The sequence below is a fragment of the Pinus tabuliformis genome, chromosome 5_2, assembly GCF_031772625.1.
Source record: "Pinus tabuliformis cultivar Carrire ecotype Pingquan chromosome 5_2, CPIR1, whole genome shotgun sequence".
Taxonomy (NCBI): domain Eukaryota; kingdom Viridiplantae; phylum Streptophyta; class Pinopsida; order Pinales; family Pinaceae; genus Pinus; species Pinus tabuliformis.
Window position 1 is genome coordinate 969767511 of NC_142306.1, and position 72089 is coordinate 969839599.

Genomic DNA, 72089 nt, shown 5'->3' on the forward strand with positions numbered 1-72089 from the left:
AACCGTCACAGAATAAAAAAAAACTCCACTCTTAGTGATGTTATTAATATACATCACACTATGCTCACAATCATGTTTAATATCCCTTTACATAACAATTAATTTTAGACTATAATTATATACTATGAAATCACTTTCTAACTAACATATTTTAATAAAGATAAATTAAGTTACATTATAACCACCAAAACTCACACATACAAGCGAAAATGCATCATCACGTTAATCTAGTTATCTAGTTATCCCAAGTAGTGATTACAACTAGACAAACGTAGATTATGTAGAAGGTTAGTGCTTTAAACCAATTAAAGAGATTGCAAGAAAAAAGGAAATTCTCCCATGAGTTTCCATCATATACGTTATGGAAAAACTTGACTCTTCTGTTCATGACTTACATTTTCAAAAGTCTTACCTTTTTTCTCTACTAGTCTGCCACTTACTTTTGTGAAAGGATAGGTTCGTTGTGTGCATTCTAGAAAGGGTGTTCATAGAGATTCATTTTCTAGGTTGAGCTTTGATTTTGGGTTTATAAAACATTCACTTCATTCATTGGCATGAGGCCCAAGAAATCGCACAGACTAAATGAATGAGCAAGTCAATATTATGCTCTCTCTTCTCTCGTCTGGGTTGATGATCATGGAGGGGTCTTGTTCACTGCAAGTTGGTGATTAAGTGGGGCCACCTTTGAAAAGTGTGGCACATTCACAAAAGTCATGAAGCGAGTAAAATATATGTGTATATACTACCTCTAATTCAAAAAAAACAAAGATTAGGCTCCAGCAACATTATTTGAAAATAATACGTGATATGTAATGCTCATATTTCAAACAATATAATAATTATTTCTCATTAAAGTCTTCAGAAAATATGAGTGATCAATATAATATTCAATCCCAAAAATAATTCCAAGTCTTTTAAACAATATTCAATCCCAAAAATCTTGTACACTAATATTAATTCCAAGTCAAAATTTAAAAACTTTATTTGAAAATAATATATGATATGTAATGTTCATATTTCAAACAATATAATAATCATTTCTCATTGAATTCTTCAGAAAATACTAGTGATCAATATAATATTCAATCCCAAAAATAATTCCAAGACTTTTAAACAATACTCAATCCCAAAAATAATTCCAAGTCTTGTAAACAATACACTGCTTCAACAAATAGAAATGCTCATGTTGCTACTAATAGAACTCATGCGTTGAAGCAATCTTGTTCACCAATAGGTCTGAAGCATATTTCCTCTATGCAACCTTCTCTGACTCACTCTCGCACTGAACCAACCATCAATTAGCTCCAAAATGTAGATTATAACACATGTAGGGCAAAATGCACTTTTGGATTGGGATCAAAGGTGCACAAAGTTGACAAAATCAAGGCATTATCACCACTACTTGTGCACTATGTAGGTTTTAACCCAGTACATAAATTACCTACATACGAATTCTAAAACACAGAAAATAAACAATGCGAGAGCATAACACACAAAACACATATACACAGAGATTTTCCCCTGGATCCCAAAACCGGGGCTACCAGCTTGATTTTTCATTACGTTCCTTTCAATGTTATAATACATATTTATACATGCCAAAGCATCCAATACCATGGACCGAAAAACATCGCATCTAATACCATGGACCGAAAACCATCGCGTTCAATACCATGGACCGAAAACCATCGCATCCAAAAACATGTGCGAAAATCATGCACAAAAACATAGCTCGGTCCGCCCAACCTAACATAGGTTCGAAAACCAAAATTTTCTTGGGCGTTGCCCCGGACCCCATAGAGTATGGTTACCTGCACCCCTCAAACCCCCTGTGACCCCCCATTACGCAATCGATGCAACGAAGGGGGGCTTCCGCCCCACCCTATCCCCCCAGTTAACTACGTGGGCTAGTCGTGGAAAGTATATAACACAACCCAACATTCTCCCACTTGGTGTTTTCTTTCCACAGGGGGCCACAAGAGATCTTAGTCATTTATCTAGCCCTGCAATGCCCATTATTTCTCTACACCAAGAGAACTTCTTAGAGCTCACATATTTTGTCAATGCATTTGCAGTATTCTTCAAAGTGTCCACCTTTACCAGCAACACCTTTTTGTCTTCTATCACATCCCTCACAAAGTGATACTGAACATCAATGTGCTTTGTCTTTGAATGATATGCAGGGTTCTTTTCCATACAGAGACTTCTTTAACTTGCATACTAGTTCTTTCTTACCCTTCATCGCAAAGCCTTCAGTTTGCTTCATGTAGATTTCCTCTTCCAGATCCCCGTGAAGAAATGTTGTCTTCACATCCATCTGTTCTACCTCAAAATCAAAAGCAGCAACAACAGATAAAAGTAATCTAATAGAGGTTACCTTGGCAACAAGAGAAAAAATATCACCAAAATCAATTCCCGGCACCTGGGAATAACCTTTTTCTACCAACTGAGCTTTATATTTCTCCGCCTTTCCTTCTACATTTTTCTTCTTCTTGAACACCCATTTGCTGCCAATGGGTTTCCTTCTAGCCAACAACTCCACCACATCCCAAGCCTCATTTTTGTGCAAAGATGCCCTTTCATCAACCATGGCCTCTTTCCAGAGTTTTCCATCCTCTGAATCTACTACTTCCTTCATAGTTCTAGGATCACCATCAGTAATAGATAAAGAAAAATTTGAACAGAAAGCAGATGGACTATACGTTTATGGCTGCCTTCTTTCTCGAACTAATCTTATCACACCTGGAGTTTGTGGCTCTTCGTCTTCTGATTCCTCCTCTGCTGTAGAGTCTGATTCCTCCTCCTTTAGCTCAAACTCTATCTTCTCAGGTTCCTTTGGTTGGACTTCATGTTTAATAAAATCTTTCACCTCTCTGAACACCACATATCGACTGTAAACAACCCTCCTTGTTACTGGGTTCCAAAGCTTATAACCCTTTAAACCATCCTTATACCCAATAAAGATGCACTTTTCAGATTTACTATCCAACTTGGTTTGTTTCTCCTTTGGAACATGTACATATGTATCACATCCAAATACCCTCAGATGTGAAAGAGAGGGTTTCTTACTAGTCCACACCTTTTGTGGAGTTTCATCCTCCAATGCTGATGAAGGTGATCTGTTGACCAGGTAACATGCTGTCTCCACTACCTCTACCCAGAATTCCTGTCCTAACCCAACACCACTGAGCATGCTTCTTGCCCTTTCCATCAACGTCTTGTTCATTCTTTTTGCAACTCCGTTTTGCTCAGGTGTATATGGAGTAGTCTTCTCCTGTGCTATACCACACTTCTTACAGAATTCTTCAAATTCCTTACTGCAAAACTCTCCACCGTTATCTGTCCTCAACACCTTTATCTTCTTCTCTGTCTGGTTTTCCACCAGAGCTTTGCATTCTTTAAACCTGTCAAAGACTTCAGATTTCTTTTTAAGGAAATATATCCATGTATTCCTTGAGAAGCCATCTATAAATGATACATAGTACTCAAACTTACCCAGTGATGGAACCTTCACAGGTCCAAACACATCACTATGCATAAGCTCTAATATATGTTTCGCCCTCTTACCACTAGAGGGGAAACTCACCCGATTCTGCTTCCCATATACACAATTTTCACAGAAATCAAAATCCAGAGAGCTATTACTCATACCTTCTACCATACCTTTACCATGAAGTATTCGAAGGCCTTTCTCTCCAATATGTCCAAGCCTTTGATGCCACCGCATGGTATTCTCTCCAGAGACCACTCGATTTTCTGCTCCACTTTCAGGAACAATAGAACTGTTGCACCCATCAACAACCGTGCTACCTTGCAGCTTGTACAGAGTTCCAATCCAAACTCCCCGCATCAATGCTAGTGCTCCTTGAACCATCTTGCAGGTATCCTTCTCGAACACTATTTTTACACCTGCATCATCCAACTTGCTTACAGAAATCAGATTTCTGGTCAATGCAGGAATATGCAGAATACCTGGAAGTGTTCTAACCCTTCCACCTTGCAACTTCAACTTTACTTTTCCGCGACCAACGATTCTAGCCTTCCTACCATCCCTTAAGAAGACATCACCACCATCCTATTTCTCATACTTGCAGAACCACTCTCTATGGGGAGTGAAGTGAAAGGATGCACGTGAGTCAATCAACCATACCTCATGATCTACATGTGTACTTGAAGAAGCCAAGTACACATCCCGACCTTCATCTGAGGTGGTTTTTGCCTCTGCAGAAGGAGCATCATCAGATCCATTTCCTTTATCAGGAGCTTTAGATTTACAGGCCCTTTTGTGGTGCTCTTCCTTTCCGCATTTCTAGCACACCACCTTTACAGGTTTTCTTGGAGATTTAGATCTCCCTCTAGATTTAGATCTCCCACTCGATGACTTATTTTTGTTTCTGTTCTGGGACTGTCCTCATACAGACAAGGAATCACCATTCTGGCTCTCCATATTTTTCCGTCTCATCTCCTTCGTCAGCAAGGATGAGACTATTTCATCAAATTGCAAGACAGTTGCATTGCTATCTATTGCAATAACTAGACTATCCCACGAATCTCGTAGAGAACAAAACAAACTGATGCACTTATCTTCATCTGAAATTTTAATATCAACAGATGCTAACTGACTTACCATGGTATTAAATGCGTTCAGATGCTCTGTCACTGAGTCTCCATCTTTCATCCTCAAGTTATACAGCTTTTTCCACAGGAACAATTTATTCACCAGAGACTTAGATTGGTACAAAGTCCCTAACTTGTCCCACAAAGCCTTCGATGTAGCTTCCCTTGATACATTATGAATTTGAGACACACAATCGCATTGTGCTCTTTGCCTTCCGATCCAACTTCCTCCATTCTTCATTGGACACTCCTGTTGGTTTAGTAAAGATAAATTAAGTTAGATTATAACCACCAAAATTGACACATACAAGTGAAAATGCATCATCACGTTAATCTAGTTATCCCAAGTAGTGATTGCAACTAGATTATGTAGAAAGTTAGTGCTTTAAACCATTTAAAGAATTTACAAGAAAAAAAAGAAATTCTCCCCTTCGTTTCCATCACATATGTTATGGAAAAACTTGATTCTCCCCTTTATTTCCATCACATATGTTATGGAAAAACTTAATTCTTCTGTTCAGGACTTACATTTTCAAAAGTCTTACTTTTCTTACTTTTGTGAAAGGATAAGTTCGTTGTATGCATTCTAGAAAGTGTGTTCCTAGAGATTCATTTTCTAAGTTTAGCTTTGATTTTGCGTTGATAAAACATTCACTTCATTCTTCGGTGCGAGGCCCAAGAAATCGCATGGACTAAAAGGATAAGTAAGTTAATATTATGCTTTCTCTTCTCTCGTCTGGTTTACTGCAAGTTGGTGATTAAGTGGGGCCACCTTTGAAAAATGTGACAGGTTCACAAAAGTCACGAAGCAAGTTGAGTACGTATACAGACAAATATTTTAATGAAAATAATGCCATCCTTCTACCTCTAATTCAAAAAATATTTGTATAACGTATATACAAAATTGAATTACAATAACACTATTTGAAAATAAATTAATAACTATATATGTCCTCTGTAATGTTTATATAGGATTGTATTTTAAAATTTGTATTTTAATAAAAAAAATTATTGTGATTATTATCCAAATTTTTTTCACTAAAATCAATATAATTCACAAAAACCTAAATTCTATAATATAATAATCATTTCTCATCGAATTCTTCAGAAAGATCAATATAATATTCAATCCCAAAAGTAATTCCAAGCCTTTTAAACAATATTGAATCCCAAAAATCTCGTACACTAATATTGACCGAAATTCCAAGTCTTTTAAACAAATATGATGCATGTTATTGAATCAAAATTTAAAAACCTTAATTTAATATATAATTATTAGCCTTTTAGGAATTTGATATCATATATATTTGGCGTGAGGACCGGGAAACCGCATCGAAAGAAATGAATGGGCAAGTCAATGTTATACTCTATTTTTTCTCTGGTCGGAAATATGAGTGATCAATATAATATTCAATCCCAAAAAGTAATTCCAAGCTTTCTAAACAATATTGAATCCCAAAAATCTCGTACACTAATATTGACCAAAATTCCAAGTCTTTTAAACAAATATGTTGCATCTTATTGAATCAAAATTTTAAAACGTCATTTTATTTTATTTATAATTATTACCTTTTTAGGAATTTGATATCATATATATACATATATATCTTTGGCGTGAGGACCGGGAAATCGCACCGAAAGAAATGACTGGGCAAGTCATGTTATACTCTTATTTCTGTGGTCTTGCCTTACGATGATGGAGGGTCAATGCGAGTATTGTGAAGCTGTGGTCTTATGGCCCGTTAAACTACACATGGTAATAATAGTTACGTCTCTTGTACAGTGATATGGGGTTTAACGGTAAGTTTCGTTGGGTGAAACCCACGAGACGGAGGATCAAATCTCGTTGAGTACATGGCCTGTTGTGTCTTGACTAGAAGAGTAGGCGTCCCCAGAGTGGACGTCTCGGCTCTTGTTGAGGCATAAGTTCTTGCTATGTGTGGCTTGCAGGTTGCTGCACCTAGCCTAGGTTTATAGTGGCAGCCAGTTGGATTTGATCCTGGGCCTGCCCAGGATAACTTTCACCAGTTACCGATTGTCCTAGTGTTAAAAAAAAAAAAAATAGTTACGTCTCTTTAAAATAAGAGACTCCATTGCGATTCGATTGCGCTTATGAGAGGTAAAGATTTTAAAATTCTATTATTTTCTTATTCCCGTTAAACTACGCAGGATAATAATAATAATTACGTCTCTTTAAAATAAGAGATTACATTGTGATTCGATTGCGCTTATGAGAGGTAAAGATTTAGAAAACTTCCATTATGTTCTTATGCCTATTACACTACGCGTGATAATAATAATTATGTCTCTTTCAAATAAGAGATTCCATTGTGATTCGATTGGCGCTTATGAGAGGTGAAGATTTCAATTTTGGTTCAACTTAACTTTAATGGTTGCGAAGGTTCGCAGGTTGAGGGTATAGAATTTAGGAGAGGTGTTTGATATTTTTGAATTTTTTTTTTTTTAATTATTAAAAATATTTAATATATTATAGGATAGGTGTGTTACAAAAAAAAATAAGTAGATGGAAGAGATTTTATTTTAACATAATATTAATAATAGTATTTCTAAATTAAAAGTTGAGATTTATTTTTAAAGTTGTTGATCTTTTTAATTAAATTTATTAATTAGAAAAAAGAAAACATATGAATAAGTGTCGTATGAAATGTGTAAGTATTTTTTGAATATATAGTATTGACTCATAACAAAGTCTATATTAAAATATTTTATAATAAAATGGAAATAAATCTATATAATTAAAAATATTTTTCCATATTATTTCAAATGTATATATATAATAATTCATTCTATTATTTATTAAAAATAATATTGTTTAATATAAAATTATAAAATATTATAAAGTGAAATATTTTATGTAACAAGTGTTTTTGATACTTAATACATGAATGTGTATCAATATTAGTTAATTTATATAACTACATAAATATAAAATAAAATGAATTTTAATAAAATAATTATTTAATTTTACATAATAAAGTCATCATCAAACATTGATGTTCCAACAATTATTACAAAAGAATCTTTTAGCAGAAGACAACGCGTTATTTTAATTGAGAGAAACAATTATTACAAAAGAATCTTTTAGCAGAAGACAACGCGTTATTTTAATTGAGAGGGCTTGATGGTGGGTCAATTACGCTTTAGAAATTGGTAAGAAGAACGAGGTATACTAATGATAATCACATCACATGTCTTCTAAAAGGGATTCCATTCCACGTGAATCGACACATCACATGTATCACGACAAGCATGATATGTTGGGATGTGATTTGATGGATAAGCACATCCATATTATATTTCACTTTACAAAAAGGAACGGAAAGATAGCATTTTCCATGGTGGGTCAATTACGCTTTGGAAATTGGTAAGAAGAAAGGTATACCCATGATAATCACATCTCTTTTAAAAGGGATTCCATTCCACGTGAAACGACATATCACGTGTATCACGACAAGCATGATATCCTTGGGTTGGGATTTCATGGATAAGCACATAAAAGTCGAGTATTGAATCACAGCTTCACAATTTGAGTAATTCCGGGTGTATTCCAAATGAATTGATGTTCACATTAAGTTTACCAAAAATTAAACTATAATATCTTTCTCTTTTATTTTTTCCTTACTTTCTTTCCTTATTTTGATTGGTTAAATTTATTTAAGTCTTATTGTATAATGATGGTGGTAATCAATATGCCAGTAATAATATTGATGTATAATAATATATTTTGATTAATTAAATTTATTTAAGGCTTATTGTATAATGATGCTGGTCATCAATATGCCAGTAATAATATTGATGTACAACAATATCCAGTAACACTGGTTTTACAGGTATTCGGGCATTAAATACAAACTTGGTCAGAAACACACACTGGTTTTACAGGTATTCGGCCGTTAAATACAAACTTGGTCAGACGCTACATAGTATCTATGCAGGATTTGATCGTTTCTTTAAACAATGATTCTTTAAAACTTATAATTTGAAAAATAATGGATATTTATTGGAATTGTTTTAAATATTTCATCGTTTATCAAAACAATGAACTTTAGACGTTACTGGAATAGTATAAAATTTATATTTTAAACTTATATATTTCTTGAAATTGTTGATGGCAACTGCCACATAAAATGTGAAGTACATACATTGTTAAAGCAACTCATAATGACGATATAAAATTCAATGTTATTAATGACGATATAAATGTTGAAATTTATGTTCAGGTCGTACCGACGTTTGAGCTGATTAAATATTAAATATAGTTTTTCATATCTTTTTTTTAGAGAGAAAAATTTGTATAGTATTATATTGAGACAATATAAAGAGTACATATGAGATACAACAAGAGCTAAACAACTAGCATTCTTGCGATCATATGGAACCAAAATCTTACAGATATAGGGCCATCACCATGAAGAATAGAAACATGGATATAGAAAATAGTCTGAGAAAATGCAAAAAACTAATTCAGATAAGAAGTTTCCCAGGCTCAAAACCCAACATAAAGTCTGAGTAACTGGAGCGCTCTGGAACTAGGGTTCAGGCTGGACAGATCTTGACTCAGAGCTGGAACCGCACAGATCCAGATTGGCTGCACTGTTTCGAAAGGGGCAAGCGCTGTCGGTTTGGATGGAAGCAAAGGGGTCCAGTGGGACCCCAACTTTCAAAGAGATCATCATGCAGAATCAGAGACAAAACCTGAAAGAAGGAGTCAGAATATCAGGGAGGGACAGCAATAAGCCAGGAACAAGGAGAAACAACCAGTAGAATCTGACAAAACAGATAACACCTGAGGAATTAGAAACAAAGAGGTGCAGAATCGAACAAATACTAAAGACAAAACAGCCGCAATACCCAAATCTTCAAAGAACAAGGGAGAACAATCAGAAGAAGACAAAGAGCAAAAAGACAATGATGAGGGACAGCCGGAGAAGGAGGGGGAAACCAGCGCAAACCCCAACAAGAATCCCACAACTAACAAAGCTTGCAAGCCCAGAAAGAACGATAATCTGAGGGTAATAATCAATGACCCAAAGATCCAGGCTTATAGGGAACATATGGCGGAACATGCCATTATCTGTAAATTTATCAGAAAGAACTCTGTGCCAATGGATAAGACAGCAATGGAAGCCGAGAGGGGATGTTCAGCTTCATCTGGGTGCAAAAGGTTTTTTCACGGTAGTGTTTTCTAATCTAGAAGATAAAGACCGAGTATTCGATGGTGGTCCATACTTTCTGTCTTCAGCGGGTCTGTACATGAGACCATGGAAGCCAAACTTTGTCCCAGAAAAGGAATCTTTCACTCGAGTCCCAGTCTGGATCAGACTTTTCTCCCTCCCGATTGACTACTGGGGCTTGAATGCGTTAAAACAAATTGGTGACAAGCTGGGAACCTTCATTAAGGCATCAGAGGCAACACTACAGAAAAGATATACCTCCTATGCCAGAATCTGTGTTGAAATGGATGTCTCTAGCACGCTGCACGAAGGATTATGGCTAGAATACAGGGATGAGGAATACTTTCAGGCCATAGACTATGAGCAGATACCCTTTCGTTGTCACAAATGCCACGAGCATGGGCATCTAATAAGAGACTGCCCGATGAACAAGAAGGAGGCAGAAACTGAAACAGTGCAAGACAACAAAGATAAAGACTCATTCATTAAACCAAAAAACAGATAAAGAGCCAACAGAAGAAGAGCTTACAAAGGCAACACAAACAGAAACAACTTCAACAACTCTTTCGGTGTCCTAGACCTTGAAACGGATTCAGAGGATAAGCACAACACATCAACTGAGGACGCAGGGCATGAAGGAAAGGAAGAACCAACCAGGAAAGAAACTGAGGAAGGAGATTTCAACAATGAAATCCAAATGCAAGAGAGAACTGAAGAAACGGAAGAAGAAACAGATATGCTAACCAGTGAAGGAGGGAGTGAGGATCTAGAGCTGGAAGAGGCCCTAACTTATGAAGGACTAAACCTCCCTGCTATTGCTGAAAGCTGGAGGACTCAAGGAATTGAAACAGCGCCGGATGAGGAAATCAAGAAGGTTAATGATTTATTCATAGCACGGCAAAAAGCTGAACTAGAAAAACAAAATAGGAAGTTAGGAATAGTCAAAGGCAGCAGCCTCTACACCAAGAGCCTTCTGGGAAGAACCTCAGGTTCGAAGCAGAAACGACGCAGGGGCCGCAAAACAAGTGGAGAAGTACTGCAGGAGCTGGGTGAGATGCTATGTAACGCAGGAAAGATGAAGGTGCTAAGCGCCTTCCCGTCCTTCCAATAATTTGTTTTATCATGAAGATTGTATCATGGAATGCAAGGGGGCTTAACAGCCAGGCTAAGCAGAGAGTTCTAAAGAGGAAAATGCAGAAATATAAACCGGAGATATTGTTCCTACAAGAGACTAAATGTAACAGAGCCAGTATTGATCGCATTCGCATCAAGCTGGGGAGAAATTTTGAAGTCCTGGAGATCGAGAGTCAAGGTCGTGAAGGAGGCCTGGCAACGTTTTGGGACACAAGGGCAATCTGGATTTTATCAGCAGAGACAAATAAATATTTCATTGCGGTGGAGGTTCAACCCACAGGTAATTCTAGATCCTTCTTATGCATTAACATTTACAGCCCTCAGTTATTAGAAGACAAAATAAGTTTCCTATCTTCGATCTCTAGACTCATTGAAAGACACCCCAATTCCAAATGTATTCTGGGGGGGGATTTCAACATGATTACCACCCTTCTAGAAAAGAAAGGAGGCCTAAGGAAACTTAACAGGGATGCAGATGCCTTCACAAGTTTTATTGATAAAGCCAAGATAGTGGATGTTCACCCTAAGAGTGGTAAATTCACCTGGAACAACAGAAGGGGGGGCGAAAGATTAATAGCCTCCAGACTTGATCGTTTTTTAATTTCAGAAAGCATATTATTGGATGGAATAACAGTAGAATCGGATATCCTCCCAAGCGGAGGTTCGGATCACTGGCCTATTTCACTCATTGTCGAACTTCATGGCACCCCTAGGAATAAGCCCTTTAGATTCGAAAAGTTTTGGTTAGACCATCCTAATTTTATATCGATGGTTGAGCAGTGGTGGTCGGAACCGGCGGAAGAAACAGGTTCCAAAATGTTCAACCTCCAAAAAAAGCTAAAAACCATTAAAAATAGAATAAAAGAGTGGAACAAAACAGTGTTTGGAAACATCTTTCAGGAGAAAAGTATCATAGAAAACAAGCTGGAACAAATTCAAAGGGAAGGTACAGTAGGAAACAGAAGCGAGGAAACTTATGAGCAAGAAAAAATGCTCACTCAACAGTGGCACAACAGATGCAAGCAAGAAGAGACTTTGTGGAAGCAGAAATCAAGAATCCAATGGCTGAAAGAAGGGGAGCAGAATACTAAGTTCTTTCATAGGTTGGCCATGGATTATAGAAGCGCAAACAAGATCTTAGAACTAGAAAACAATGAAGGGGAGGTCCTTAAGAATCACACTGAAATATCAGCTCTGTTATCAGACCACTTCTGCTCCATAGCACAAGAACCGGGAACCAATAGAGAGGAAGCTATAAAGGAAATTACTAATGCCATTCCTAAATCTATCACAGATGATCAAAACTGGGCCCTTCGGAGAGTAATCTCTCTGGAAGAAGTTGAGGAAGTAGTGAGGAGTATGCCCAATGATAAAGCTCCAGGGCCGGATGGATTTACCATCAACTTCTACAAGGCCTGCTGGCACGTTGTCAAGCAGGAAGTTTGGAAGGTGGTGGAAGACTCCAGATGATCTAGTTCCATCTTGAAATCTTTGAACTCTACCTTCATTGCTCTCATACCTAAGGTTGAAGAAGCAAATAAACCGGAAAAGTTCAGACCCATTGCATTATGTAATGTCATCTACAAAATCATATCTAAGGTCATTGCCAACAGGTTGAAGTCGATACTATGGGCATAATATCGCAAGAGCAATCTGGCTACGTTGAAGGCATGCAAATTTTAGATAACATCTTGATGGCACAGGAGATGATTCACTCACTTCAGTCAAGGAAAGTAGCAGGAATGCTTATGCAACTAGATCTATCTAAAGCATATGACAAAGTAAGCTGGAACTACTTGGAAGCAGTATTAGAAGCGTTCGGGTTCAGCAGGAAATGGACAAAATGGGTGCTGGCTCTAGTTAAATCACCAAGATTTTCTATCCTGGTGAATGGCGCTCCTTCAATCCCCTTCTCTCCCTCGAGAGGTATTAGACAGGGTGAACCCCTATCCCCTTTTTTATTTGTGATTCTCATGGAAGGCGTGAGCAGAATTATCGCCAAGAAAAAAGCAGAGGGCCATATTAAAGGTCTTCAACCTATCAGATCAATTCCAGCCACAACACATCAACAGTTTGTGGATGACACCATGTTACATGGTGTTCCCACAGTGAAAGAAGCGCAAGCCTACAGGGACATCCTCAACTTGTTCAGCAAAGCCTCGGGTATGGAGATCAATTTTTCCAAGTCCACAATCTTCTTTTTCAACACTCATAAGGAAATCCAGATTCACCTGTCTCGGCTTCTAGGATTTAGAATTGGATCCCTTCCTTCAAAATATCTTGGAGCCCCTCTGACTCTCAAACCATGGCAAAAGGCTCATTGGGAAAAAGTTCTTGCCAGTATGGAAAGGAAATGCAAGCACTGGACTAACAGAGCTCTAAATTTCGCAGGAAGGCTTACTTTAACTAAAGCTATCCTGCAGGCCATTCCTCAATATCTTTTATCAATTCTCCCAGCTCCTAAAGGGATCATGGATTAGATGAGAACAATACAGCGATCCTTTTTGTGGAATAGAAAAGGAGACAAGAAAAAATGGTCTCTGGTAGCGTGGCAGAAACTATGCAAACCAAAGGACAGAGGTGGTTTAAATCTAGCCGATCCCCTAGTGGTCAACAGAATTTGTGGGGCCAAAATCTGGTGGAAATGGATAACTGATACAAGCTCACCTTGGGCCAAACATTGGAAGGAGAAGTGCCTGTCGGAATATAATGATCAGGACCTCATAAGAATTCAGGACGTCCCTGCTAGCTCGCCAATATGGAACCATGCCAAAAACAACAGAAATATAGTTCAGGAACACAGTTTCTGGGAGATAAGGAATGGAAGCCAGGCTCTTTTCTGGTAGGATGCCTGGCAGCAACTCCCTAAATTGGAATCCTCAGAGCTTGCACTCCTTAAGCGGATAAATCAAAATGAAGGTAAACACAGAGTTAACCAGTACTGGAACCCTAACAGTAGAGATCGGATTTGGAGGGAGTGGATGATCTTCAACACAGACATTGACGAGAACACAAGGGAGAACACTCAGCTTTTGAATCACAAAATTCTCAAAAGGAAGATTCGAAAAGCAGAAGAGAATGACAAGCTGAGTTGGGGTCTGTATGGCAATGGAAATTTCTCCCTGAAAGAAGCCAGGAGCATAATAGAAAAGGAAGAGCAGCCTGAAGTCGTGCCCTGGTGCAACAAGGTATGGGACAACCTCTTATGGCCGAAAATCAGAACCTTTCTATGGCTGCTGATGCGAAGGAAAACACTAACCTGGGAAAATCTGCATAAAAAAGGTTTCAGGGGACCCTCAAGGTGCCCAATGTGCACTAATGATGCGGAAACTATGAATCACCTTTTTAACTCTTGTGAGTGGGCAAACCAGTTGTGGAACTGGATGGAAAGTATTCTCGGCGAATCTGACCGTGACAGGGAATCCATTCATGGAACAATTCTCAATTGGAGAAAAAACTTCTCACAGTCTCGGAGAGTTAATAGCATATGGAAATGCGTCCCAAGGTTTGTGTTATGGACTATATGGAAGGAGCGTAATCGCAGAACATTTCAAGATGAACAAAGAAATATAGAATTTGCTAAAGAAACAATTCTGGCTAATATCCAACAGCTTATTCAGACAAAATGTAAAGCAGAACAGGATGAGAAACCGTCAGCTCAGGACTTACGCATCTTGAAAAGCTTTCATCTGGAGGTCTCCAGCAATCCATTGACGTCGGTGAACAGGCCATCACCTTCCTCGCAAATCATAAGATGGCAACGTCCGCCGATCGGAGGTCTAAAACTGAATTTTGATGGAGCTTCAAGGGGGAACCCAGGTAAAGCAGGCATAGGAGGCGTAATTCCCAATCAGAATGGAGAAATTTTACATATATATTGCAGGGTGCTAGGAGAGAGCACAAATAACGAAATGGAATTTGCTGCGCTCGAACAGGGTCTGAGAATACTTAAGACAATCCGAAGAGGCAATGTAATTGTGGAAGGAGATTCTTCACTAGTCATCTCTACGGCCAAACGCATTCAGGTAGGAACCAAGGCTAGCAAAGCCATTAACCACTGGAGGCTGGCTAAGGTCACTGAGAGTATCGCGGAGCTGTTGGAAGGAATGGGAGGCTTAGTGTTCCAAACGATCAGAAGGAAAGCGAATGGGTTGGCAGACCATCTGGCAAACTTCGGCGTGGACAACCAGGACAGAGTTTGGGACAGGTGTTGGCAGGAGGTGGACTTCCCTATTCTTAAAATAACATGTGCACAGCTGGCAGAGAAGGACTTAACCGAAGCCGATCGAGCTTAGCCGATAACGGTTTCAATCTCTTTCTAAAATTAGGTGCCTTTTTCGAATTGGTTGTGTTGCATGACAACAAATCTTTAAATTGTATTGCTGGATTTTGATGAATTTCAGTGGAAAAGCTTTTACGTCAATAAATCAGACTAGCCATTTGTAAAACCTAAATTAACTAAATTTTAAATGTTAACACTAACATGAATTCAATGTTTTTACTTTAATATAGCTAAGCCATTAGTAAAACCTAAATTGACTAACTTCTAAATTTTAACACTAACATGAATTCAGTGTTTTTACTTTAATTTAGCTATATTTAAACTAAGCCACATTTTTACTTCAATTTAGCTAGCCACTAAATAACATTTGTTTTCATTAAATTTCAAGTAACTTTTAGCTTGTAACTTTTCAATAAGCATCAAATTATAAAACAATTATGAGTATAGTATTAAAAAATACATTGATGTGCTTCTTTTTAACAAAAAATCATCAAATACAAATTTCCAATTATATTTGCAAATAAATAATAAAGTTGCAGATGGGAGAACACACTAAGTATATATAAATTTACATTAATGATGAAGAGTATAAAATAATACTTGGTTCATACCTTTCAAAATGCTAGATAACAATATTTGTTTTACTATTTTTGGTAGAAACATTTTTTGGTTTGGAAGTATTGTTCTAGAATTTTGGTTTCAACTTTAGATATCAATATTTTTTACCACTTTTGGTAGATTTTTTTTGTTTGTTTGGAAGTATGGTTCTAAAATTTTGGTTTCAACGTTCAAGTAAGTCTTAGGCCATTAGTAGTATTTTATGGCTACTAAAAACACTTTATTTATTTATTCATGTACGTCTTAAATAAGCAAGAATATCTACAAAGTAGCCCTTGTTCAAATACAATAGTTAGTTCATACATCTCAAAATTCAATAATTGAACTAAGTAGCAGCAAAACGCTAGTTATACCGCCTTGTTATTATCATTATCGCAGCTTATTATCAGGGTATATATATATATATATATATATATATATATATATATATATATATATAAATTTAATAAATAAATAATAATATGTGATATAATATTTACTCTTCAAACAATATAATATTCATTTCTTATTGAATTCCAAAATTCATTAGAAAATATGTTGTTCATTAGAAAATATGTTGTCTCTGAGTGAATCAATTTAGTCTTCAATCCCAAAAGACCAAAATTCCAAGTCTTTTAAACAAATATGTTACATCTTATTGAATTACAATATAAATGATGAATTGAATTTTAAAATAATATTAAATTAAATAATTAATGGAAAATATAAATATTAATATAAAATAAATGATAGTAAATTTTAAAATGTATATTGCTAAGATTTCTCATTTTCAACACCCTAAGTTTAGGGAGATTATAGAAATTGAAAATATGACAGCTTTACTTCTATTTTTATTAATTTTTTTGATTTGATCCTATATTAATAAGTTTATTTTTAAATTATAAATAAGAGGAATATAGCTTAGCGTAATATTTATTAGGTTTAATTTGGAAGTATAGGTTCTTATAAAATTTCTTTTAATTTAGTAAATTACATTCTTATTGAATAAAATTTTTAAACAAATTAACTAAGTAATTGATTAGTCAGCAATCTTTTATATTTTAGCATAATTTATCCCAAATTATAACATATATATTCATTTGAAAATAAATAAATTTAATAAACATTTTAATAATTAATAAATTAATAGGAATCATTTATATTTGTATCTTAGTTTGTCCCATGATTCTTGGTTAATTTATACATATTTTATTTTTGATTAAATATTGAAAATAATATTTTTTTTACATATATATTTAAATAAATAAACTTAATAAACAAATTAACTAATTTGACATTCATATTTATATTCATATTGCAGTATAAGTTAATAAAAAGGAAGATCTTATCTCATTCCTTAACATTTATTTATTTAAATAAAATAATTGAATCTAACAATTAACTAATTTATTAATTTATTAACAGACGTTCCTCATGGTAGCCGTTTCCTTTGGTCAAAAGTAGTTGATTTTTTTTTTTTTTTAAAGCCATTTGAATGATTGGTCTCTTTAACTTGTTGCCATGATTTGGTTCTTCATCTTGTCTTGATGATGAACCACACTTTTTTGTTCGAAACAGGTCAACAAATGAATTTTGATGTGATTATTGCCGAAAGACATGTCTCAAAATAATAAGTTATAAGTAATTATTACTATCAAAACAAGAAGAAATAAACTTAACAAAAAAAAAAATTGTGGTTGAATTAGAAATAATGAATTAAATTGTATTATTGAGATCTAAAAATATTTGAGAAACAATATAAAAGTATATGTCATTATATCTTTCGTATTTGTAATTAAAAGGAATTTTTATTTTATTTTATTTATTTATTATTATTAAAGCGGGCATCATTCATGTAGTCATTTTTGAGTAGAAATTTATAGATAATATTTGGGTTGTAGCTACTACCAGGAAAACTAGACTAGTGGCACAACATAATTTTCTAAGACCCTGCAAAGAATTTGAATAAAATTACAAAACTAAATAGATGTCTAGTACTATGACAACTTTGTCATGTGTTTGAGGTTAGGAAGCCTCATATAACAAAATATATAGGAAAATTGGAGTTGATGACTGACATGGCAAACATGATGACATAAACTAAGTAGTTGGAGAATCCAACTAAATAGTATCAGGTGAACTTATTCATCCTCATAATCAACAATCTCCATGTTTGTAACTTCTTAGCTAGAATAGGTACCTTCTTATCCTGCTTCTAGAGTTGACTTTGCACTTCATCCATACTTAATAAAATCTCATTTTTTCCCTCTAATTACTCGACCAAGAGTCTACCCATGATGGTCTTCAACTACTAGTATATGTTCAAAGTTTTCATATACTAAGTTTTCCTCTTCTAGATGCTACTTGTATTCAAGAGCCAACTTCTGATTTGGTACTCAACTTTAGCATCTGAAATAAAATGATGATATATCCTTGCATCCTATTAAACTTTTTCAATTGCCCTTCTAACTGAATCATGGAGAATTCATGTAATATAGTTCAACAAATTTCTCTACTACTAACTAAGCCCAATAAAAGAGGGCTTGGGGGTAGGGGAGGGGAGGGAGTGGCGGGTTGGGGTAATGAGTTATCACTACCCCTTCTCCCACTTGAACCACACCTTTTAGGCATGGTTGAAAGACCAACTAAAAGAAACCAGCGAGGGTATATGGAAGCCCTAAAATAAAATAACCAACACTTGATAAAAACTTTAAGAAGGGAAGAATATAAGAATAAATATGATACCTAAGTAGAATTGCTTTCTTCCCTCAAACCATCTAGAAACCATTAAAGTAGGGAACATAATGAAAGGAAGGAAAGGGGATTGAGAAGATTGAGATGGAACAAATTATGGAAATAGTTGTAATTGTGTTACAACACATTCCTAAAGAGGAGCAGGATTGGGGTTGTTCAGAATCCTTTTCTTGCTAAGAGTGAGTGTTAAATTGTAGCAAGAAAAGGCTTCATTTTGACTTGTGTCTTAGTCAAATGGAGAAATTCAAATTTCCACATCAATAGAATGATTTCAGTTGCAGTTAGCAGGAGTGACATAGCCAAGACACTTTTTTAATTTAGTTAATTCGAGTTTGTGGGCAAGAAGTAGAGTTGTGCACGAGTTGATTGCTAAGATCTAATAATCTAGTGGATTTATAGTTAGTTAAACTCAATTATTTGAGCTTTAGTCATGAATAAAGTCAGTAGGAGTTTAGTTGAGTAGTTGTAACTATTGTTAACTCACTGATCTCTCAATTAACTAGTCAATTGATTAAAAATCACCCTAGTAATGCATGGAATTTGAATTTCCTAGTTGAGGTAAATAAAAAGGAACATTGTCATTATGACTTGTATACTGGTTGCTTGTATAGGTTTTGCACTGGAGAAGATGAAAAAATCCTTTAGGATTGGCGCAAGGAAATATGAGATTTCCCTATATTTTAGGAGCTGATTTCCTCAAGGATTGTGTAAGGAAATAGGAGGTAGGATGAGGCATATTTTGGCTAAGTGTTGGTCAGAGTAGGTGGTGATCAGTATTGCAATGCAGGTCGAGAATCAAGGATTGTAGTTGTCATTGCAATGGATCCATATTCTCATTTTATTTAATACCAGCCTAAATCCATCTTAAACACAGATCTATCAAGCACCGAGAGGGATCAAATCTCTCGAGGTGAAAACCTCTCTTTTGAGTGCAAAACTTGAGGAAAGGTTTGCACCTAGAGAGATTTAATCCCCCTTGGCGCTTGATATATTTGTGGTTAATATGGATCTAGGATGGTTATATAATAATATATAATATCTATATCTATATCTATGTATCTCTTTCTTATTCCCTCTCTCTAGCTCACCCACTAAAAATAGACACTCTCTCTCCATATATATCTATCTCTCTCTCCCTCCCTCTTCCTCTCCCTCTCTTTCTCTATTATTTCTCTCTCTCTCTTCCCCTTCTCTCCCTCTTTGTCACCGCTTCTCTCTCTCTCTTCCCTCCCCTCTCATCTTTCTCTATCTCTCCCTTGTTACTCCCTCTCTCTCTCTCCACATTTCTTTCTGTATGTCTTTCTTTTTCCCTCCCTCTCTCCCCCCTCCAACTCCATCACTCTCTATCTCCCTTTCTCTCTCTCCTTCTCTCTCTTGAGTCCTCTATCTCTTCCTTCCACTCTCTCCCTTTCTCTCCCACCTCCATTTATCTCTCACCCCCATCACTCTCCCTCTCTCTCTTCCTTTCATCAGTTTGTGAAAGTATTCCTTAATAGATGGGTGATCAAGAGAAATCCTTTTCTGATTTTAGAAGAATATAATCATTTGGAAAGATATCCAAGAGAAGCAATGCAACACTTTTCATCTAGATTCAATCAAGTATACCATTCCATGCCTGGTGATATAAAACCACCTCCCAGTTTAGCTCTTTTACACTACGTGGATGCCTTTGATCCAGAAATGTAATTTCAATTGAGAGAAAGGGATCATACCACACTTGAAGAAATGCAGGATAGTGCAATAGCTGTGGAAGCTAATCTGTTGGTCAAAAGGTCAAAGTTGAAAGAAGATGCGAGGGAGATTATAGAGAAGGAATGTCTGACATATTCAGAAGTGAAGCTCGAGATTTTGGTAAGCACAATGGAAGCAATGATGCAAGAGATCATCATGAGAGATAAACTTGTTGTTCCAAAACACCATGTCCCACTTAATGCAGAAGAAGAAGAGGTTATTGACCCTAATCATTTTGCAGCTAATCTCAGTTACCATAGATAAGAAAATGATCGTTTTATGTATTCATTTATGGAAAATCATGAAAATAGATTTGTAGATCAACCTGTGGAGGATCAGTCTCCTTATCTAATGTGTATGTATGATATCATTCATTGTAATTATGAGTTACCCAAGTATGATCAGTATGATGATGATTATGTTGTTGAAATAGAGGCCGACTCTACAAGGAAATCAATGACATGTTTTTGGGAGGAAGAAGCTTCATTACAATAGCTCTGATGTAGCACTTAGCTTATGCATATCAATCATGACAGCAATGAAGAGAATCTATAAAATTTCAAAGTAGGTGAAAGGTCTTTGCCTTTATGTTTTACTTCATTTCAGTTACTGAGAGAAAACTTTCCTAACTTTAGAAATCAGTAGCCTTTCATTTTTGATGTTGAGCATGGAGAAGATCATGAATTTCTTGACCAGGACTCCTTACCTTTGTGTTTCTCTTCATTCGAAAGAATAAGAGAAAACTATAAGGTTACCAAGGAAGCAAATAAGCAAGTTGGTAGCGGTCGACAACCTTCTCCTAAAGTTGTTGAGAATGTTGTTTGTAATATAGAACCTTTTTTAGTCCACAATAACCATTACCAAGCAACATTCAGTTTGAAACTGCAACTGAAAGTGTGGAACATGAAGAGTTTATACAACATCATGCAATTTCATTAGAACCGATCCACAATAGGTTTTAACAACTTCCTCATATTTGCAGTGATCCAGTAGGTGATTATTTAGATGAGTTTTGCAGTCAGAGTGGTCCTCATTTGGTTTTTTATGAGCCTGAAAACATGGGTAAGGGAGATTTAGCTCAGAAAACAACATTGTTGTCTTGTTCACCAGTAGTCTCATCACATTTATCACAAAGGTCACAGGAAATCTTTCAGCCTTATCATGATTGTTTTAAGTTGAAACTTAAGGAAAGAAAGGATGTTGGGAAAATTATAAAATTGAGGTATAAAGACTACCTAGAACAAAGTAGTAATGTATTATATGGGCTGGAAATCAATATGTATTCCTATGAAGATCCTCTTGCAACATTCTTGAGGTCAGCTGGTGGGCTTATGCTTTGTAATTTCATTAAGATTCAATCTGTTTACAAGTTTTCATGGGAGTTGCCTTTCAGTAGTTTTCTCTTCTTTCTCATGAGAAAGCACTTGCGGAGAATTCAAATGGAAGACAAAATTATTACATGGCTCCATTAGCTGTTCCATTTCACTTGATTTGGTGATGTATAGATCAGTTAGAGTAGGTGTGATGAAAAATCTCAATTATCACCATTTCTTTTAGTAGTATCTTTCAGTAGTTAGTTTTTAGAGTTAAGTCAGTTTGATTTTTCGGTCAGCTTTCAGTTTGGAGTTTGGTCTTTTTTGTTTTTAACTCCATGCCCAATGAATAAGGCTACCTGGTCTACAGTGTTCTTGACACCTCCAAGGAGATTCCATCCCCGGCTGGAGCCAATGTTAGTGTCATTCGGTTCTGTCTGTCACCAGTGATCAAATATGCTCTTATAAGGTTTTGTTAAGGTTCTAAAGTCAAATTTTATCATCTCACTAGGTTTTCAAAATAACATTTGGTCATTGGCTAGTGTGTCTAGGTCTATTACTTCTCCTTCACAATTTTCATGTTCCGTTCACCGCCATCACTCAATTGGATGTGCCATCATCAAAAAAATCATTATCATCATCTTAGTCATGTCACCATGGTCTTCATTCAGCTCAGTGTCTCCATTAGGTCATTAGGGTTAGAGTCACCAAAACTGTCATTTCATTCAATAAACTGGGAAATGAAGGAGTAGTGATAGGATTTGCTCAAACATTTTTGTTTCCAAGTGTAATTTATTTCAAAGTGATGTAATAAGTTATGTTCTAAAATCTGCATTAAATGTTCCTAAGCTACATAGTTTCCAAAGAAAAAGTGAAAAAGACATAGTGTTGGCCCCCCCACTACTATGAAAATAAATTGACTTCTATAAGCTGTAAAAGTCTATCATAACTCATTTCCTCACTTATTTAATTTCTAAAGAGATATCATTCATCACCAACCACTTCCTCAACATTTTTATGGCCAAAGACATTCCAAGAAATTGGTCTCAAGCTACCTCGCTGCGTTTTCTGTGGGAATCCTTCCTTTTCATGTTCGTAAGCCTACAAACCCTATTCTTATACATTTTATCCTCCCTCAAACTCAAACACACTCCCTAAAACCCTCACACCCCCTCACTCTCATTCCTAAAACCTTCTATACCTAAAACCTAGCCCTACACTGTGTTTTTGGCAGCCTTCATAGCTAGGAATGTGTATAAATTCCCTAGCTCTATTCCCTCACTCTTTTCACGTGCCTCCACTTCCCTAAGTTCCCTAACATCACTCCCCATCTTATAAATTTTTCCTACACCCATTCCTACTCCCTAACCCCTACATCCTATTACCTCATTCCCTTCCCATATTTTCCCCCTAGGGTTTGCACTCACAAGTTTACAATGGATAAGGAAAGGAGGCCTTACAATAGGGGTGGGAAAATTGAAAGGTATGAACCTCTCAATAAATAGGAGTTTATGTCCTCGCCACTCTCCAAGCAATGTTTTCAGCATGTAGGGTGTCTTGAGTTTTGTGAGCAAGTTGAAAAAAGTCAAATGTCATGCTAGGTTGACTAGTTTGTTTGCCACACATATTAAGAGGGATCAAGTCACATTTGCAGGGGTGAAATTGACTGTTAGCTTTGCTACATACTTTGACATTTTGAGGGTCAAATACAAGCCTGGCTGAGTTGTTTATGTTCAAAGAGGACTCGCATCAGCCATCCTTCTCATTCTCCTTTACTCTGCTTACACTCTCATACACCCCGCTACCTCCATTTTACCTCTAAAAACCTGTATAAGCCCATGCTCCCTCAGGCCGCCAAGCGCGGAGCTTAAACCATCATACAACTGTGTTCACACGATCGCGCACCTTCACAAGCTCTTTCCCTGTCACATCCGACGAAAACCCGTGCAACCAAACCCCCGCCGTCCGATCATCTCCACCGCGATCGGACGACGTTCACTTTTCTCGCGCCCGTGAATTGACAACCCGTTAACTCGCGATCGAAAGCAGTTTCATTCTGCCCCCACTGCCACGTGTCACCCTCCAGATGGAATCGTGCACCCTTATACCTTTACCGCTCGTCGTCCGAAAGCGGTGCGATCGATATTGCCTGTCGCCGAAACCGCTTTTCTCACCCGTTAAATCCTGTGCGTCTCCTCCGTCTGATAGCTGTTGGATCTGCCAACCCGAGATCCAATGGCTCACGATCATCTTGCTCCTGCTTCCTCCCGATACCTCACGCTAAGAAATCTCCACTATCTATTCATTTGATCCAATGGCTGATAGCACTCCTCTGCGCTGCTCGTACATCCGCCATGCACTCCTCTCACTCTGACCATTCCATGTGCCCGGAGGATGAAGACGACTGTCTACCAATATCTGGTGCATTTCCTCCCCAACCATAGCATTCAACAGATTGTGTACTTGAGAAGAAGAAGGACAAGGCTCGAGCAGAAACTACATTTAACAAGCATGGAATTTTATCTTATACGCCACTCCAGCCGACTCAAAGGACAACAGAGCACCTGAGGAGATCAAATTCATTTGATACAACAAGAAATTGCACTCAGAAGCCCTGTCAGGGAGTTAAAGCGGTTGGTGTTCAATTATGTGTTGGAAATAATACTGAGAGGGGGGGTGAATCAGTATTATCAAATCAATAAAACTTTTTCATTTCCATACTTAGATACATATACGCTACTTCATTCAAGGGAAATCGCGTGTATACGCAACTGTTTCTAAAGCAAGCAGCGTATATCCAAAATACTTATGATTCAGTTAATCCATTAAATTTTGATCTTTAGTTAGTGTATCAGAACTTCATTAACCATATGAACAATAAGCAGGTGCAGTAAAACAGAACAGATCATCACACACAAGAAGCACACATGAACACCATGATATAAGGTGGAAATCCAATGTGGGTGAAAACCACCTGTTGCAATTCGTTTCTATCTTCCTTTATTAAGAAACTTCTTTTACAATGTACTGGTGCAGTCCTTTACCAGCACGCAGGCTACAACCTTCTCTCGTTCTCCAGACTCTCCTGGAAGGGAGCTCCAACCCCCTTTGCTCTTGTACTAGCTAAGATACTAGTACATAGGCGCCGGCCTACAATCTTCTCTCTTCCGGGTACCACGTTTCATAAATTTTCAGACTGGATACTCCTGAAGCACAACACATAATTTGAAGGCCACGTTTCATCAAATTTTCATACTGGACCCATAAATATCATTGAAGCACAAAACAATCAATACTCGCATCATCAATCTCTGAATCACTGAAACACTGAAGCCCTGTCAACAACACAGTCACCAGAACACAGAGCAGAACTCTGCAATAACAATCAGAACCAACTGTACCATCAAAATCATGCATCAGAGTGCATACGCTACTTGGAAGTGCCGAACCTGCGTGTATACGCAACTTCATCAAGATGAACCAGCGTATATGTCATTAATCACTTATTCATAACTTTGCTGCACTCCCTGACTTCAGACATAACCAGATCATGACATATACAAGGATAATATATGCATTAGCACCCAGATCTAGTCCATCAGATCTCATAAATATGAGTCATTATGATCCTGATCCAATATTAGTTCTCATCCATCAATACTGAAGCTAAACAAAATCATCCAAACAAGATATGCAGAATACTGACACCTTTAAATTGTCATCAGAACCCTTTAACAACCAGAACCACCTGAACTTCAAATATCATAGCTCAAAAAGGTATACGCTACTACAATGAACTCGACCTGCGTACATACACGCTTACACCAAAGCCAACCCGCGTACAGATCTATAAATATTCAATCATCACTTGCAGCGATTACAAACTTAAGTTATACCCAGTTCAGATCATTGCATGCGTCAGTATACAGATCTAGAATAAACATAATCAATCATATAGAGATAGTTCATTTCAAACCATTTGATCCCGATCTCTCCTTAGTTCTTGTTCTCCATCAACCGGTGAGATCCCTCCTTAGCTCAGATCAAGCAATGCATCATCAACCCATAACCTGCATACTGGATCTCATACTTCTTCAGATATTCAAGACTTTTCGATGCTCTTGCCTAATGATCTTCTTCTCCTTTTATAGTCTTAGGCCTTTCTCAATACCACGGTCCAAAACCATAATAAATCAATACCAAGAGCCCAATACTTGGGATCAACACACTTGTCGAGATACCATGGTCCAAAACCATAGGTTCAAATACCGAGGACTAACTACCATGGACCAAAAGTAAGCTTTCCGACATGTACGCGCTTTTCCGTGCATGAAACTGCGTGTATACCCTACTTGGTATATAGCAAACCTGAGTATACGCGACTTGGTATATAGTGAACCTGCGTGTATACCCTACTTGGTATATAGTGAACCTGCATATATACTCTTCTTTCTTCATTCTTTGTAGTCTGATCATCAATTCTTTGCTACTGACCTGCTGCACTATAATCTGTCAATTTGCCATCAAGGACAACACTTGTCTCATAATGCCAACATTATGACCCTTCCATACCTCGAATGGCCGAGTGCCTTTGTAATGAAACTCTATATATACCAAAAAACAAGATGTAATCAGGGTTGATGGTTGTTATTTTGATGTAAGGTTCAACTTCTGGAGACTGTAACTGCTTTGATACTTGCAGCATCTCATCTTCATTTTCAGCTAATACAAGCTTCTTTTGTTGTTAATTGCTCACTTTCCATTCCTTTTCTGTTCTAGGCTGTGCTTGTTGTGCAGTTTTCCTGAACTCTTGATGTTTAACATCAGAGGAGCTGTCATCCTACCTTTGTGTTAAAATCTTGTATGTATCAGTGAATGTGTTGTTCAGGTTTCTTCCCACTTAATGCTAGAGAGTTGTCATCCTGTCTGTGCATTAGGGAGTTAGATTCGCAGACCTCTTTACTGGTTGCAGTCGGCCATCACAAGGTCTTGTGCATCTACTGGTGTGGTCAGTATTCTCCATATTCACCCAATCTCTGAATTGTGAGTAATTGGTGGTCTAAAGCCTTGTAGTCTGGTGGTGTTCATGCATGTTTGGAGTCAAGCAAAGTAGAAGTGATTATCTGGCTTGAACAAGCATCATTCCTTCCATTCATCCATTTCCAACATTAAGTTGAGTTTGTAATGTTCCCGAGCATCTCTGAGATACAACCTAGGAGAGTTTCTTAGGGTGATAACATTAATTGGCACCATTTCCGGGGAAAGGAGATTGAAGCTCAGCTTCCCTGGGAGAACGACACAGTTCCAGCTTTGATGATAGACAAATTCTGAGCACATTTCTGGTTGTAATCATCTATCTGGCGACTCTACTAGAATACCAACCTTTGGCGACTCCACAATATAGTTCTGGCTCAGTTTGTGAGGCACACTCGGAGAAATCCTCAGAAATCACCAGCTGACCCAGTGCCTAACCCTGAGAAGATTGTTAAGCCGAAGAGAACATCAAAGAAAGGAGCATCAGGATCAGGTAAGCCTAAGAAATCTTATGTATCTCTGCAGGAGAAGGTTATAACTGAGAATATACAGTTTGAAGATTTAGAACCTAACATTATTAGTGGAGAAATACCTTCAAAGATTCATAAAGCTCCTTGTTCATTTAGTTCCCCTTTGGATCTCAGTCCAAAGAAAGTCTCCCATACAGTCCATCATATTCCTTTGTCCTTGTCATCTATCTCATTGTTTCCTACTATTCAATCTGCTAGTATCCTTCCACATATCCCAGTCATGGCAGGCCAACAAGCTCCCATGAAGATGGAAAGAATCATAGCTGCTAGGTATGGACCCCTAGTCTTGTCTGTTCCTTTAAATGCCATGCCTATAGGAGAATACTAGAAATACATGCCTAAATTCACTGGTACAGAGGGGGTAACAGCTGAAGGGCACCTTGAGTCTTTTTATAGTTATGGTGATAACCTAGATATCAGTGAGGATGATGTGTGGATGAGAGTGTTTGTCCAGAGCCTTGATGGGGAGGCTAGAAAATGGTTCAGAGAACTGGCCCCTAGGTCTATAGCAGATATTGAAGCATTAGATGATGTATTTTTGAATCACTGGGGAGATAAGAAATACCTGCTATACTATCATACTGAGTTTGTTAACCTGAAGAGGGAAAGTGGGGAATCATTGCCCGATTTTAACAAAAGATTTAACCGTATGTATAGTAAGATACAAGCTGAATTAAAGCCTACTCCCACCTCTGCCAAACTCACTTATGCCAATGTTTTCGACTCTGATTTCTGCCTGGTTTTGAGAGAAAGAAGATGTGCCACTCTAGCTGATATGCAAGATGTAGCTTTAGAGGTGGAATCGAATATCATAGCTGCAAAAAATCTAAAAAGTCATGCTGATAGAAGAAGTTAGAGAGGTGAGGCTTCTTCTTCCTCTGCTTCATCTTCAGAGCTGAAGTTAGACAAAATGACTAGAATGATAGAGTCATTGGCTGTTGAGATATCTAAGCTGAAGTTTGAGCAAAGCTTAGGAAAGACAAGGCTTCCAAACACATTTGCTCCAAGAAATCCAAATCCATTCAAAAGAGCAAATGAACAATTGTAAATCATGTAGAGGGGTAAAGAAACAAATGAAGAACAAAAGGTTAAAGCTCCTTTCCAGAATGTAGTCATGGATGAGGAATAGTTTGAAGAAGAGGATTAAATTCATTACATGGAAGATAAAGGCAGTGTTGCGTTTTTTACATTGGCCGCATATGAAGAATCATTAGTACAAGACCAAATCAGTCAAGAATGGGACAAAGAAGCTGTTCTATAGACCAAAGAACAACAAAGGTATAATCTGAGGTCAAACGCAGGCAATGTCAAGGAGAATCCTGCCCAAGGTCACCTGTTTTGAGTGTAATTCAAGAGTCTGCAAAAAGACCAACTTCCTCAAATCATATCTCCGACAATATTGCGCTAAAAGCTCTGAAATTCGGACCCAAGGTTCAGCGCAATTTATTCTCAAATGGGTTTTTTTTGCGACTTCTGAAATGTTACAGAAAAAAAGTTATAGCGAAAATGCCACGATGACCTGTTTGGAGCAGCGAAACCCTAGAATCCAAGGCTCTGATACCAAATGTTATGAAACCAGCTCAAGAAAAGATAGAAAAGATAGATCAACGCCTTAGAATTCAGCCTCTTCGAGGGGGCAACCTCCTTTACATTACATAAATGAATAATTCTTGGATGATACAAATGAAAAGACCTCCTTTCTATATATAGGAGTCTAAGGGGTTATAACATAATCAGAGCCGACATAACAATAATAATGTAAGGGCACAATAATAACAATAGTGGGCTTCTATGGGGCACAATAGTAACAATATGGGCACTACATGGGTACATCAATATAATAAGTGGGTTATACTAATAAAAATAAGGGGTTACACTAGTAGTATAGGGGCCTAACAGTCACAGTATACTAGACAGAAGAGACCAGCAGCTGACCCAGTCATCCTCAAAATGTCAGCTCAAGAGGTAAGAGGTCCTGACAAGTCACCTTCCCCTTTCAGCTTTGAATCAGAAGTCTAGAAGTTAAAAATATCTGTACCTCTATTAGAACTTGTAAAGAGTGAAGTGTTTAGAAAGCCTATCCTTGATGCCTTTGAGCTAAAAGCCACATAAACCTCCACTGACTCTGTCAATTTGCAAGATGATAGGCCAGCAATTGTACTTAGCCCAATGACCAAGCCTGCTGACGATAATTCTCCATCTTTTTATGTCTCCTTGACCATTCATGACAAAATCCTCCACAATTGCCTGCTAGACACCGGGGCTAGCCACAATCTGATGCCAAAAGCTATCATGGAAGAGTTAGGCCTTGATATCACCAGACCGTATCATGATTTATTCTCTTTTGATTCAAGGAAGGTAAAATGCCTAGGATTGATCAAAGATTTAGCTATTACCCTAACTCAGCTGCCCGTGAGGAGCATGGTGATGGATATTGTGGTAGCACATGTCCCTCCTAAGTTTGGCATGCCGTTGTCCAGAGGGTGGATTAAGAGACTAGGTGGGACACTACAAAATGATTTATCTCATGCCACTATCCCAGTTTTTGGAGGAGAAAGTAGGGGATTGTACAGAGAATCACAATTAGCCTACATCATCAGTGATGAGAAGAATCCTTCTAATCATCCCATTTATGCTGTGGACACTGATTTTGGAGCTTGTATTCTCCAAATCGAAGAATCCTAGAAGGCCTCAATGCAGATCAAGAAACCAGTGGATCAGGCCAGAGAAGAGCAAGGAAATCTGGTTTGGGAGATGCTCTTTGATGGAGCATGTTCCAGGGATACCGCAGGAGTAGGGGTGGTGTTGATATCTCCAAAACAAGAAAGCACACATCTGTCTTTTAAGCCGGCTTTCCAAGTTACCAACAATATAGCAGAGTATGAGGCTCTGATATTGGGTCTTAACGTGGCTAAAGACAGAGGAATGAAGAGCATACAGGTGTTTGGAGATGTTGATCTTATTATTCAGCAAGTGAACAGAACTTTTCAAGCAAAGCACCCAAGGCTGAAAGCATACAGAGATGAGGTATAGAGACTCAAAGACTCTTTTGACAATTTTTGTATCTCATATGTCCCTAGAGTCAAAACTCAGCTTGCTGATTCCCTTGCTGTGTCTGCTAGCATGTTTATCCCTCCCATGCCTCCCAGACTAGTTTATGAAGTTCAGATGAAATATAGACCATCCTTGCCTGACAATGTCCAGCATTGGAGAGTTTTTGAAGATGATGATGAAGTGAATAGGTTTCTACAAGTCATTGATGAATTTTCTGAAATGAAAATTGACCAAGAGAATGAAGCCTTAGAGGAAAATCCCCAGTTCCAGCTTAGAAATAGAATTGGTAAAGATAGCATTGTCCAACTGCCCAACAATCATATACCTAAGGGTCTGGTTCCTTTAGAAAGGTTGTTTGACTAGAATGATGTGCCCAATAAGGCTACCAAAAAGGAAGACCAATCTATAGTCTGTAAGCATAATATAGGGAGTCCAGATCAGCCTAGATACATAATTCTGTCCACTCGTTTATCCGTTGACCAAAGTGCTGAATACTGCAATTTAATGAAGCAATTTGCTGATGTCTTTGCCTGGGAATATAGTGACCTGAAAATATATGACAAAAAGATCATCCATCATAAAATTCCTTTAGAGAAAGACACCATCCCTTTCAAGCAGAAGCTGAGACCAATAAATCCTTTGCTTCTCCCACTGATTGAAAAAGAAATCAAGAAGTTACTGGCTGCCAAAATCATAGTCCCTCTTAGATATTCAAAATGGGTGGCCAATTTGGTAGTGGTAAGGAAGAAAAGTGGAGAAATCAGGCTCTGTGTTGATTTCAGAAACTTAAACAAATGCTCTAAGAAAGACAACTATCCTCTGCCCAAGATGGAGCATTTGCTACAGAAAGTCTCAGGAGCCAAAGTGATGTCTTTCTTGGATGGATTTTCGGGGTATAATCAGGTTGCTGTACATCTAGATGACCAAGAGAAGACTGCATTCACCACTCCTTGGGGCACTTTTATGTATTCCAAGATGCCTTTTGGGTTGATGAATGTTGGAGCCACCTTTCAGAGAGCTATGGATATAGCATTTGTGGGAGAGAAGGATAGGTTTGTCCTTATCTACCTTGATGATATTACAGTGTACTCCAACAGCCATCAGGACCATTTACAACATTTGAAGAAAGTGTTCCTAAACTGCAGAAGGTTTGGGATTTCAGTCAATCCTAAGAAATCACAGTTTGCTTTAGAAGAAGGCAAGTTGTTTCTCCTGCAGGTGTCCGAATTGACCCAAAAAGAGTGAGAGCAATACAAACCTTGTCTATCCCAAGATCAGAGAAAGATATCCAGTCCTTTCTAGGCAAAATAAATTTTGTGAGGAGGTTTATCCCAAATTTTGCAGAGCTTGTAAAGCACACTACCTCCATGTCGAGAAAGGATACAAAGATAAAATGGATTGATTTAGCAAGAAGATCCTTTGAGTCCGTTAAGAAAGTTATTATGGAAGCTCCCACTTTAAGAAGTCCAGATTACAGCAAGGAGTTCCATATATTTTCTTTTGCCTCTAAAGACACACTTGCAACAGTTTTATTGCAGGTAGATGAGGAAGGTTCAGAACACCCATAGCGTTTTTCAGCAAAACATTAAGAGATGCTAAGCTGAGGTATGATATCATTGAGAAACAAGCATATGCTCTTATCAAGTCCTTGAAAGCTTTCAGAATTTACATTTTGCATTCTAAGGTAATTGCATATGTACCCTCTGCTTCAATAAAAGATGTCTTAATGCAACCTGACGCTGATGGGAGAAGGGATAAATGGATTGCAAAGCTGATTGAAATTAATATAGAATTGAAGCCCACCAAGATTGTCAGAGGTCAGGGTCTTGCCAGATTAATGGTTGAAGAAAATTGCAGAATGCTGGACATGGATTTTATAAGCATGATTTCAGAAAATGGTTAGACATCGGAAAAAACAGCTGAAACAGGGAAAAGACAGTCATTGGTTGAAAATCTAGCGTCTTGTGATTGGTACTCTGCCATATCTCAATTTTTGTTGAAGCTAGAAATCCCTCCAGGCCTTAGTTCAAGCCAAGCCAGAACTGTTAAACTCAGGGCAGCCAAATATTGCATTCATGAAAATCTGCTTTACTAGAGGGACCCCTCTGGAATTCTTTTGAGGTGTCTGGACAAAGAACAATCAATGGAGGTTATGCAGCAGTTTCATTCCAGCATGTGTGGAGGACACCATTATTGGAAAACTACAGCTCACAAGATCCTCAGAGCTGGATATTATTGGCCCACCTTATTTTCTGATGTCTTTTCATTTGTTAAATCATGTGATAGGTGCCAAAGATTTGAAGGGAAGCAGCAATTGAAGTCCCTGCCCTTAAAGCCTATACATGCTAGTGGCCCTTTTCAATAGTGGGGCTTGGATTTTACTAGAGAAATCAATCCACATTCCAGTGGCCAACACAGATGGATCTTAGTAGCTACTGATTATTTTACTAAATGGATTCAATCAATCCCCACTAGAAAGGTTGATCATCATGTGGTCATGAAGTTCTTGACAGAGAATATCTTCACTAGGTCTGGTTGCCCACATAAACTGGTTACAGACAATGTAGCAACCTTCAGGGAAAAATAATTGGTGGACATGTGTGATTCAATGGGTATCAAACTGGTTCATTCCACCTCATATTATCCTCAAGGCAATGGTCTAGCAGAATCCTCCAACAAGAGTTTAATAAGGATAATTAGAAAGCTGTTGGAAGACAACAAAATGAACTAGGATTCTAAGCTCTGGTATGCACTGTAGGCTGACAGAGTGGCCACCAAGAAATCCACAAGGAATTCTCCGTTCAAGCTGGTGTATGGCACTGAAGCTGTATTCCTGATTCAGTTAACACTCCCTGTGTCAAAGTTTCTACAAGAAGAGCAGAATGAGGAAGAAGACATGGCAAAAAGGATCACTGATTTAGTAGAGGTACATCAAATAAGGGAACAACTGGTTGAAAGGTCCATGGCACATCAGAAAAATATCAAGGAAGCCTTTGACAGAAGGACAAAAATAGGTAATTTTCAAGTTGGAGACTTGGTTCTGAAGTGGGATGCACTGAAAGAGAAGAAAGGCAACCATGGGAAGTTTGATGCCTTCTAGACAGGGCCTTTTATTATTTCTCGGATCCAAGGGAACAATACCTTCACACTTCAAAGTATGGGAGGAAAAACACTTTTTGAAGGCCCAGTTAATGGGTGTTTTTTGAAAATTTATGTTGTTTAAGGTCTTTTGGGCCTTAAAGTTGTAAATATGTTAGTTTATCAGTTTTGTGTAGGCTCAGTTCAACTCCATGCCCAATGGAACACTAGGAATTTTTGCTCATTTGTTTTCACAGGAAAGGCAATGGTCTGCAGTTCTTGAGACCTCACAGGGAGGATCTCATCCCCAGAAGGATCCAGTGTTAGCTCTGTTACATACTTTGACATTTTGAAGGTCAAATATAGGCCTGGCCGTGTTGTTTATGCCCAAAGAGGACTCGCATCAGCCATCCTTCTCATTCTCCTTTACTCCGCTTACACTCTCATACACCTTGCTACCTCCGTTTTACCTCTAAAACCCTGTATAAGCCCATGCTCCCTCAGGCCCCCAAGCATGGAGCTTAAACCATCATATAACCGTGTTCACACGACTGCATGCCTTCACAAGCTCTTTTCCTGTCACATCCGACAAAAACCCGTGCGATCAAACCCTCGCTGTCCAATCATCTCCGCCGCGATCGGACGACGTTCGCTTTTCCCACGCTCGCGAATTGACAACCCGCTAACTCGTGATCGAAAGCGGTTTCATTCTACCCCCACCGCCATGCGTCACCCTTCGTATGGAATCACGCGCCCTTGTACCTTTATTGCTCATCATCCGAAAGTGGTGCGATCGATACTTCCCATCGCCGAAACTGCTTTTCTTGCCCGTTAAATCTCGTGCGTCTCCTTCATTCGATAGCCGTTGGATATGCCAACCTGAGATCCAACGGCTCATGATCATCTTGCTTCCTCTTCCTCCCAATACCTCCCGCCGAGCAATCTCCATCATCTATTCGTTTGATCCAACGGCTGATAGCCCTCCTCCGCCCTGCTCATACATCCACCATGCACTCCTCTCACCCTGACCATTTCGTGCGTCCAAAGGACGAAGATGAACGTCTACCAGTACCTGGTGCATTTCCTCCCAGCCACCGCATTCAACAGATTGTGTACCCGAGAAGAAGAAGGACAAGGCTCAAGCAGAAACTACATTTAACAAGCATGGCGTTTTATCTTATACGCCCCTCCAGCCGACTCAAAGGATAGCAGAGCAGCCAAGGAGATCAAATTCATCTGATACAGCAAGCAATTGCACTCAGAAGCCCTGTCAGGCAGTTAAAGCGGTTGGTGGTCAATTATGACCCTTCCATACCTCGAATGGCCGAGTGCCTTTGTAATGAAACTCTATATATACCCAGAAACAAGATGTAATCAGGGTTGATGATTGTTGTTTTGATGTAAGGTTCAACTTCTGGAGACTGTAACTGCTTTGATACTTGCAGCGTCTCGTCTTCATTTTCAGCTAATACAAGCTTCTTTTGCTGTTAATTGTTCACTTTCCATTCATTTTCTGTTCTAGGTTGTGCCTGTTGTGCAGTTTTCCTGAACTCTTGATGTTTAACATTGAAGGAGCTGTCATCCTACCTTTGTGTTAAAATATTGTATGTATCAGTGAATGTGTTGTTCAAGTTTCTTCCCACTTAATGCCAGAGAGCTGTCATCCCGTCTGTGCATTAGGGAGTTAGATTCGCAGACCTCTTTACTGGTTGTAGTTGGCCATCACAAGGTCTTGTGCATTTGTTGGTGTGGTCAGTATTCTCCATATTCACCCAATCTCTAAACAATGAGTAATTGGTGGTCTAAAGCCTTGTAGTCTGGGGTGTTCATGCATGTCTAGAGTCAAGCAAAGTAGAAGTGGTTATCTAGCTTGAACAAGCATCATTCCTTCCATTCATCCATTTCCAACATTAAGTTGAGTTTGTAATGTTCCCGAGCATCTCTGAGATGCAACCTAGGAGAGTTTCTTGGGGTGATAACATTCACTATATCAACCGACATCATAGCAGCAGCCACAGGGATACTAAATATTGGTGAGAAATAGTTCAAAACTCAAGAATTGGATGCTCAATTCTACCAATCCTACATCAAAGCTCATTGACAAAGAAATCAGTGGAGACAAAGAATATTGGCTTGACAAGGTCAATGACCACTTGGAGAAGCTTCTTAAAAGGGAAAACAAAGACAATAGGCTACAAAAACACATGGCTGCCCATTATTACACAAGGAACTTGATTTTGAGAGCAAATGTCAAACAAATGAAAGCAAGGCTAAGCAAAACCCTAATCAGTCAAAAGGAGAAGGGTAAGTTTGATTTGTTGTTTGATGCATATATGATAGTGTAGTACAACATATTAAACTTGTACACAAATTTTGAGAAGTTTTGGTGAACATTTTGGTCATTTGCAAATTTTTGGTCAAATTTGGCAATTTTTGGCATAGCGACCCTGCCAAAAGTGTAGCGTAGGCCACGCTGCGCTTTTTCTGGAGAGATACAAATGGTAAAAACTCTACATCGTTGGATATATTTTTACCCCTACATCAAATTTGAAAACCTAACATCCCAATTCATCAACTTTAACATGGTGAAAATGGCCAAAAAACACCTAAAAAAATACCTTTCTGCCCTGTTTTTGGAGGCCACGCTATAATTTTTGACTAGTCTTGCGAGAAGTCACTTTTGAGGAGCTATAATTCATCATTTTCCATGCTTGAGGGATATATGGATAACTAGAGAGAGAGATATTTCTAATGAGATATCATGGGCTCAATTTGGAGTTCAGGAAGGCATCCAAACGTGGCCTGCAATCTCGTGGTGCGCTTTTCCTCAGCCACGTTGCGCTTTTTCCAAGAGGCTGATTTTATTCATCATTTTGACCTAGTTTGATTTTTTACCTATGTAAATGATGTAAATGAGAACGTAACAATTTAATTTAGGTGTAATTATTCTAGATGAATGTAAAATTAGGTAGATACATGCAAATTTCATTTGTTTTGGGTCAAATGAAACAGTTTCTAAAATTGAGGGAGAGTTTGTTAACCTCCCAAGTCATTAGGGTTTTGGTTGAGACTTTTGGGGAACAACTCCACAAGTCATGGATTTGACGCCTGAGAGTGGAGAGATGTTGTTTTGGTCTTTATGTATCAGTTTCTTAGTTAGAGAACATGTTGGACATCAAAGTAGAGAACTATTGTAGCTTGTACTCGGACATTTTTTGGAAATCAAAGGATACAATTTGCAGCTATTATCTAGGAATTCATGTGAAGTAATTTTGTGATGTTGTTTTTTTCTCTGTTATAGCTTTATATGAAAGATATTCATCTTCTCTTTCCATTCATCAGTTCTTCAGTGGTTTTCCTTAAAGTTTATAAATAGAATTCATTTCATAAAGCTTTGTTTTTATGGGAATATCATTATGTGTTAATTTCCTTCCTATTTAATGAACTCATGTGCTTATGCTCATTAAGACCCTTTTTCATCTTCCAAAAATAAACTACAATGTAAAACCCTAAATCCATCACAAAATTATTGCTACCTTTCTCCTCCATATCTTTGTTGTTGTAACCCTTTGATCCTTTGACATAGCTACTGGGTTTTTCTCCCTTACCCAGCATCAAACCCTAAAAACTTTCAAACCCTATCTAAGCCTAGTATACCGAGCCTAAAATCTATTCCTTTTCCAGTCAATTCATTGGTTGTGATCATAGAGAGAGCACTCTCTGGTTTGGTAGGGCTAGATACCAAACTGAAACCTTAGTTTGTGGTTACCTCCATCGGTCTCCTCTCAGCCTGGGACATTGTGGAGGATAAAAAAATAGGTAAAATAAAAAAAACATGGCAGAGGAAATGACATGGAAAAGTCTTCAGTGAATGGTAAAGTGCCAAGTGGCAGGCTACCATTAGACTCGCATTTCACAGATTGCAGAAGGAAGAGATCCGTTGTTAAGGAAATTGGCCCCCGACACTACTAAGTTGTGATTTGTGATATCACAATCGCAGATCAGAGGCAGGTTGGCAGTAAATAATCAGCCCCAAAGCAAAGCCGAAGTGCGATGTGATAAATCACAATCACACATCGCATGGATCAAGCGTGTTTATAGAATCATCCCCAACAGAGTTAGGTTGTGATTGCGATATCACAATTGCATATCACACATCACATCAGCCCATTATGGAGAATCACCCCTTCTCCGGCCGATTGCAATTTGCGATAGATTATGGCTGCCACGTGTCCTCCTAATGGCCGGCTAAAAATTTGGTTGGCAAGAGAAGTTGGAGGCCAGGGTCGAAATCGTGACGTCCCATACAACAATGGCAAGGTTTACTATTGGGTCCATGGCATGTGACTTAACAAACTATGGTCGCTGATTATATTTTAAATTATGTTGACCATCAGGTTGGGGGGAGACCGCCAACATAACTGTAGGTAGCACTCCCGTGTGAACACCTCGTCCGCAGCCTGCAACAGTTATGTTTTTTCTGTGGTAACCGCCTCGCCAACTTCCAGTCCAAACACTCATGTTACCACCTTATCTGCAGGCCATGGCATTTTTTTATAACCGCCAATAGGGTTATGGGCAGAATTAGCCATTCTACAATTTCACCCACTGTGCGGTGAAATCTTCACGTAGTTAGTGCTTTTTGGGGTGAAATTGGAGGATCATGTCAGATTTGAAGCAATTTGAGGAGAGAATAGTGGGCTAACTAGGAGAGGTCATAACTTCTTCAGTTTTTGACCAAATTGGATGCAGAAAGAGGCTAGATAGCCATTTTTTGGAGATTTTGTACTAATTGGAGTAGGTTTTAAAAGCATTTGAGCATTGTAAACACATATTTTACACTTTTGAGCATAATAGAGAGGCCCAAGCCATTGGAAGATGGACCAAGGAGACGTAGCCCAGGAGGGGTGAACTCCTTTATCATGTTCCTCTTGTAATATGTTTTTGATGATGTTTTGTACATGTTTATGCTGTTGTTCAATCTCTTATTTATGTTAAATTGCTCATACAATTAACATAAAAACTCATCATTTCACTTGAAAAAATCCATGAATCCTTAGGCACAATGAAAACATTTTGTTTCTAATATGACGAGGATCTTACTACAACAATTTAATATTCTAAATCAAATCACTTTGGTAGCCACACCTACAAAAGGTTGGATCAAAGTAGCAAAAATAAATGGAAAGAAAGGGTGCACCGGTGATCAACCCCAAGCTAGGTCAATTCCAAGGTAGAATAAGAGACTTATTGCGCTGATATTTTTTCTCCCTGGATGGAATAAGTCCAAAAATAAGAATTATTATAAACAATTCTAAAACAAAAATAGTCTCTAACACATAAATCACGCCAAAAACTTGTTAATTCCAAGCTGAAAACACATTAATCACACCAAAAACTTGTCAACTCCTAGTTAAAAACACATTACACATTACTCTCACCAAAAACTTGTTAATTTCAAGCTAGAATAAGAGACTTATTACATTGATATTTTATCTCACTAGATGGAATAAGTTCAGAAATAACAATTATTATGAACAATTCTAAAACAAAAATAGTCTCTAACACATAATTTGCACCACAATCCTATCAATTTCATGTTAGAAACACATTACTCACTCCAAAAACATGTCAATTCCAAGATAGAAGAAGAAATTTCTTGCATTGATACTTTACTTATTTGGAATGAATAAGTCCATCCTTTCAATCAAAAGTTTAGGTAGCTAAATTACTGAAGGTTCTCTCTTTCTTTGTTCAAGAGCAAGCCTTCAATAATATATTTTTGAGAAACATGAAGGTTATCCCCTTCCTTGCTGAGTAGAAGGCCTTCAATGATACTTATATGTGTGAAGGAAGGTTATCCCTTTCCTTCCTGAGAAAGACGCCTTCAATGACATACATGTGTGTTTGTGACTATGTTTAAATCGCATATCTAATGACATTAATTTTCAAAACTAAGAATACAACTCTCGAGGGATACTCAATCGCCTGCAAACAACAACCAAGCATGAATTCCTACTATGAATAGTAGATTTCTTCTTAACCATTTTCAACCCACATATCATAAATTGAAGAAATGAATGAGAAACAACTGTCGCTGAAGCTCCCACCAAAAATATGCACAAAAACACTAAGATCAAAATGCTCATAAATGTGCAAACAATTAAAACTATTAAAACAACAAAACTCTCTATGTTACTAAATATGCATAGACACTACAAAAACACAAAATAACACACTCACTTCCTAAAATTCCAAAGCCAAGCCATGAAAGACTACAAAAATAGCTTGAAGCTCACTCAAATGAATCATAATAGGACCACTTGGAATACACAGCAAGCTTGAACCCACAGACAATAACAATCCCAAACTCTCAATTTTTGGCCATGGCCACCAAAGCTACAACTGAGCAAGCCAGGCTTAGTACATGGAGAGAAACATTAGCAAGATTAAACAATATCTACATCTTATTGGATTCCTCTCATAATCCTCATCAAAGACTCTATATTTAATCCCCATCAAGAATTCTAGAGTGGGAAACTAGAGGCCCACCCATGTTACTCAAATTAATCCCAAGCCCCATGCCCATTTTTCCATCCTCAATCTAAATTTGTGCCTATATTTCCACCAAAATCCCATTGATGCTGCTCATTCTTCCTCTTAAAAACCAAAAAACTCAACAGAAAATCCAAACCAAGCCAAACCGAATAATGGAGGCCAGTAACGAAACTTTTTTCACACTGACTTTTTCTACATATTGTAAAGGGTGAAATTCTAGAAATATGGACTATAATTAATGAACATCAGAGAGATAATTTAATAATTTATGCATAAAATAACTCCGATTATGCTTTGACAATATTATGACATCACATTTATGGGGTTCTTTGGAACAAGTTGTCAATTTTTCTAACCCTTTTACTTTCTTCAATTTCTCATATCTTAATGTTGGTGCAAAAAGGGAATGATCCACTATCGAAATTTGGATTCATAAAATAACTGTACTAAAAGCAGCTAAATTTCCCATACATGTGATTTCTATATCTGGAAAATTAACATAACTTGTAAAATCTTCATCCAATTTTACAAATGCAAGACCCTACAACCATCTGAACCAACACAATAATATTACAAGGAACAAGTGCATAACATATTGACTTTCCTTGAATAGATCCATTGGTAAATGAAATCCAAATCACGGGGAACTCGTATTCCTAAATTGTATAAGTGAAAAAAATAAACTCATTACTCACCTATAACTTGTTACAATGCCTGCAAATTTCTATAGCAAAATATTTTGGATACAGACCACCCATAGTTTTCGCTTCATTGTATTCAAGAGGGTAAGGGAATTGAACCTATATCTAGAGCACCATCCAAATGGTATTAATAAAGTGGGAGAGGTGTACCGAAGTAAATTTATTTTTTCACCTCTACTTGTACTCCTCCATGTATTTATATGTCCACCTATTCTCCATAGACCACGGATTTATACACATGTTTATTTATCAAGAGATGGTGAAAGTTTTCAACACCTCGTTTTCTCTGAGACCTAGTAAAATTACTTTTGTCTGTTGTAGTAAAAGTTACCATTGAATTGAGATAAATATCCCTCTTTCAAAAACATAGAAAAAAGTATAGAAACCAAATCCTCCATTAACAAAACCAAAAGGATTTTTCTATTTTACAAGTTATACTCCATTAAAAAAACAGAACGGATTTTTCTGTTTTACAAGTTACCCTAGCCTATCACTATACTCCATTAACAAAACTGAAAGGCTTTTTCTATTTTACAATTTACCCTAGCCTACTGCTATTGGTGGTGCTAGCTCTCAATTCCATGATGCATGTGATTATTCTTTAATTAATGCACATAGTTGCAGTCCAAGTGTGTCGTTACACTTAGATTTGTTAGGGAAGCTTCCTAAAAATATCCTCCATAAGATTTTAATCATGCAAAATCACAGTGCTAGGCTGCCAGCGATTATCTAACCACTAGCAGTGGTAAACTTCTTGCCAACTTCAAGGTCTGTGAATTCAATTTATTTATGTTATCTATGCAAGTGCCATAGGGTATTAATAATGTTTTAGGAAACTAATTGACTGTCAAAAATACGTTTTGAAAAATTTAAGACACATCACAAGATACGTTCATGTAAAATATTTAAACATATTTAACAACCAAAATGCCCAATGACGACCATTTTTCTTGCTACCCACCAATGGTTAAATTTTCTACAAACATCGTGGTTTTTTGTGTTCTTGAAATGAAAAGTCAACAATGAATTGGCAAGTAAATATTATACTCTTTCTTAATGTGGAACATTATATTTCCGTTCACGGAACTAGTCACATGCCAAGATATTTGGTGAATCAAAATTCTCCACCTTCATTATCAAGGATGAAGGGGTCTTATAAACCCACGCCATATTTTTTGTCACATGTGTGAACCAAATATGATTTGGCACTCTATTACTCTATTTGTAAAATTGCAAGTTTGTGATTAAGCGGGGCCACGTTTGAAAAGTCTGACACATCAACAAAAATTATGAAGCATTAAGTATTGAGAAATAAATTAAAGTTATATTATAATTATTATTATGCCAATAGGTATATTTATTTTGGAATAACGTTTTTAAAATTTTAATTTAGTTATCAATAATTATTAAGTGGATAGTAGAGATTTAATCTCCATAGAATATTTTTAGTAGTATACACAATTTTTTTTCGAAAGTAGATATGTTTTTTTGTCATTTTAATTAAATTCATTAATTTAAAAAAATATCATGTGGATAAGTATCATTTGAAATACTCAATTGAGTTTAGCTTGGGTGGTTGGGGAAATAGTTGTGGGCCTCCCCACCCAAGTTAAAGTCTCATAATTCGACATGTTGATGCTTTGGAATAGGGTAACTATGTTGCACTTTTAAGTGAGTCCATAAAATATATATATATATAAATTATATTAAATGAGTTAAAAACCAAGTATAAAAAAATATTCATATTAAATGAGTTATAGTTTTTTTGGCATGAAGTTTTTGTACGTCATGGTATTGGCCAATGATATTGTAACAAAGTCTATTTACAAATTAAGAATCTCAATGATAAAATTAGGTTGAATCTCCATGGTTAAGAATCTTGTTACAATTATATATATATATATATATATATATATATATATATATAGATATATATATGTTATTTTTTATCAATAATAATAATAATAATAAAATTTTTAAATAAAGTTATAATTTAATTAATTTTTATGATTTTTTTTTTTTTTTTTTTTAATTTTAACAACTTAAAATGTATGATCAAATATTTTGATACTTATTATAAATAAACTATTAGTTATATAACTAAATTTCTCTATTACAAAAATATAATTATTTAAAAATAAATGAATATCGATATTTCATATCCATATTTCATACCATGTACTATTCATTTCTCACTGAATTCCAATTTTTTATGTTGTCTCTTAGTGAATTAATATAATAGTCAATTCCATAAGTATTTTAAACTCATATTAATGAAGTCTTAAAAAAATATGTTGCATCTTATTCAATCAAAATATCATGTGATATATAATATCCATGCTTAAAAAAATGTAGTATGAGTTTTTCTTTGAATTCCAAGTATTCATTGGAAACAACAGTATGCTTTTTCCAAGGAAAAAAGCGCAATTTTCATTAAAATTTTAAGAAAATTATGTGTTGCAAACTAGCATGTATGAAATTCTTTCACTACTAACCAGTAACAGTCCAAAAGTCATAAGCAAAATATTTACATAACAACCTTGTAAGACAATAAAACAATGGCTACAGAAGCCATAAGTCTAAAAACCCCAACTCAAAAACTAGTATCTGCAAAAAGAAAAAAAAGAATGATCCCATAGATCATTCCAAGTGGTTGCCTTATCCTTCAATGAATGACCGATGGTAGATTTGGAAGAAAAACCCATCCATGTACTCATGAATCAACCGATTTCCTCTAATCAGCTGCGCGGCCTCTTTGGAAAGAACATCAACAACTTCATTCCTTTCCCTGTATATATGAGAGCAGACAAAAAACTCAAACTGAGATTTTAAATATAAAGCATACTCCAACAAATTCTCGAGTGTGTGCAAGTGAAAGAGACAAATCCCATTGATCCAATTAATGATAAGCTAAGTGTCCTCAAAAATCTAAATCCTGTGGCAATTTTTCTCCCTAGCGAAAAGGAGGATGTGTCTAAGGTTGTTTAATTCTGCAAAGTTGTTTGTTCCTCTCCCAAGACACACTTTCATTTTGAAGTACACATAATTGTTTAATTGAAGGATTTCCCCCCACCACAACCATCAGCCTGCGCCGATCCATCGAAGTAGACCCAAGGCAAACTTCTGTCTATGATCTCAGGGCTGATGACCCTGATAGAATGATGAACCGGATCCTCAAGAATCATATTGAAAATAGACAGCATGTGGTTGCAAGAGAAAACCCAATGGATAGGCGTCTCCTAGAATATCAGGTGGTTTCCAAACAGCCAGATACCCCAGCAAACAATGAGGGGAAGGTTCCTGACTTTCCGAGTGGCATTATTCGACCACCAACTATGTTAGGCATCATTAACATTCTGGTCTGCCCAATGAATATCAATAGAGAGTGCGGTAGTAATGAGTGTCCATATTTCAGTCGAGGATAGATAGTGGAGGAAAGCTTGTCAGTATCCTCCGAATGATCCGGATTTAAATAGGAACGCAATAAAACACAGAGATAACCATAAACATAGATATGCAGCGGAAATAATACTTTACTTCATTAATATAGAATACTGAAATATGCTTACAAACAGTAATGGAAATAACCCAGCTAGGGCGATGGTAGCTTATCTCTGAGAAGAGATGTGGTGGCTACATGCCTCTGAACTGTCTTACAATGAGGCTCGAAGGCCTATTTATTGTTGAGAAACAATAGAAAACCTTTCACATTCCAAAACCTAACCCTAGAAGATGAAACGCCAAACTATGGGCCCCGTTTGGGGGTAAATTGGTACACCAATTTCCCGGGGTCGTAACTTTGGCATACGATCTCCGTTTGACGCATACAATAGCTCATTAGAAATATCTATCCGAGCACTACCATTGTTGGAACAGGCAACATGGTCCATTCCATGCACCCATGTTGCCCCCGGATTCCCCAAAAAACGTCGTTTAGGGCCTCAAAATGGCTCTGGAAGTTCAGGACCCGAAAAACGGCTAAAAATAGTAAGTTGTGCTACAATTAAGGAAACTGAAAAGGCTGAGAAGAACAATGGTGGGGGTCCAGGTGGGCTTGGCAGGTGGCCACCAAGATCCACCTGGATCATTCCTCCCCCCTTAGGAAGCAATGGTCCCTATTGCGTTGAGTTCCTCCATGAGATGAGGAAACTTTTGTTGAACCTGGTCCCTGGTGAGCCACTTGCCCTGGTGAAGGAGTTGGCTTGCTTTTACAACCCGATATAGTTGGATATTCTGTTGGTGAGTGTTCTTGATCTGTGTGTCCATGATCCGATCAGTTGCAGCTTGTTCCATGCAATCTGGGTTTAATTATGTGGGTGTGAGCTGTTCTGCAATGTCAAATGTGTCTAGCAATGGTGGAAAGTATGGCCGAAGGCGATCCACATTGAACACTGGGTGCAAGCCAAGGAATGGGGGAATGCTGAGCTCAAATGAATTTTCCCCCACTGCCTTAGTAATGGTGTAAGGACCGTATCGGAGTGGTCTCAGTTTCCGATAGGCTCGAGTAAGGCGTTCCTTTTGCAGATGCAACCAGACTTTGTCGCCCACCTGAAACTTGTGTGGCACCCGGTGTTGATCATGTCGTTGCTTGTACTTGGCATTTGATTTCTCCAAAATGTCATGGACCTGCTGGCGAATATGTTGGATGTGCTCAATGAAGCTGGTTGCCTTATCTGTTTCGGACTGGACATGAGCTGAAGCTGTGTGAGTAGCTGCAAGTGGCAGGGCCACATCAATGGGGCATAGTGGTTGGAATCCCAAGCCCACCTGAAAAGGGTTGTGGCCAGTCGAGCTATGAAGAGCTCGGTTGTAGCTATGCTGAACATAGGGGAGGCTCTCGTCCCATGTGCGTGGATGCTTGGAGTTGTACATGCGCAGAATGTGTACAATCATCCGATTGACAACCTCGGTCTGGCCATCAGTTTGAGGATGGAAGGCTGTGGACTTAGTGAGTTTGGTGTCCAGCATTGACCAGAGACTGGACCAAAATGTACTGAGGAACCGACTGTCCCGATCTGAGATGATAGACTATGGAATCCCAAAGTGCACCCACACTTGTTCAAAGAAGAGTTTAGCAGTGGCTTCTGCTGTGATATTCTTCTTGCAGGCCGCCATAATGGCCATCTTTGAGAACCTATCAACGACCACAAAAACACAATCATTTCCATGCTTAGTGGAAGGAAGCCCTGACATGTAATCCATGGAGATGGATTCCCAAGGCCGACTAGGGGTAGGCAACGGAGTATAGAGGCCTTGCTTCTTGATGGTCGGTTTGGCAATGGCACAGGCAGTACATGATCTGATGTACTTCGCGACATCCTGTCGAAGATTTGGCCAATAGAAATACTTTTGTAGTACTGCCACTATTTTCTCCACCCCGAAATGTCCAGCAGCCCGACTGTAGTGTGCTTCCCAAATCATCTTGGCACGCTCGCTTGAAGGAACACAAAGATGACCCAAGTGGCATAACAGTGCACCTTGGAGGTGAAAATCTGGAACATGCTGACCCCCCACGAGTGTCTGGTATGTGTGGCCAAATTCTCGGTCACTTTTGTAGAGAAGTGGCCAATCAGAAGTCTCGTGCCCACAAGAGTTGAGCACAGTGGTTAACGCCATGATTGGTGGTCGACTGAGGCAATCTGCAACATGATTGGTGCTTCCCTTCTTATACTTGATATTCAGATGGAACTGTTGAAGATATGTAGACCACTTCTGATGGCGATCATTCTGCAATTTCCCTTGGGTCTGTATGAACTGCAGGGGTCGGTGGTCTGTGTGGATGACTGTTTCCTTCCCCAAAATGTAATGCTTCCATTGTCGGCAGGCCTGCACAATGGAGTACATCTCTTTGTCATAGGTTGGATACTTCCGGACTGTGTCTGAAAGTGTTTCACTGTGATATGCCACTGGATGCCCGTGTTGAGTAAGGACTGCCCCAATAGCATAGTCAGAGGCATCTGTCTCGATCTCAAATGGTTGTTGTAAGTCTGGTAACACGAGCACTGGTGCCGTGCAAAGGCGATCTTTCAATTTCATGAATGCCTTCTGTTGAGATTCAGACCAAAAGCATTTCACTTTCGCTCCTCCCTTGGTGACTTGACTCAAGGGCCAAGCGATATGAGAAAACCCCAACACGAACCTGCGATAGAAGTTGGCAAGGCCTAGAAAGCTACGGAGCTCTGTCAAAGTGGTCGGGGATGGCCAATCCCGAATGACTTGGATCTTGGCCGGATCCACATGCACCCCCTGTTCATCAATAATGTATCCCAGATACTGAACCTGGGTCATGCCAAAAGTGCATTTCTCCAAATTGGCACACAGCTTGTGTTGCCGCAGTGTTTGAAGAACCTGTCGGATGTGGTGGAGGTGCTCTTCCCAACTCTGGCTGAAGATCAGAATGTCATCCAGGTATACCACTACAAATGAGTTGGTGAATGGCCGCAAGATGTCATCCATTAGCCTCATGAAGGTTGCAGGAGCATTTGTCAATCCGAAAGGCATGACCAACCATTCGAAGAGGCCCTCCTTGGCTTTGAAGGCAGTCTTCCACACATCAGAGGGTTCGATTGGTACCTGGTGATATCCTGACTTTAGATCGATCTTGTTGAAGTAATTTGCTCCCTTTAGTTGGTCCAAGAGGTCGTCAATCCGTGGGATCGGGTACCTATTACGGACAGTGATTTTGTTCAACGCCCGATAGTCAATACAGAGTCTCCAAGTCCCATCCTTCTTCTGTACCAACACGATCGGGCTTCCACAAGGCGATGAACTCGGACGGATGTGACCTTTCTGCAGCAACTCCTGAATCTGCCTCTTGATTTCATCGTTCTCTAGAACCGACCGCCGATAAATTGGTCCATTGGGTAGCAGCACACCTCGGGTTAGATCGATGGAGTGCTTGACCTGACAGTGCAGAGGAACCCCTACATGGGAGGTGAAGATGTCCTCGTACTCCTTCACGACCTTATCCATCTGTAGTTGTCGCGCGGAGGGATCCTATCTGGAGGTCGTCGCCACTAGCTTCTTCTTTCCTTGAGGGCGGATCATCAGAAAAACAAACTTCCCAGTCTTGGAAATGAGCTTACTACATTGTTTTGCAGTAATCAAGGAGATGGTGGTAGGCGGTGCTACCTCTGGTATCCTATACAACTTATTCCCCAATGTAACAATAACAACCCGGGGCCTTGATTCATACACAGCATGTCGCTTCCACAAGTATGGTTGTCCTAATAATACATCACAAACTTCAAGGGGAGCGATGTCACACAATACCTCATCCGTGAAAGGCTTGATGTTGTATGGAAGGCGACATTGTTGGCTCACGCGAAGATCTCGTCCTTGGTGAAGCCACCCGATGGTGTATGGTTGTGGATGTGCTGTGGTCGCTAAGCCCAACCGCTTCACGACCTCCGCCGAAATGAGGTTCTTTTGGCTCTCGCTATCGACAATGAACTGTAGCGGGGAGCCCTTTACCCACATCTGGGAGTGGAAGAGACGCTCCTCCTCCTCTGGATCTTCGGGTTCATTTTTCTGGATCTTGGCGGTAGCAACAGTGGCATTGGGATCCGCGTCAATGATTTGCTTCCCTTTTTCATTCCCCTTGTCGGGTTCTGACTCAGAGTCGGAATATGCATCTGATTCTGGACCCTTTAGCTCGGCCACCAGTGACTGCTTGGCCCGACACTCACTGGTGTTGTGAGTGGAGCTCTTATGGAACTCACACCATTTTCCCGTGTCCTTTTTCGTCTTCGCGGTGCCGTTCTTTGTCTGCAGCTTTGGCGGGTTGTCCTGGGCTGCCCCGCCTTGGCTTTGCCCTTTGTTCTGAGTTTTAGGGGCACCTTTCCCTTGCTTCAGATTCGCAGATCCAAAATCTCGCTTCTTTTGTTTAAACTTCTGCTCGACCTTGACGGCATATCGGTATGCTGCGCCGAGTGAGGAGATGTTCAGGAATTGTATTTCTTCCTGAATGTACTTGTGCAGGCAGCCGCGGTATTTGAGTATCAAATGCTGCTCTGTATCCTTGATACCCAACTTTGTGCGAAGGGTATGGAAAAGATTGGTGAACTCCGGCACGTCTTGGTCCCTTCCCTGCCGCAGCGTGGTCCATTTTATGTATTCATCCTCATAGCTTCCGACAGGGTAGTACTGCTCCTTGATGGCCTCGCGGAATGAGTTCCAGGTGGGTGTGGCTGAAAATAGTGAGCCGGTAGTTTCATCCTTCTGCTCGCAGTAGGTTTCCCACCAGTCCTTGACGTGGGGGGCTGCTTTGAGCAGAGCAAAAACAATCTTTTCTCGACTTGAAAATTCATGAACAGAAAAATACCCTTCTAGCAGATTTAACCATTTATCTACCGCATCTGCGTCTATTTTACCCTCGAAGATGGGGATTTCAAAATTAACTTGTACCTTAAAGGGCGTGGCGGCATTTCCAGAGTAGCTGCTAGAAGCCGAAGCGTCGCTTCTGGGTAGCCGCTGAAGGATCTGGGCGAAACTGTCCATCATCGCGTTCCGTTGTCGCTCGAGGGCTTCTTCGAGCAAGATTTTGATAGGATCTCCTGCCCCCTCATCTTTCTTCTCGTCCGCCATGGGAGGCCGTCGGGATTTGCGAGGCTGGTCTTGCAAAGGTTCGACCAGTTCAAGCCCTAACTCCTTATATCCCGACCTCGTTGGGGACATGCAAAGAAAAACAGAGAAAAAGCGGACCGCTCTGATACCACTGATCCGGATTTAAACAGGAACGCAATAAAACACAGAGATAACCATAAACATAGATATGCAGCGGAAATAATACTTTACTTCATTAATATAGAATACTGAAATATGCTTACAAACAGTAATGGAAATAACCCAGCTAGGGCGATGGTAGCTTATCTCTGAGAAGAGATGTGGTGGCTACATGCCTCTGAACTGTCTTACAATGAGGCTTGAAGGCCTATTTATTGTTGAGAAACAGTAGAAAACCTTTCACATTCCAAAACCTAACCCTAGAAGATGAAACGCCAAACTATGGGCCCCATTTGGGGGTAAATTGGTACACCAATTTCCCGGGGTCGTAACTTTGGCATACGATCTTCGTTTGACGCATACAATAGCTCGTTAGAAAGATCTATCCGAGCACTACCATTGTCGGAATGGGCAACATGGTCCATTCCATGGACCCATGTTGCCCCCGGATTCCCCAAAAAACGTCGTTTAGGGCCTCAAAACGGCTCCGGAAGTTCAGGACCCGAAAAACTGCTAAAAATAGTAAGTTGTGCTACAATTAAGGAAACTGAAAAGGCTAAGAAGAACAATGGTGGGGGTCCAGGTGGGCTTGGCAGGTGGCCACCAAGATCCACCTGGATCACCGAATCAACTTTACACATGTAGCAGTGGGAGGGGCCTTGTAGCATACATTTTCTCAAGTTTTCTTCAATAGGAATTTTATTAGTGAGGATGCACCATATGAAAAGGCGAGATTTGTGGGGGACCTTTAGTTTGTGCCGCCATCACCAACATACCCCACCCAAGACCCAAGCCTCCATGATCATAGAAAAATAACTTTTGGTGAGTATCTGCCATTTGGGGCCTTTGCCCAAATAATATCATCAGCCCTATCTGAAATTTGGATGTTGGCTTCTGCTGGACACCTAATCCTCAATGGGTTAGTGTGGAAGCCGAATAGACAAAAAGAAGTCCAAGAGACCTTGGGATGTGAAACCCAACGGTCAAACCATGTACTATAAATGTATATCAGTTGTTAATAAAAATTGATTCTCATGTTTTATCTTTCATATTTGTTGCTGCCATGTGTGTGTTTAACATGGTATCAGAGCAGGTGTATTCCTGCCCTGCATAATTTCTTTGAGCCATTTGTTTTATGGTCTTTATGAGCAGGTCCTATTTTAATATTCCTGCCTTTGTAACTCCATTTTTGGCATTCTAGTATACCCTTGTAACTCCCTTCTGCTACCTTTTCTGCAGTCTATCCTTTGACAAGAATCTGTCCTGCCATGCACAATCTCTTGCAATTTGAAAATTTATTGTTGGATTTTTTTCTGGGGTCATCTTTACTGTTTTGGTGGGAAACTGTATTTTATTACCTATGTTGTACTAGGTGGTGATTTGATATCCGACTTGTGTGTCAGACTGTGTAGACTGTGTGACTGAACCATCGTTGGCATTGTATGGTATAACAGAGTACAACAGTGCTGCTCTCTCCACGCTGGTCATACACTCCAAACCGCAACGCATCCACCATCCTCTCACTCGGCTTCATCAACGGGAAGCTGGAGAGCCACCTTGCTGTCCCATTCGCCATTGACCCTCCATGCACACGCTGTCATGGCCATACATCTGACATGCTTGCCCATCTTTAATAGTTTTACAAGCAGGGTTTCTGTGCATGCCCACTGGGATTCCACATTTTATTGAATTTCTTTCAGCCTTTGGAAACTGACTCAACCAGGCTCTTTCTCATACACCTGACCTACCATACGCTGTTGCAGTTTGGTTAACACCCAACTTATACCGCCTCCTCCGCCTGCATTCGGTTGAACGTTGGACTGTCCTCTGGCAGCTTTTCCAATTATGAAATTCTTTGTCTTACCTAACGTCCACGGCTACTTCTCCGCGAAAACAAATTCATCATGACTATGTTCACTGATACCTTTCACCACGGACGTAGTATTACCAGAGTGAATTGTCCAAGCATCCTTCGCCCCAGGGCTCTCTTTGGCTTTATCGAAGTGATTACCGACAACAGAGAAAACTATCCAAGGCAGAGCAGAATCACTCCAAAAGGAGTCCAAGAGCTGAGGCATGTAGGGCTGATCCAATTTGGGATTGGGCCTCGACATATCTGATATGTTTAGAATTGCGATATCATCTACTGGTCTGGCAATCAGGTCCTGCGGTTGCCCTAGCTGGAGCTTCTGAAATTCTTGAACCGGAACCTGCAACTGCAGTTGCTTATGCGCCCGTTCGTTTATCAGGGAACTTGTAACAACTGAAAATTCCAATGTATAATGTTCTTGCTTCAGGATATTCGTCCGATCCGCATTTTTCAAATCCTCATTCTTTAAAACCCAGTTTGAATCAATCAGTTTAGGGTTCACAGTGAGATTACTATCCTATTCCAAACCGTGCCCGAGATTTATACTCATCTCGGTTTGAGAGGCTGCTGGTGTGATTATTCATGTAGAAGTTGAGATGGGATCGATCGGAGAACTCGTTACCGACTGACCCTCCAGCCGATGTAGTTGCTGAAGGTCGAGATTTATTTTTATGAAGGCTCCATCAAGCAAGAGAAGTGTTGAAGTGTCAAAGATTTGTTTTCTTGTTGGCCAAAGTTTCATCTTGAGAGATGACATTGAGATTAATTTGTATAAGGTATTTTCTGTGGTTGTTTGGGAGAAGTTCCAGTTAAAAGAGGTCATGTTTCCACCTGTGTAAATTGTTGGTTGAGAATCTTTCTAGTTGGGTCTAATCAATAGTGCAGAAAGGGGCTAATTCCCTTTACTCTCTTTGTTTCACGAATCACCTTTGTTGTGCGTCGAAGTTTCTAGTATTGTTGCTAGTGGTATCAAAAGGACGCATGCTATGGTAAAATCAAGGGTTCAAGTGCTACAAAATTTGTGAGATTCAGAGTTGAAAAATTGTAGGTCTGAGAGTGGAAAATCTGTGGGCCTTTGGGTAGTTTTTGAGATTCGTGACCTTATTCTTCAGCATTTTGTGGATGGCTTTTCTAGCAATGACGTTGGTGGCTCTTCCAGCAAGTTCCTACTACTAATTTAATTTGTAGCCACGGATCTGGAGATAATAGAGGCACTATTTGGGAGCTAGGGCACACACAGTAGGATGAATCTTTGAAATTATGTGCTTGTCTCTCTAACTCAACAGCAAAGTGATATTTCATTCCCTATGCCTTAGCAAAAAGAGGAAAAACAAATTGATTTTCTGATATGCAGAGCAGAAAATTGTGTGCCTTGGCAATTAAAAATCATCCACAAACAAACAGATGCTTTTCAGAGAGTATTGTGCAAAAGGAGAATTCTACAAGGCGATCTTTAGCTCTACGACTGTAGAACATTCATTGCTAGGGGAACAATAAGCATAGCCAGTACCAGAATTTCAGAATTCCTTCTGCTTTTAAGTGAAAAATTGATAACGGTCATTTGTTTTTAATGCCTTACATTTTCCCTTATTCAGCTTCATGATTATTCATATTCATGAGTGTCAGATTTTTTGAGAAATTTGTTGCAAAGGATTCCTAATAAAAAAAATTAATACAGATAAGAAAGTGGCAAGATCAGAGAATATTTGTTCGTACCCTAGTCAAATCATAGTTGTTGAAGTTTTGATAGCCATCATTTCTGCTTTGAAAGTGAAGGAGTATTTGAAGGATCCAAGCAAGTTTGCAGTCGCTGCTGCCCCAGTTGTGGCATTGTATTTAAACTCATTATAGTTTTTGTCTACATATATATGCATTGATTCCTTATTCGACTACTGCATAAGAGTTTGGTGGGCTATATAAAGGCAATGATTGTTTTGACAAATAAAAATAATCTTTTGTGGAGAAAAGTTTAGTCGGTTGTATTGTCAGAACATGTTCAGAATGACTCCTCTGTTTTAGTTCTTCTTGCTGTAGCTGAGATTCGAGCTGCAAAAAATCAATTTTCTCTTGTGCATTTTGTAGACAGACCTGAATGTCTGTGAGCGAAACTTTGCTGACTTTTAATGTATCATGATTAGTAGACAATATCAGAGTTTTGAGGAACTCTAATACTTCATTGATTTTGGCAATTTTTCTTCAATGTCAGATTTACAACTTAAAAACTGATCATAACTACTACTCAATGTAGAAAAGTAATACCCACTAGCAATATCCTTTATAAATGTGTAGCAAATGATCAATGTGCACCCAACAAGCACCAAAATGAGACTTTACTCATGATCAACACTATGTTCTGATGGTCATCTACAAGCTTCAAAGCCACATCAAGCGAGCCTGAGCCACAACCTGCCATACTAGATTCAGAGTTGTATCTAGAAAAAAAGATGCCCCTGAGCATGCCTTCAGTTGGTAAGCTGGGATGCTTCCTCTAGCAGAAGACTTCAGCTTCTTGCCAGTTTTGGAAGAATTCCAGGAACAAAATTGAGAACACTTCCTCTAGCAGAATACTTCATCTTCTTGCCAGTGTTGGAAGAGTTCTAGGAATTGCATTAAGCATTCCAAAGTTGTTGGTTATCCTTAAACCATCACAGGTTGAGACTTCCCTTTTTAGGTTGAAGTTCTCCCTTTTATGTGGGGTGAGACCTCCCTTTCATGGTTGAAGGTTTCCCTCTTCAAAACAATAGGAGCACTTCCTCTAGCAGAAGACTTATTAGCTTCTTACCAGTTTTGGAAGAGTTCCGTGAATTGCACTAAGCATTCCAGTGTTGGTGGTCATCCTTAAACCACCGCATTTTATACCAACATTTCAGAGAGCACATTTAGCCTAGTGCTGCCATGCATTTTTTGCACATTTTGTATTATAGATCTCTTCTTGGACTCATACATAACCCTTCGGATTAAGGGGGGGAATGTTGGACACCTAATCCTCAATGGGTTAGTGTGGAAGCCGAATAGACAAAAAGAAGTCCAAGAGACCTTGGGATGTGAAACCCAACAATCAAACCATGTACTATAAATGTATATCAGTTGTTAATAAAAATTGATTCTCATGTTTTATCTTTCATATTTGTTGCTGCCATAGGGCGCACACAGTAGGACCGGAACGAAACCCTGCTCCATCTTTCCTCAATTCCCAGATTATGGAAATCTAGCCAATGTAGCCTTGGCCAAGCTAGTTTCCCTACCGCCGCAATGTGAGTAAGCCGAGTGAAGCTTGCCTCCCTCAAGGCCAGACATATTTCTCTAGGTAGGATGTGTGCATTCCCACTACCAACCCATGCATCTGAGTCAATTCTAACCTGTGAATCATCACCAATTTTCCAAGCCAAACCATCCTTGATAATGATGAAAGAGTGGGCAATGAATTTCCAAATAATAGAGGCTCTTGTGATGCTTTGACAGCGTTTACGGATGCATTCAACAATAAATAAAGGGAAAATATAGTTGTTGTAAACCACCTCCTTCCAGAGGCTATCAAAGGTTATAATTTTCCATCCCAAATTTGCCCCAAGGGATTTTGCAAAATCCTAGGGTTCCTTCAGCCCCCTTCCACCCCACTTTTTAGGTTTTGTGATCTGGTCCCAATTGACCCATGCAAAGGTATGTCCCAAGTTTTGTCCCCACCAAAGAAATCTACAACAGATCTGTTGAATTCTGCATATAATTCCTTTAGGAATCCAAGCAAGGGACATCCGGTATACAGGAATTTCCTCCAGGACACATTTTATCATGGTGAGCCTTCTGATTCGAGAGAGCCATTTTTTCTACCAAATGTTGATACGACTTTCAACTTTTTCTAATAGCCACGACCAACCAGCAATACAATATCCATTCTGCTTCAGCTTGAATCCCAAGTACTTAAGACCTGAATCTAGCTCCTACCTAACGAATGCAAAGTATTGGGTAGCAATTTTTTGTTCATTTTGTAGACATGAATTGAAAATGATAGTTGATTTGTCATAATTCGGCTACATACTTGTCACTTTACAAAACAGAGATAGGATGGACTTGAAACATGAGGAACCATGGAAAGAGCCATTTAAGAAAATAAGTAAATCATCTACAAACAAGATATGGGAGAGTACAATCCTGTCAGTGATTGAAACCCCTCCCTTGGCTCCCGCTGAGCACACATTTTTTAACAGTCTAGTTAAACCTTCCATAATTAGAAGAAAAACCAAAGGAGAAAGAGGACATCCCTACCTAAGCCCTCTTTCAACATGGAAGAAGCCCAAAGCCGCCCCATTAACAAGGACAGTAAATGACACAAAGGTGAAGCAACACATAATCCAATTGACAAAATAATGAGGGAAACCAATGTGTGTAAGAATGAATTGAATATAGGACCAACTCATGCGATCAAAAGCTTTGGATAGGTCAATATTGAGGATAACAACCTTTTTTGAGAGAGTTTTGATAGAGTGAAGTGCTTCTTGAGTAGTACCAATCACTTCATGTATCTGGCGGTGACTGAGAAAGGCAAATTGTTCCTTGGAAATCATCTTGGAAAGGATTGGCTTGATGTGGAGGGCTATAATTTTGGAGATAATCTTGTAGACACAATTGCAGAGGGAAATGGGCCTAAAGTCATCAAAGGTAAGGGGCTTGTCCACCTTAAGAAAGAGGGCAAGGAAAGTAGAGTTGAAAAACTCCAACATCCTATTTGATAACCAACATTCCTCAATGGAAAATAGAAGGTCTTGCCCAATGAGCTCAAAAAAGAAAATGTAAAATTCCATTGGCCAAGCATCTAGCCCCTGACTCTTGTCTTTGCTGAAGCATTTCATAGCTGCTGTTATGAAACCAGCTCAAGAAAAGATAGAAAAGATAGATCAACGCCTTAGAATTCAGCCTCTTCGAGGGGCAACCTCCTTTACATTACATAAATGAACAATTCTTGGATGATACAAATGACAAAACCTCCTTTCTATATATAGGAGTCTAAGGAGTCACAATATAATCTAGCCGACCTAACAATAATAATATAAAGCCACAAAAATAACAATAGAGGGATTCTATGGGGCACAGAAATAACAATATGGGGGTAATAGGGGCACAACAATATAAATAAGGGGTATAACTACAATAGTAATGGGGTAATCACTAGTATTATAGGGACCCAACATGCCCCTCTCCTTCAAAAAAGTGTTGTCCTCAACGCTTGAGTAGTTCTGGATACTTCTGCATAAAATTCTCATCCTCCCATGTGGAATCTTCAGCGGATAAGTTCTTCCACTTGATAAGATACTCTGAAATTGATCGATTTCGTAGCTGTCGAGTTCTTGTTTCTGTGACTGCTTCCGGTTCCAATATAATTTTTCCTTCCTCGTCAAGTTCTGGCAATATTGTTTGAATTGGGAGCTTGTCACCTATAACCTTCTTTAAACATGAAACATGGAAAACTGGGTGCAATCGAGAAGCTGCAGGAAGCTCCAATTTGTATGCCATAGTACCAATCTTTTGCAACACCTTGTACGGACCATAATACTTTGGTGATAATTTATTATCCTTCTTAGCTTGCTTTAGGGACATTTGCTTATATGGTTGTAGCCGTAGGAATACCCAATCACCTACATCAAAACTTCTTTCACTGCGATGTTGATCTGCCTGTTGTTTCATTCTATTTTGTGCCAACACGAGGTTATCCTTTAAGAGTTGGAGGACTTGTTGTTGATGTTCGATGTGATGTTCCACTGCCTGAACCTTAGAATTTTCTCTTAAATATGATGTGATGGATGGTGGTTGATACCCATAAAGTGCCATAAATGGGGTCATTTTTGTTGCTGTATGGAAGGAAGTGTTATACCACCATTCAGCCAGAGGCAACCATTTGACCCATTGTGTCTGTTTATCAGATACAAAGCAACGAAGATATCCTTCCAAACATTTGTTTACTATCTCAGTTTGCCCATCAGATTGAGGATGATAAGATGAGCTATGAGCTAACTGAGTACCAAGACAAGAAAATAATTCTGTCCAAAAATTTCCAGTGAAAATGGGATCTCTGTCACTTACAATAATCTTTGGGTTTCCATGTAGCTTTTGAACTGTTTCCATAAATGCAGTAGAAACTGTACTGGCTTTAAATGGATGTGATAATGCACAAAAGTGTGCATACTTGGTAAGTCTGTCAACTACCACCATGATGACACTCTTTCCCTCAGACTTGGGTAAACCTGTGATAAAATCCATTGAAACCTCCTCCCAACGTTGGCTTGGAATGGATAAAGGTTGTAATAGACCTGGTGTCTTAATTGTTTCAACTTTATTTTGTGGCAAACCAAACATTCCGCCACAAACTTTTGAATATCTGATTTAAGGCCATCCCAAAAAAATTCCTTCTTAACCCTGTGGTAAGTTTTTAAAAATCCTGAGTGCCCTCCTAAGGGAGAAGTGTGCAATTCCATAAGAATCTTTTGTTTTAGCTGGGAATTCTTACAGAGGTATAAGCGATCTTTGTACCATAACGAATCATTTTTCCAGCTAAATGTATCAGAAGTACTGGAATCTTGTTGTAGCTTTCGAATAAGTGCCCACACTTCTTCGTCATTCTTCCATTCCTCCCTTGCTTCGTTTATCCAATCTGGTTGGATAATAGAAATGGCACACAACAATGCTTCCACATCCTCATCCTTTCTTGAGAGTGCATCTGCCACCACATTTTGCTTCCCTTTTTTGTAGATGATTTCAAAGTCATAACCCAACATCTTTGTGACCCACTTTTGTTGCTCTTCAGAGGATAATCTTTGTTCTAAAAAGTATTTAAGGCTATCATGATCCGTTTTTACCTTGAAGTGTCTTCCCATTAGGTAGGGTCGCCATTTCTTAAGTGCATGGAGTATTGCCAACATTTCCTTCTCATAAATAGCTTTGCTTAAAAACTTTCCCTTGATTGGACGACTTTCAAAAGCAATGGGTCTTTCATCTTGCATTAGAACAGCACCAATTCCATTTCCTGAAGCATCACATTCCACAATAAAGGTTTTTGTGAAGTCCGGTGTAGCTAAGACCGGTGCTTGGCACATTGCCTCTTTAAGATGTTCAAAGGCCTTTGTTGCTTCCGGAGTCCATGAAAATGAATCTTTCTTCAATAATGTTGTTAGAGGTGCTGCTATTCTCCCATAATTCTTAACAAACTTGCGATAATACCCTGTCAACCCAAGAAATCCTCGCAGATGCTTTATGGATGTGGGGATTTTCCATTCCTTAATGGCTTTAATTTTGCTAGGGTCTACCTTAACTCCTTCATGAGATACAATATGACCCAAATATTCCACCTCCTGGACTCCAAAGAAACATTTGGATCTTTTTGCATATAATTGTTTCTCCTCCAATAGTTGTAGCACCCTGTCAACATGTTCAACATGATCCTTCCAAGACTTGCTGTAGATTAGTATATCATCAAAAAATACTAACACAAATTTTCTAAGGAATGGTTTGAAAATTGAATTCATCAAACCTTGAAATGTTGAAGGTGCATTGGTAAGGCCAAAAGGCATGACCAAAAATTCATAATGACCCTCATGAGTTCTAAATGCCGTTTTCGGAATGTCTTCAATCTTCATTCTGATTTGATGATATCCCGAACGAAGATCCAACTTGGTGAAGTAAATTGATCCATGCAATTCATCCAGTAATTCATCAATAACAGGAATGGGGAACTTATCTTTAATAGTGAGCTTGTTGAGCTCCCTATAATCTGGACACATGCGCCATGATCCATCCTTCTTGTGCACCAATACTACTGGAGCTGAGAAAGAACTTTGACTCGGTTGAATTATACCAGCCTCTAGCATTTCTGCAACCATACGTTCAATTTCACTTTTTTGGACATAGGGATATCTGTACGGCCTGATGTTTGGAGGAACACTTCCTGGAATCAGATGAATAGCATGATCATGATCACGCATAGGTGGGAGACCTTTGGGAGTCTCAAATACCTTGGAATGATTGTCCAGGACTTTTTGGAGATCTGGAGAAATAGATGATTCCAATGTGGAAACATCTAGCGAACATAATTGTGCAATTACACCTCTTTGCTCCTTTTTTAGAAGCTTTGTCATACCATTAGAGCTGATTATCTTTCCTGGTTTCCCTGCAATACCCCTTAATTCAACTTCCTTTCCTTCCGTAGAAAATTTGATGAAAAGTTCTTGAAAATTAAAAGCTATTGTACCCAAGGATTGTAGCCATTGGACTCCTAGTACAACATCAGCACCTCCCATTGGAATGGAAAGCATTGGGCTAGTCAATACATATTCTCCCATGGATAGCTTGATATTATGGCACTTTCCAGAGCAATTTATTGTTCCTCCATTTGCAATCATCACTTGACACTCTGGTGCTGGATATAGGAAGCAATTCAATTCTTTTGCTACCCTACAATGAATAAAATTGTGGGTGCTTCCTGAATCAATCAACACTATTACCTTTTTCTTCTTGATTTGTCCTTCTATCTTGATGGTTTGAGGAGTGGTAATTCCCGCCAATGCATTACAAGATATGGTCGGATTTATTTGTTCTTCATCTAGGCTTTGTTCCTGGAGTATATCTTCTTCTTTTGACCTTTCTTGCTCCTTTTCTTCTTCCTCTTCACAATCTATGTAGAATAATTTCTTCTCAGCACACTTATGACCTTTAGTGTATTTGCTATCACAACTGTAACAAAGCCCTTTTGCTCTTTTTTCTTCCAATTGTTGTGGTGTCAACCTTATAGGTTGTGGAAGACTAGGGGCAACAACACTTCCGTCTTTATAGTTGTGAGTGGTATGCTTCCTGGTTGCCATAATTTTGCTTTCCATTTTTCTTGCTAACCTGAATGCCTTCTCTAATGAATCAGGTTCCCAAAGGCGAACATCATGTTGGATATTATCCTTTAAAGACCCTATGAACACATCAATCCTATGCTCCTCTGGAATATCTTTTACCCTTATGTTCAATTTTTGGAACTCCTCAATGTGCTCCATTACTGAACCCTTTTGTTTGAGACTTATCAATTGGCTAAAAAAAGTGTTGCTTTTTGTATCTTCATAATGTGCTATCAATTCTTCCGTAAAAATTGCCCAAGTGATAAATTGTTTACGAGAGCAAAGCCATTGATACCATACAAACTGATTTGGTTCCAAATATACAGTTGCCATACGTACCTTTTGTGTGTTTTGCACATTATTGAGATCGAAGAATTGCTCCATCTGTAATATCCATGTAGCGGGATCCTTGCCATCAAACTTCCTCATATCGATTTTTGGAATATGGTGATTCTTCGATCCAACATTAGCGTCTATGGTATCATGATTACATTTCCTTTTTTTTCATCATGAGTTTCCTTTACTACCTTTTCACCATTAGTGACCCTTTCTTGTAGCAACTTCTTCAATTCTTCCATATCTGTCTTCAAATCTATCTTCAAATCTGCCATGTCTCTCTTCAAATATGTCTTCAAATCATCCATCTTAGCTTCCATGCCCTTTATCTTAGATTCCACGCCACTTATCTTAGCTTCTGTTAGCTTTTGTGAGCGTGACATTTGTTGCACTTGTTCTTGTAATTTTGATATATCATGTAGCATTTCTTCCTCTTCTTCATGAGTCATGCTAGAGCTTTCAGGTTCCTTACTAGGTGTTTGCATTTTCTTTCCTCGGGGCATCAGTTACCGATAATAATGCTTTACTATGCCCTTTGAATTCCGTTAAACCAAGCTTACACAAAAATTAAAAAAAAACTACACACCTTTTTTCACTTTATAGAAGCCTGATATTGAATCTGATGTATCTCTGTAATTTTGGATCATCCAGTTCTAAAATTGCTACCTGTAGTAGCCTTCTGCGTCCTCTTTCCAATGCCACAAGTCTGAGCCAAATTGGATTCTCCAAGGAAGAGTTATGTGAAATCTCCCACAGTGACTTGCTTTTAGACTGGTTCAGTAGAGCGAACTTGTACGACGTGCCACGAGTCACTTTTTCAACCTTTGAATCTAAACACACACAAAAGAAACTACATTCCGTCCTCTTTCTGTACCTTTTTACGAAATTTCAATCCGATCCTCAGAGAGAGAGTTATGACGATTTTCCCCAGGTCACCTGTTTTGAATGTAATTCAGGAGTCTGCAAAAAGGCCAACTTCCTCAGATCATATCTCCGAAAATATCACGCGAAAAGCTCTGAAATTCGGACCCAAGGTTCAGCGCCAATTCTTCTCAAATGGGTTTTTTTGTTTACTTCTGAAACGTCACAGAAAAAAAGTTATAGCGAAAATGCCACGATGACCTGTTTGGAGCAGCGAAACCCTAGAATCCAAAGCTCTGATACCAAATGTTATGAAACCAGCTCAAGAAAAGATAGAAAAGATAGATCAACGCCTTAGAATTCAGCCTCTTCGAGGGGGAAACCTCCTTTACATTACATAAATGAACAATTCTTGGATGATACAAATGACAAAACCTCCTTTCTATATATAGGAGTCTAAGGAGTCACAATATAATCCAGCCGACCTAACAATAATAATATAAAGCCACAAAAATAACAATAGAGGGATTCTATGGGGCACAAAAATAACAATATGGGGGTAATAGGGGCACAAAAATATAAATAAGGGGTATAACTACAATAGTAATGGGGTAATCACTAGTATTATAGGGACCCAACAGCTGCTTCCAATTCCCCTAAAGTGACTGGATGATTTAGAGTCTCCTCTTCCTCCTCCTCAACAAACCTTGGCAAAGCCTCTGCAACCCAGAGGATTTCGACAATGGAGGTCCCCCTTGGGTCCTTATAGATGTTTGAAAAATGCCAAACTCCCATGTCAGCCAGCTGAAAGAAAGAACTGGCCTCTCTTCCTGTATGGTCCTTCAGCTCCCAAATCGTATTAATAGATTTTCTACCTCTGGTGAACTGTTGAAAAATTTTGTGTTCTTGTCACCCACCTTTACCCATAGCACTTTTCTTTTTAGATGCTAGGTTTCCTCATTACTTCACAGTGGCATGATCTTCTCTTTCTCTAGTTTATTTATATGGTATTTTGCTTGAAGAGAGGCATATCTGGACAGCCCCGACGACTCATGTTGTTTTAAATCCCTTTCAATCTTATTTAACTCCTCGCCTTCCATTTTTTTCTTGGCCTTTGCCCATCTGATAGTTTTCTCTTTTAAATAGGATAGGTTGTTTGATATAACCACCACTGGAGGGGGTCCAAAACCCAGATTGCAGTGGATCCAATTTTTCTTGACAATAACAAGGAAATATTCCTCATTTAGCCAAGAAGCATTAAATTTGAAAGGTGATCCAGGTTTGAAATTAGAATCCTCAATTTCAAGGAAAATCGGTGAATTATCCAAGTATCACCTCGAACCCACCCATTTTTGAACATGTGCAAGGCGGTGAAGTAAGGGGGTCTTGACTAGGAAGCGATCGAGCCTTCTAGCTAGGGCATCCCACCCCGTTCTGTGGTTCCACCAGGTCGGCATGATATGTGCCATGTCAATGTCTATTAGGTCATGGACATCCAACAAATTCTCAAAAAACTTGTTAAACAATCTGACTGAACTCTATGCTCCCAAGATTCCGCGAGCCCAAGTGATAAATTGAGGTCACCACTGATAAGCAGGTTCTCAGCTTGCTTAAAATCCCCTGGAGAAGGTTCTCCCAGTAATCCTCCCCATTCGGGAAGGGCCCATAGATGCTTATGACCCTCAGGGGGATATTGAGAAAGATGGAGGAGATATCTACTCCCAGAAAGCCATTACCACCCCAAGAATTTGTAACCTTAATTGATTTGTTATTGAAACCCAAGGCACAACCCCCAGATCTCCCTCTCACATCCAGAAAAAAGAAAATCCAATCCGGCAAGAAGGATTTTAGGGCTTTGTTGATAAGGTGACCATCGCCTAGGGTTTCTTGCAGTAAGAGAACATCCAACTTTTCCAACATACACAGTCTTCTCAACACGAATTTTTTATCTGGGCTAGCTAAACCCCTGTAGTTAAAAGAAAGGCACTTCATGGGGCAACCTTCGCAGGGTTCCCCTTTTCTCTAAGGACCTGATCTATGGGAGACTGAATAGCTAAAGCCACTTCAATGCTAGCCCTTTTGATAGCTTTAGACAGACACGGTTTCCTTTGGGGGTAAGGATGGGTGAGGGTCCTCATCCAATCCAAAAGAGTGTAGAGTGGGAGGTAAAGAGCATAGGTTATACTGGTGGGAGGTGCCAGAGGCCGAGTTCCCCTTGGAACCTTGAGAAAGAACATCCTGATCAATAGGGAAAGGGGTACAGAGGGAATATGAAGGGGCAGAAGCCACAAGACAGATAACAGGGCTCAGCTTGTTGACCTCAAAAACAAGACCCACCATACATACAGAAGATGAAGAAATAGATAACATACAATATTTTGTTAACAGAGGTTGGGGAGGAGAAGAAGTACCTGAAAACAAAGTAATATCTCTCGCACACGCTCTAGTAATCGTTGTAGCAGAGGTCTAGGTATCCATCTCAGATTTCCCCACTCCAACCACTCCCTATTCTTGCATCAACTGCCCCTGTAGAGTAGCTTGAGCACCTTCCATCCTCGACTCAGTTTGATTACCCGCTGAGGAAAAGAAATTTGGAGGACTCGGCCTACGCCCAATTATCAAGGGGTAATATTTGTAGACATGGCCAACCTCATGGCACCTCTGACACTTGAAAATGATGCCCACATATTCCAACTCATGCCATTTAATAATGCACCCCATTTGAAATCAGTAGCTCTCCACAAGTCCTTCGCGGGTGTCCAAATGGACGAGAATTCTGGCCATTGCCAGACAACCGGAATCGAGATAAGTTATTTCATGTTCAAGGTAGGTCCCCAAATCATCCTCTATACATCTGAAGATGTCTTCTGACCATAACTGCAGTAGAAGCCCCAACAGTTGAACCCAAATCGACCTAGCCCCCAACTTTTCCTTTTCCAGATCAAAGAGAGGTGACCAGCATTTTAGCAGGATGGGGGTCATTTTCAAGATGCCAATAACGCGTCGGCACCCAATTCACCTACTTTGGCTCCGAAAAAATAAGGGAAAGCCAACCCCTAGACATTGTCAAAACCACAGGAAGTTGCTCCATCACATTGCCCCACACCTCCACAATCCATTTCTTCAATCGTCCCCGAGAGTAGTTCCTACCACAGAGCCTTCCCACCAGCATTGTGCTTTCTATCTGTGACACTTTGTCCATACGTATACCTTCCCCAAACACGAGAAAATGACCCCTCTCTCTTGATTTCGACAATTTGGATTTCTTGTCAGCCTTTACCCTTTAAGCCTAGGTTGTATTTTGTTGCCATTTGGCTCCCTGGGGGTTTTCATCCGAGTTCGAGGCACAAGCCTCTTCCACCTCAAAGTCCTTGCTTGCAATTCCATCAAAATAACTGGAAGGTAGAGTGTTACCTAAGAAAGCTAAGCTTAGAAAACCTTCTGAGAAAAAATCCTGACTGCATACAGGAATGTTCGCCATGTCGTGAATCTTCACTAGTCAAGTTGAACCATGCCCCAAACCATAGGACCCTTCCAACGAAACCCCCACTCTACTATGAAAAATATCGTCATGGTGGTTTTGAGTTCTCCAATTTTGTAGCTTCTACGACGATGGGATTGAAAGAAAAGGTGAGCTCGTGCCTTCTACTAGGTGAATAAACCCTTTAGCCACCACCTCAGCCAGTTGAGAAAGGCCTAGACCCTGCAGAGTCTCCTCCATATCAGCCATCCCTGACACTAAGTCATTCACCTACTCTTCTGGGATAAAGAGGTTGAATCTGGTTTATGCCCAGCCCACGACATGGGTTGTGATTCCACCCAGATGTCTGACTGCGTTAAACTGTCCAAGGAATAATAAATTAATTCCTCCTCCATTCATTAACACATAGTAAATAATGGTAAAATGTCATTCAGTCTTGGCCAATGTCGAGAAACCTTGGTCAAAACCCTTAAAATTGCGATCTAACCCTGAACAACCTTCGTTACTTCATTGAGACCGCCATGGGATCCACGAAAACCCCAAGACAAATTGAGGATGTCACGTCAACTATTAAGGAAAAGGATAAACCAAAGCAAGAGAAAAACGATGATCAATGCAAGTAAAAACAAACCAAAGACTAACCGACAGAACCTTTGAAAAATGTTTTCCACTCTTCATGGCTGCCGCAATGAGAACCCGTGTGCGCATAGAGGCACCTGTCCATTCCCCATGGGAACCCCTATCCAAACCTTGAGCTATTGAAAACTAAACCAGAGAAAAACCTCGGTCTGACATTGAACCCCCTTGCCAAAATTTTTGAAAAATCATCGGAGCCATTTTTTTTTTTGCCCCCCGAAACAACAATATGTTGAAAATGAATAAAATCAATATACTAGCAATTGCCCCTAAAGGTGCAAAGGTACACTAAAGGAATAGAATATTTGGGAAGATTGTCTTGAAAATTTTAATCACTAAATATAAAAACTCTTATTTATAATAGAATAAATATTATAAAAATATTATTTGGAAAAACATTGAGATATATAAAATGTATGACTTCATGTACATCTGACAAATCAACTTGGTGTAGTATGTATTACATTGAGATAAAATGGATTCAATGAATGAAAAATATCTCTAGTAGATAATGCTAACATTATTGCAAAGTGGAAACTAAAGAATCAACCAAGTGTCATAGATGTGTAGCCACAACAAATTTAGTGAGGATGATGATTTTTGTTTTCTCCCATGCCAAGGATTTTCCTCATATAGTATATATTTTAATCCTAGATTTATTATGCTCAGCTACTCCCACACCCCACTCAATTTTGGGATAGCTAGATGCATCGAGCCTCTCCAAAAACATTAGATGTTCCACACCTAGAAACACTACTATCTCATTGCATTGGTGAATACATAGTCTTCGAAAATGGCAGTGATTCTTAGCTCTGTTTCTTTACACTAGCTGACGTTTAGTTGTTCCAAAACTCAAGCAAAAGAACAAAAATGGGGTCATTTTCAACAAAGGGCATCAAATTTATATGACTTCCAAATTTCCAATAGCATCACTGAAACGTCATTTAAATTTGTAGAGAGAGCATTTTTTAATTTAATAAAAATTGTTTAGAATATTACTTATTGCAAAAATTTTCATTCCAAGTGCCATGAATAGATTCCACTATTGAATGAATGCACATAAGGTCTTCCAAACTCTCTAATTCAATTTCCATGAGGCGAGCCCCCTATTCACAACCTATGCATGAGCACAAAGTGTTGACAAACCTTGCCACAGGTGTGTCACACCTTGCTAGCTATCTTTTCTCCACCACATGGTTATGCCAAGCCTATACTTTTACCAGGGCATGAGAGTGATCCTTAGCGAGGTCCTAGAGCCCATCGACTCATTCTCGATGCCAAATAATGGGTCCTCCTGCGAGCACCCAGTAATCTATTTGACATTACTTTAGGAATGAGGCTAGTATTCTTTTTACGAGGAAAGTACAAAAAATTTTGGATTACAAAGAGCAACCTTCTATTTCAATGGTTGCTTACTTGTTGACGGAAATTTTTCGTTGCAGCATTTGGTTATGTCCAGTGTAAGATTACTAATGAAAAGTTACACAGATTCTCTAATGGAAGCTAATCTGTTGGTCAAAAGGTCAAAGTTGAAAGAAGAAGCAAGTGAGAACATAGAGAGGAACATCTGACATCTTTAGAAGTGAAGCTTGACAATTTGGTAAGCACAATGGAAGCGTTGATGCAAAAGATCATCATGAGAGATAAACTCGTTGTTCGAAAACACCATGTCCCACTTATTGCAGAAGAATAAGAGGTTTTTGACCCTAATCATTTTGCAGCTAATCTCAATTACCATAAATCAGAAAATGGCCGGTTTATGTATTCATTTATGGAAAATCATGAAAATGGATTTGTAGATCAACCCGTGGAGGATCAATCTCTTGATCTAATGTGTATGTTTGATGTCATTCCTTATAATTATGAGTTACCCAAGTATGATCTGTATGATGATGATTATGAGTTACCTTATGTCCAGAGTAAGATGACTAATGAAAAATTACACAGATTCTCTAATGGAAGCTAATTTATTGGTCAAAAGGTCAAAGTTGAAAGAAGAAGTGAGGGAGAACATAGAGAATATACATATGACATATTTAGAAGTGAAGATCGACATTTTGGTAAGCACAATGGAAGAAATGATGCAAAAGATCATCATGAGAGATGAACTTGTTGTTCAAAAACACCATGTCCCACTTATTGCAGAAGAAGAAGAGGTTGTTGACCCTAATCATTCTGCAGCTAATCTTAGTTACCATAGATCAAAAAATTATCGTTTTATGTATTCATTTATGGAAAATCATGAAAATGGATTTGTAGATCAACCTGTGGAGGATCAATCTCTTGATTTAATGTGTATGTTTGATGTCACTCCTTATAATTATGAGTTACCCAAGTATGATGAATATGATGATGATTATGTTATTGAAATAGAGGCTGACTCTACAAGGCAATCAATGAAATGTTTTTGGGAGGAAGAAGCTTCATTACAACAGCTCAGATGTAGCACTTAGCTTATGCATATCATTTCAAAGGAGGTGAAAGGTCTTTGGCTTTATGTTTTACTTCATTTCAGTTATTGAGAGAAAACTTTCCTAACTTTAGAAATCAATAATCTTTCATTTTTGATGTTGAGCACGGAGAAGATCATGAAATTCTGATTAGGACTCCTTACCTTTGTGTTTCTCTTCATTCAAAAGAATAAGAGAAAACTATAAGGTTACCAAGGAAGCAAATAAGCAAGTTGACAGCAGTCGGCAACCTTCTCTTGAAGTTGTTGAGAATGTTGTTTGTAATATAGAACCTTTTTTCAGTCCACCATCACCGTTACCAAGCAACATTTAGTTTGAAAATGTAGGAAAAATTGTGGAACATGAGGAGTTTATACAATATCATACAATTTCATCAGAATTGATCCACAATAGGTTACAACAACTTCCTCATATTTGCAGTGATCCAGTAGGCAATTATTTGGATGAGTTTTGCAGTCAGAGTGGTCCTCCTTTGGTTTTTTATGAGCCCGAAAACATGGGTAAGGGAGATTTAGCTCAGGAAACAACATTGGTGTCTTGTTCACCAGTAGTCTCATCACATTTATTAGAAAGGTCACAGGAAATCTTGCAGCCTTATCATGACTGTTTTAAGTTGAAACTTAAGGAAAGCACGGATGTTGGGAAAATTGTACAATAAAGGTATAAATACTACGTAGAACAAAGCAGTAATGTATTAGATGGGTTGGAAATCAATATGTATTCCTATGAAGATCCTCTTGCAACATTCTTGAGGTCAGCTGGTGGGCTCATGCTTTGCAATTTCATTAAGATTCAATCTGTTTACAAGTTTTCATGGGAGTTTCCTTTCAGTAGTTTTCTCTTCTTGCTCATGAGCAAGCACTTGCGGAGAATTCAACTAGCAAACAAAATTCTTACATGGTTCCATTGGTTACTCCATTTCACTTGATTAGGTGATGTATAGATCAGTTAGAGTAGGTGTGATGAAAAAGCTCAGTTATCACCATTTTTTTAGTAGTCAGTTTTTAGAGTTAAGTTAGTTTAGATTTTCAGTCAGTTTTCAGTTTTGAGTTTGGTCTTTTTTGTTTTTGACTCCATACCCAATGAATAAGGCTACTTGGTCTACGGTGTTCTTGACACCTCTAAGGAGATGCCATCCCCAGCTAGAGCTAATGTTAGTATCAGTCAGTTTTGCCTGTCACTAGTGATCAAATATGCTCTTACAAGGATTTGTTAGGGGTCTAAAGTCAAATTTTATCATTTCACTATGCTTTGAAAATAAAATTTGGTCACTGACTAGTGTGTCTAGGTCTATTACTTCTCCTTCACAATTTTCATGTTCCGTTCACCGCCATCACTCAATTGGATGTGTCATCATCAAACAAATCATTATCATCATTTCAGTTATGTCACCATGGTCTTCATTCAACTCAGTGTCTCCATTAGGTCATTAGGGTTAGAGTCATCAAAACTGTCATTTCATTCAATAAAATGGGAAATGAAGGAGCAGTGGTAGGGTTTGCTAAAAAAAATTTGTTTCTAAGTGTAATTCATCTGAAAGTGATGTAATAAGTTATGTTCTAAAAACTGCATTGAATGTTCCTAAGCTACATAGTTTCCAAAGAAAAAGTGAAAAAGATATAGTGTGGGCCACCCCACTACTATGAAAGTAAATTGACTTCTACAAGCTGTAAAAGTCCATCATAACTTGTTTCCTCACTCATTTAATTTCTAAAGAGATCTCATTCATCACCAACCACTTCCTCAGCATTTTTATGGCCAAAGACATTCCAAAACATTGGTCTCAAGCTACCTTGATGCGTTTTTCGTGGGAAGCCCTCCTTTTCATGTTTTCAAGCCTACAAACCCTATTCCTATACATTTTATCCTCCCTCAAAACTCAAACACACTCCCTAAAACCCTCACACCCCCTCACTCTCATTCCTAAAACCTTCTATGCCTAACACCTAGCCCTACGCTATGTTTTTGGCAGCCTTTAATGGCAGAAGTGTCCTCAGACACGTAATTTTATTAATCAGAAAAAAACAATTACATATTGATTTTGCAAGAGTTTACACCCGAACAACAAAACACTCTTGCAATGAGCTATTTATAAGCTCAATGTCCTAACTACCTCTAATTATGGATCACTTATTAAATAACAAGTGTCCACTTACAATAAATGCTATTCAAAACAACTAGCTAACAAATCTCCTAAAATAGAGCCTAAGATACGACACATTTGGAGAGTCATATCTTGTTACAACAATATACTAATTATAAATGTCTCCATTAAATAATTAAATACTCTAGAATAATAATTATTAATTTAATATCTTAAATTGAGTGTTGCAAGTATGGAAATTCTACCTAGTCTAGACTAGCGAGAGCTAGGGTTTCGGAGTGGATGAGAGATGAGGGTTTCGCAGGCGAGGGTTCAGCCAAAGGAAGAAATAATGGTGGTTAAGGGCGGTTCTAGTGCAACAGGACAGACCTGGGGTGCGGACCTCAAAACACAGAAATCTGCAGAAGAGAAAGACGAAAAACTAAGAAGCGCGGGATAACTAAAGGGTAAGTTCTGACTGAAAAGAAATGGGAACGGAGCAGGGTAGGGGAGAGATCCCCTCCTACAAGGTAGTGATAATAGGGGAAGCGAGAAAGGAGCGGTAGAAGGAAGGAGATAGAATAAATGAAGGAGAAACTTCAGTAGCGGGAGCGCAAAGGAGAACGGGAGTAACAAGTAAATGTCCGCCGAGGGCGACGAACAAACCCAGGTTTGTAATTCCGCCTAATAGATTAGAGAAATATAGAAGCTACATGCGAGATTATGCTTTGATCTGTAAGTTCGTAGGATATTGGCCAGCAGAGAAAGATCTACTTAGATGGATCCAGCAGAGGTGGAAACCAAAAGGACATGTGGAAGTAAAGTTGGGAGCGAAAGGATTTTTTACAGTAATATTCTCCAATCTAGAAGATAGGGAAAGGATCTTTGAGGAAGGACCCTACTTCATGAACAATGCTGGACTATTTATGAGGGAGTGGGTAGACTGCTACAACCCAGAGAAGGAAAGAATGTTAGCTGCCCCGATATGGATCAGACTCTTCGGCCTACCAACAGAATTTTGGGACCCAGAGATCCTAAAGGGCATAGGAAATGCAATAGGATCGTTTGTGAAAGTGGCAGAGTCGACAAAGAGGGGAAGATATACAACATATGCTAGAATATGCGCGTACATGAACATCACAGAGCCACTTCCAGACACAATAGAATTGGAATATCATGACGAGATCTGGCACCAACCAATTGACTATGAACATATCCCATTTCGGTGCAGAAGATGCCATGAATATGGCCATTTATATCGAGAATGTCCCATTACGTTAGTAGAAAAGGAAAGGGAAGCGGAAAATGAGAGGAGAAATGCAACAAGGAAAACAGGAGAAGAGGAAGAGGATTCCAGAGAAGTGCAAAGGAAGAAAAAGAGAGGAAATAGTAAGACACAGATGGGCAAGAAAAAAGGAACCCATAGTACAGAATCCGAAAATAAGTTTCAAATCCTGCAGGAGGAAGAAGCAGAAACAGAGGCAAACGAGGAGGAGGAATCAAAAGGAATGGAAGTAATAAAAGAAAATGCAGACAAAGAGATAGATCAAATGAAAAAGAATCAAGAGAGGGCAGAAATCCTAAGAGAAAACCAAGAGGACCAGAGAGAAATGGAAATAGACCCACAGAAAACAAAAGGAGAAGAAGAAGAACAAGTAATGGCTAAGCTTCTGCAGGAATGGAAGAGGCTCGATGAAAGATTTATCCCAGAGGATCAGAAACAGATGTACAAAGAAGCTTTCCAAAGATATAAAGAGAAGAAAGGAATAATGGAAGATAATGAAGACGGGAAAATGGCGAAGCAGGAAACACAAAATCTAGGAATGAGCAGCATTGGCAAGGGAGGTAAAAAAAGAGGTAGAAGAACAATGAGTGAAACAATTCAAGAAGTTGGAGAGATGCTAGTTAACTCAGGAAGAGTGATACCTCTCTCAGAGGTATTCCAATCCCCTCCAAAACTGTTACGATGATCATTACAAGCTGGAACATAAGAGGCCTCAACAGCAGAGGCAAACAAAGGTATTTGAATGACAGACTGAAAAAAGAAAAACCTAGCATAATGATAGTACAAGAAACAAAAATAAGTACTGAGAAAATGAGAGAAATCCTGAATAGAAACAAGAACAGATATGAAATGATGGGACAAGATGTGATCGGGAGCGCAGGAGGTCTGGTAGTAATT

At 38.8% G+C, this 72089-nt stretch overlaps 1 protein-coding gene across 1 annotated transcript; it reads left to right on the plus strand.

The window, feature by feature from the left end:
• The first annotated feature begins 9702 nt into the window (after nt 1–9702).
• Nucleotides 9703–10317, plus strand: LOC149162528 (uncharacterized). Its single transcript, XM_089435207.1, has one exon. It carries the CDS (start codon nt 9703–9705, stop codon nt 10315–10317), a length of 615 nt encoding a protein of 204 aa, XP_089291333.1.
• Nucleotides 10318–72089: the final 61772 nt, after the last annotated feature.

Bases quoted from the DNA above. Each gene is read 5' to 3' on its own strand.
- LOC149162528 (XM_089435207.1), top strand. From the start codon at position 9,703: ATGCCATTATCTGTAAATTTATCAGAAAGAACTCTGTGCCAATGGATA.